Consider the following 72,089-nt stretch of genomic DNA (forward strand, 5'->3'; position numbering starts at 1 on the left):
CTAACACGAAACATTTTGTGACCTGCTTGTGTCGTGAATTCCGTCTCATTCAATTTTCGACGACACATTCGATGTAAATAGACACACTAAATGTGACTTTTCCAGTCATGTTTGGTTTCATTGCAATCAACTGGTTTGTTTGTAACACAACCAAACGTGATGGGTCATTTCGCGGGATGTATTGACTGAAAGAAACCGATTTGAAGACAACAAGTAATGACATCATTGTGCACCAATGATATGACCGCTGTTTCGTTGATTGACTGTATTTTAACCCAATGACCACTGATCGTCTTGAAATCTAGCTGGGGAGATAGCCAATGAGCTGATGTAAACGGCAATATGTAATGGTTATGTGTTGGAAGACCAACCCATATAGTAAACTCTGGCGTAAAGAGAGTAATTCGCCATTGAAGATTCATACTGGAAGGAACGCATGTTACGATCAGGACTTTTTTGGTAAAGCGCATCTTCAGCTGTTTATATATCAATCAGTATGGCGACTAAGTCAGGGAAAGCTAAATCTAAGTCTACATATACAGATGTACACACAATTGTAGAAGAAATTGGTTGGGAAAGTGAGACAGAGGACATCATTTTGGACTGGTAAGTTCTTCTCATGCTAATGCCGTTGTTTGAAACTAATAATATAAAATATTATTTGTGATTTTTTAACATTTTAGTAGCAATATATACAATTTTAATGAAATGTGTAAAGTACACGTTAGCTATACATTGTGGGTGGGGTATCGTTGTATGTATGTGTATGACCCATAGCCTATGTTTGTGTGTGTATATATACATATTGTGTATTAGAGGGAGCATGGCCGAGATGCGTGTGTCTGCCGCTCCACCCCACCCCCACATGAAATAGCCTATTTGAGGCTGTTGAGGGGAGGGCAGGCCCACAACAATGGCCAAAGTGAAATGGAGACAGTAGATACAGCTGGTCTGTTGTAATATAATAAAGACAGTAGATCTAGCTGGTCTGTCATAATTTTAGAGAGACAGTAGATCTAGCTGAAATGTCATAATATAAAATAGACAGCGGATCTAGTTGGTCTGTCATAATATAAATGAGACAGTTGATATAGCAGGTCTATAATAATATACCTTATGTTCCCTGTACTCTATATATATATATATATATATATATATATATATCAGTTAGAATAGTTTCACACATGAGGCCTGTATCAACAAGTATAATAAACACATATATATATATATGTATCAACAATACATATATATGTATCACATATATATATATGTATCAACAAGTATAATAAACAAGTATAATAAACACGTATATATATATATATTTATTATACTTGTTGATACAGGCCTCATGTGTGAAACTATTCTAACTGAACATTTTCTTTCACAGTGACACTGACTCCAAATGGGAGCCCCCAGTGCCAATGTGTCCATCCCCCACTGAAGCTGGTTCATCCAGCCGGACACCTGTTGTCTCAGCGCTACTGGGGCATGGACCGCAAAAAATGTCCCCATTCCATCTGAAATAAAGGACTACAAGAGCATGAGAGGTGTGGGCCTGTCAGATGCGCTGATAGAATATTACAATGTTCTCCATAGGACGATGAAATGGTGCAAGACCTTCTAACATTTCATCAACATTGCTATGGTGAATGCATTCATCCTACCCAAGGAAATGGCTAAGAGCTGTGGAAAGCCCCCCATCTCACAGCTAGCCTTCAGAGAGCTGCTCATCAAGGAGCTTGCTGGCTACAGAACCACAGTACCACTGCACCACATTCTGGCCCCTCTACCTCTGTCCCTTCTGCTCCTGCCACAGGTGGTGTTCATCTGCCCAAATGTATTTCTGCAGGCATGGATGTGCCTCAGGGCCAAAAGGGCACAGCATGGAGGCGTCGCTGTGTTCTTTGCAAAATGAAGTCCCCCATCACCTGCACCACATACTTGGTGACCCTCTGCTTTACAGCAGAAAGAGACTGCTATGGCACCTGGCATCAGCAGCACAATATTGTGTAGAGGACTGAGGGTCTTCCAAATTTTGAAAGTGTTATTTTGTAAAAATTGGGGGGGGGTGTGTTAGAATACCATTTTGGTATTTTGTATATAGTTATTCCATTCAAATGTATAACTTCACCAATTTGGCCACTTGGGTACATTTGGGCTACTTGTGTGGGACACCTGGGTGACTTCATGATAAATGTCATGTCGCACACTCATTTTGGAAGGTATCATTCTGAAACTTTGCACAAGTATTGTTGCCCTCTTATGTTTTCCACTGAAAATTTCCCCATCATCCTATCTGAATATTTGTTTTGTCTGGTTCATTTTAAAGATGATGATATAACAATAAAAATGAAAAAATGTATGTTTTTTTCATTGTATTATCTAAACCATATCTATTGCGTTATATTCGCCTACATTCAATTCACATTTACACACACTTCAGAGTGTTTTCTTTCAAATGAAACCAAGAATATGCATATCCTTGGTTCTGGGCCTAAGCTACAGGCAATTAGATTTGGGTATGTCTTCAGGCGGAAATTGAAAAAAGTAGGGGGGTAGCTGTAAGAGGTTTTAAGCATCTACAATCCAAAATTAAATCTACAATTAATTTTCTACTTCGCAACAAAGCCTCCTTCACTCATGCTGCCAAACACACCCTCGTAAAACTGACTATCCTACCGATCCTTAACATCAGTGATGTCATTTACAATATAGCCTCCAACACTCTACTCAGCAAATTGGATGCAGTCTATCACTGTGCCATCTGTTTTTTCACCAAAGCCCCATGTACTACCCACCTCGACCTGTATGCTCTCTTTGGCTGGCCCTAGCTACGTATTCGTTGCCAAACCCACTGGCTCCAGGTCCTCTATAAGTCTTTGCTAGGTAAAGCCCCAAATTATCTCAGCTCACTGGTCACCATAGCAACACCCACCCGTATCACACGCTCCAGCAAGTATATTTAACTGGTCATCCCCAAAGCCAACACCTGCTTTGGCTGCCTTTCCTTCCAGTTCTCTGCTGCCACTAACTGGAATGAATTGCAAAAATCACTGAAGCTGGAGACATACTGTATCTACCTCAAGTACTTTAAGCATCAGCTGTCAGGGCAGCTGTAAAAAGCTGTATATGCCTACTGAGTGGATCAGTATAGGCCTGTTGTGTGGATCAGAATAGGCCTACTGAATGGATCAGTATAGGCCTACTGAGTGGATCCGTATAGGCCTACTGAGTGGATCAGTATAGGCCTGTTGTGTGGATCAGTATAGGCCTACTGAATGGATCAGTATAGACCTAATGAGTGGCCTACTGTTATGTTTCCATGACAATTCAGGCATTACATCAGCATCAAGGACAGTGCCAAACTATTATGTGACCTGTGACTTATTTCTGCTGCCCACAAACAAACAGCTGGCTTCATTGGCTAAATAGAAATTGCATGTGTATTAGCGTGGTTATGGTTGCTACACTTAAATATTGTATAAAAGGGGATATGAACAGGTATGGTTTATGTTTTTCAAACTTCTCTCTCTCTCTATTTTATTTTTATTTTTTCATTTCACCTTTATTTAACCAGATAGAACAAGTTCTCATTTACAACTGTGACCTGGCCAAGATAAAGCAAAGCAGTGCGACAAAAACAACAACACAGTTACACATAAACAAACGTACAGTCAATAACACAATAAAAAAATATATGTACAGGGTGTGCAAATGTAGAAGAGTAGGGAGGTAAGGCAATGAATATGCCATAGAGGCTAAATAATTACAATTGAGCAATTAACACTGGAGTGATAGATGTGCAGATGATGATGTGCAAGTAGAGATACTGGGGTGCAAAAGAGCAAGAAGATAAGTAACAATATGGGGATGAGGTAGTTGGGTGTGCTATTTACAGATTGGCTGTGTACAGGTACAGTGATCGGTAAGCTGCTCTGACAGCTGATGCTTAAAGAGTGAGGGAGAAATATGACTCCAGCTTCTGTGCTTCTCTCTGTCTGCCAGGCACTCATAGAGAAGTGGTGGATTGGTCTCATCTCCTCTGTCTGTCAATTTAGTTTATGCTAAACATGCTTAGCCACTCTGTCACAGCAACTCATTTGGGACACATGCCATCTCTTCCTACTTCCAAAATGGTGCATCAGAAAAAACTATCTTCCTATTGCTATTACAGAAATACGGAGTGAGAAACTAGCATTACCTGTAAAGAGAGAGGTTAATAAGACAGACAACGATCTTTCCCAGCAGTGACTCATTATGGTGAAATAGATAGGTGGGATGTTGGACTGCGTAGATGAAGAAAACATGTATGTTACTGGGAGTACTCCTTGACATTGACGATAGCAACTATAACCTCAACCCAACTGAGCTTCCTTTATAGTGTAACGCCTGCAGCACAAAGTTATACTATACTTTTAGTCTCGCTCACCTTGGTCAACAAACATTTGATTCTCCATCTTACTGTAGAGCCAATAAACCTTCCTCATTGAACAGTGGATTCTCCATCTTACTGTAGAGCCAATAAACCTTCCTCATTGAACAGTGGATTCTCCATCTTACTGTAGAGCCAATAAACCTTCCTCGTTGAACAGTGGATTCTCCATCTTACCGTAGAGCCAATAAATCTTCCTCATTGAACAGTGGATTATACATCTTACTGTAGAGCCTTTAGACTTTCCTCATTGAACAGTGGATTCTCCATCATACCGTAGTCCCATTAGACCTTCCTCAATGAACAGTGGATTCTCCATCTTACCGTAGAGCCAATAAATCTTCCTCATTGAACAGCGGATTCTCCATCTTACCGTAGAGCCAATAAAATGTCCTCATTGAACAGAGGATTCTCCATATTACCTTAGAGCCAATAAACCTTCCTCATTGAACAGTGGATTCTCCATCTTACCATACAGCCAATAAACCTTCCTCATTGAACAGTGGATTCTCCATCTTACCGTAGTCCCATTAGACCTTCCTCATTGAACAGTGGATTCTCCATCTTACCATAGAGCCAATAAATCTTCTTCAATGATCAGTGGATTCTCCATCTAACTGTAGAGCCAATAAACCTTCCTCATTGAACAGTGGATTCTCCATCTTACTGTGGTCCCATTAGACCTTCCTCATTGAACAGTGGATTCTCCATCTTACTATAGAGCCAATAAACCTTCCTCATTGAACAGTGGATTCTCCATCTTACCGTAGAGCCAATAAACTTTCCTCATTGAACAGTGGATTCTCCATCTTACTGTAGAGCCAATAAACCTTCCTCATTGAACAGTGGATTCTCCATCTTACTGTAGAGCCAATAAACCTTCCTCATTGAACAGTGGATTCTCCATCTTACTATAGAGCCAATAAACCTTCCTCATTGAACAGTGGATTCTACATCTTACCGTAGTCCCATTAGACCTTCCTCATTGAACAGTGGATTCTCCATCTTACCGTAGTCCCATTAGACCTTCCTCATTGAACAGTGGATTCTCCATCTTACCGTAGTCCCATTGGACCTTCTGAGTCGTCTGAGTCATTCATAGATTGGAGGCTGTTTTTACAGTCAACATCACAACATGACATTTCCCAGCCTCTTCTTCTTCTTTCTTGCTTTTATTTTGAGATATGGCTTCTGCATTGTCCTTTGTCTTTGCTCACTCTCTGCATCTTAACAGGCCCTTCAAACTCATCACTATTCACTTCTGAGGGGAAAGCTGCTACCAGTTTTGGCGAGTGTGTGTGCATATGTATGTGTGTGTGTGTCAGTGTTAATCTCCTTGGTAACAGTACCAGTAGCCTATATGCAAACACTTGATGGCACAAAAAGAAAGGAAAAGGGATAGCAAACAATTTGTTACTAAATTCCTTTTTAAGCACATTTTTACTCCTGGGTTGCCATAATCAATGGGTTGAATACGTATAATATTTTCATTTTTTTCATTTTTTATTGATTTGTACAATTTCTAAAAACATAATTCCACTTTGACGTTATGGGGTATTTTGTTCGGGCCAGTAAAAAAATAGAATATAAACTTCAAGGTGAATCCTTTCTGAAGGGACAATACATAGTCATTGAACACTGGTCACCTGAATTAAGTAAATAGCCCACCCAACTACCTCATTCCCATATTGGTGTTTGTTTTTTGCTCCTTTGCACCCCATTATCTCTACTTGCACATCCATCTTCGGCACATCTATCACTCCAGTGTTTAATTGCTCAATTTGAATTATTTCACCATTGTGCCCTATTTATTGCCTTACCTCCCTAATCTTACTACATTTACACAAACTGTATATAGACCTATCTATTGTATTATTGACTGTATATTTGTTTATCCCATGTGTAACTCTGTGTTGTTTGTGTCGCCCTGCTTTGCTTTATCTTGGGCCAGGTCGCAGTTGTAAATGAGAACTTGTTCTCAAGTGGCCTACATGGTTAAATAAAGGTGTAATACAAAAGAAAATGTTTACATAATGATTTAACCATTTCATATGTATATACAGTGGGGAGAACAAGTATTTGATACACTGCCGATTTTGCAGGTTTTCCTACTTACAAAGCATATAGAGGTCTGTAATTTGTATCATATGTACACTTCAACTGTGAGAGACGGAATCTAAAACAAAACTCCAGAAAATCACATTGTATTATTTTTAAGTAATTAATTTGCATTTTATTGCATGACATAAGTATTTGATCGTCTACCAACCAGTAAGAATTCCAGCTCTCACTGACCTGTTTTTTTTAAGAAGCCCTACTGTTCTCCACTCATTACCTGTATTAACTGCACCTGTTTGAACTCGTTACCTGTATAAAAGACACCTGTCCACACACTCAATCAAACAGACTCCAACCTCTCCACAATGGCCAAGACCAGAGAGCTGTGTGAGGACATCAGGGATATAATTGTAGACCTGCACAAGGCTGGGATGGGCAACAGGACAATAGGCAAGCAGCTCGGTGAGAAGGCAACAACTGTTGGCGCAAATATTCAAAAATGGAAGAAGTTCAAGATGATGGTCAATCACCCTCAGTCTGGGACTCCATGCAAGATCTCACCTCGTGGGGCATCAATGATCTTGAGGAAGGTGAGGGATCAGCCCAGAACTACACGGCAGGACCTGGTCAATGACCTGAAGAGAGCTGGGACCACAGTCTCAAAGAAAACCATTAGTAACACACTACGCCGTTATGTATTAAAATCCTGCAGCGCACACAAGGTCCCCCTGGTCAAGTCAGCGCATGTCCAGGCCCGTCGGAAGTTTGCCAATGACCATCTGGATGATGCAGAGGAGGAATGGGAGAAGGTCATGTGGTCTGATGAGACCAAAATAGAGCTTTTGGTCTAAACTCCACTCGCCATGTTTGGAGGAAGAAGAAGGATGAGTACAACCCCAAGAACACCATCCCAACCCTGAAGCATGGAGGTGGAAACATCATTCTTTGGGGATGTTTTTCTGCAAAGGGGACAGGATGACTGCACCGTAATGAGGGGAGGATGGATGGGGCCATGTATCGCGAGATCTTGGCCAACAACCTCCTTCCCTCAGTAAGAGCATTTGAGATGGGTCGTGCCTGGGTCTTCCAGCATGACAACGACCCGAAACACACAGCCAGGGCAACTAAGGAGTGGCTCCGTAAGCATCTCAAGGTCCTGGAGTGGCCTAGCCAGTCTCCAGACCTGAACCCAATAGAAAATCTTTGGAGAGAGCTGAAAGTCCGTATTGCACAGCGACAGCCCCGAAACCTGAAGGATCTGGAGAAGGTCTGTATGGAGGAGTGGGCCAAAATCCCTGCTGCAGTGTGTGCAAACCTGGTCAAGAACTACAGGAAACGTATGATCTCTGTAATTGCAAACAAAGGTTTCTGTACCAAATATTAAGTTCTGCTTTTCTGATGTATCAAATACTTATGTCATGCAATAAAATGCAAATGAATTACTTAAAAATCATACAATGTGATTTTCTTGATTTTTGTTTTAGATTCCGTCTCTCACAGTTGAAGTGTACCTATGATAAAAAAAATACAGACCTCTACATGTTTTGTAAATAGGAAAACCTGCAAAGTCGGCAGTGTATCAAATACTTGTTCTCCCCACTGTAGAGCTGCCACTTTCAAGAAGCGGGACTCTATCCCGGAAGCTTATAAGAAAATCCGCTTTGCCCTCCGACAAACCATCAAACAGGCAAAGTGTCAAGACAGGGCTAAGATTGAATTGTACTACACCGGCTCTGATGCTCGTTGGATGTGGCAGGGCTTGAAAACTATTACAGACTACAAAGGGAAGCACAGCCGTGAGCTACCCAGTGACACAAGCTTGACAGACGAGCTAAAATACTTCTATGCTCGCTTCGAGTCAAGAAACACTAAAACACGCATGAGAGCATCAGCTGTTCAGGACAACTGTGTGATCACGCTCTTCATAGCAGATGTGAGTAAGACCCTTAAACAGGTCAACATTCATAAGGTCGCTGTGCCAGACGCATTACCAGGACATGTACTCCGAGCATGCGCTGACCAACTGTCAAGTGTCTTCACTGAAATGTTCAACCTGTCCCTGACTGAGCCTGTAATACCAACCTGTTTCAAGCCAAACCACCATAGTCCCTGTGCCCAAGAACACTAAGGAAAACTGCTTAAATTACTACTGACCCGTAGAACTCACGTCTGTAGCCATGAAATGCATTGAAAGGCTGGTCACGGCTCACATCAACACCATTATCCCAGAATCCCTAGACCCACTCCAATTTGCATGCCACCCTCACAGATCCACAGATGACGCAATCTCTATTGCACTTCACACTGCCCTTTCCCACCTAGACAAAGGGAACACCAATGTGAGAATGCTATTCATTGACGACAGCTCAGTGTTCAACACCATAGTGCCCTCAAATCTTATCAATAAGCTAAGGACCCTGGGACTAAACACCTCCCTCTGCAACTGGATCCTGGACTTCCTGACAGGCCGCCCACCAGGTGGTAAGGAGAGCTAACAACACATCCGCCAGGCTGATCCTCAACACGGGGGCCCTCAGGGGTGAGTGCTCAGTCCCGTCCTGTACTCCCAGTTCACTCATGGCTGCATGGCCAGGCACAACTCCAACACCATTAAGTTTGCCGATGACACAACAGTGGTAGGCCTGATCACAGACAATGTTGAGGCAGCCTATAGGGATGAGGACAGAGACCTGGCCATGTGGTGCCAGAATAACATCCATTCCCTCAACCTGATCAAGACAAAGGAGATGATTGTGTACTAAAGAAAAAGGAGGACGAGCACACCCCCATTCTCATCGATGGGGCTCCAGTGGAGCAGGTTGAGAGCTTCAAGTTCCTTGGTGTCCACATCACCAACAAACTATCATGGTCCAAGCACACCAAGACAGTCGTGAAGAGGCCACAACAAAGCTTATTCCCTTTCAGGAGACTGAAAAGATTTGGCATGGGTCCTCAGATCCTCAAAAGGTTTTACAGCTGCACCATCGAGAGCATGGTTGCATCACTGCCTGGTATGGCGACTGCTCGGCCTCCAACCGCAAGGCACTACAGAGGGTTGTACAGTACATACAGCCCAGTACATCACTGCTTCCTGCCATCTAGGACCTCTATTCCAGGCGGAATCCGAGAAAGGCCCTAAACATGGTCAAAGACTCCAGCCACGCAGGTCATAGACTTTTCTTTCTGCTACGGCACGGCAAGTGGTACCAGAGAACAACTCTATGTCCAAAAGGCTTCTTAACTTGTTGTGGCTGGGGCAGTATTGAGTAGCTTGGATGAATAAGGTTCCCAGCGCAAACTGTCTGCTACTCAGGCCCGGTTGCTAATATATGCATATTATTAGTAGATTTGGATAGAAAACTCTCTAAAGTTTCTAAAACTGTTTGAATGATGTCTGTGAGTATAACAGAACTAGTATGGCAGGCAAAAACCTGAGAAGAAAATCCACCAGGAAGTGGGAAATCTGAGGTTTGTAGTTTTTCAACTCATTCCTTATCGAATGCAGAGTGTCTATGGGGTCAAATTTCACTTCCCAAATCTTTCACTAGATGTCAACAGTCTTTAGAACCTTGTTTGATGCTTCTACTGTGAAGTGGGGGCGAATGAGAGGGGAATGAGTCAGAGGTCTGCCAGAGAGCCATGAGCTGGCCACGTGCGTTCACGTGAGAGTTAGCTTGAGTTCCATTGTATTTCTGAAGACAAAGGAATTCTCCGGTTGGAACATTATTGAAGATGTATGTTAAAAACATCCTAAAGATTGATTCTATACATCGTTTGACATGTTTCTACGGACTGTAATATAACTAGTAGGAGCTATATAACTGTAATATAGCTAGTAGGAGCTATATAACTGTAATATAGCTCCTACTGATCTCACTTCATGATGCGTGAATAAAAAGGAGGTATTTGGACATAAATGATGGACATTATCGAACAAAACAAATATTTATTGTGGAACTTGGATTCCTGGGAGTGCATTCTGATGAATATCATCAATGGTAATTGAATATTTATAATGCTATTTCTGACTTCTGTTCACTACACAACATGGCGGATATCTGTTTGGGTTGTTTTGGTCTCTGAGCTGTACTCAGATAATAGCATGGTGTGCTTTTTCGGTAAAGCTTTTTTGAAATCTGACACAGCGGTTGCATTAAGGAGAAGTGTATCTATAATTCTGTGCATAATAGTTGTATCTTGTATTAATGTTTATTATGAGTATTTCTGTAAATTGATGTGGCTCTCTGCAATATCACTGGATCACTGGACGCACCAATGTATACTGAGATTTTTTTACATAAATATGAACTATATCGAAGAAAGCATACATGTATTTTGTAACATTAAGTCCTATGAGTGTCATCTGATGAAGATCATCATAGGCTAGTAATTAATTTATCTCTATTTCTGCTTTTTGTCATTTCTCTCTTTGGCTGGAAAATGGCTATGTTTTTCTGTGACTTGGCTCTGACCTAACATAATCGTTTGGGTTGCTTTCGTCTTAAAGCCTTTTTGAAATCGGACACTGTGTTGGGAATAACAAGAAGTGTATCTTTAAAATGGTGTGAAATACTTGTATGTTTGAGGAATTTTAATTACAGGATTTCTGTTGTTTTGAATTTTGGCGCCCAGCACTTTCACTGGCTGTTGTCATATTGATCCCGTTAGCGGGATCTTAGCCCAAAGAGGTTTTAAGCTAACCTGATGCCCCGCACAATGACTCTGTACCGGTTCCCCCTGTATATAGCGTCAAACCTGTTATTTTACAACTGCTCTTTAATTATTTGTTACTTTTATTTAATATTTTTCTATTAAAATTGCATTGTCTTTTTTTAATTAAAACTGCATTGTTGGTTAAGGGCTTGTAAGTAAGCATTTCACTCTAAGATTGTATTCCTTCACTGTAAGGTTGTAAGGTTGTATACCTGTTGTATTCGGCGCATGTGACATTTAACATTTAACATAACATTTAATTTGATTTGATTTAATATACTGTATTTTAATCATGGCTCATCTTATATAACTACTGCCATACACACTTTTTCTATTCATATACTGTCCATAATGTCTATACACACAATCCCATATAACTCCTGCTGTAAACACCTTATCTATTTATAGACTCTCCATAAATGTGTATACACACCATCCCATATAACTACTGCTCTACACACCTTTTCTATTCCTATACTTTCCATATGTTCTATTCACAGCATTATATAAATACTGTACCAGTCAAAAGTTTGGACATATCTACTCATTCCAGGGTTTTTATTTATTTTGACCTTTTCCTACATGTAATAGCAGTGAAGACATCAAAACTATGGAATAACACAAATGGATACATGTAGTAACCAAAAACGTGTTAAACAAATCTAAATATATTTTGTATTCTTCAAAGTAGCCACCCTTTTCCTTGATGACAGCTTTGCATACTCTTGGCATTCTCTCAACCAGCTTCACCTGAAATGCTTTTCCAACAGTCTTGAAGGAGTTCGCACATATGCTGAGCACTTGTTGGCTGCTTTCCCTTCACTCTGCAGTCTAACTCATTCCAAACCATCACAATTGGGTTGAGGTCGGGTGATTGTAGATCCCAGGTCATCTGATTCAGCACACCATCATTCCCATTGTTGGTGGAAATTGCTGTCTGATCTCATCTCTAATTCTATACTTCACACTGTTGCTAATAAAGGTAGTATACATAAATGAATGAGACGGCAGCAGCCATGATAATACCAGTGATCCTAGATGAAGACTAGCCAGGATAATACCAGCGATTCTAGATGAAGGCTAGCCAGGGTAATTCCAGTGATCCTAGATGAAGACTAGCCAGTGTAATACCAGTGATCCTAGATGAAGACTAGCCAGGATAATACCAGCAATCCTAGATGAAGACTAGCCAGTTTAATACCAGTGATCCTAGATGAAGACTAGAAAGTGTAATACCAGTGATCCTAGATGAAGACTAGCCAGGATAATACCAGCGATCCTAGATGAAGACTAGCCAGTGTAATACCAGTGATCCTAGATGAAGGCTAGCCAGGGTAATACCAGTGATCCTAGATGAAGACTAGCCTGTCACTCTCTGACTCACCCGTTATTCTTCTCTCTCACGTTAGGATAGATAAACCGCCCCGCTCTGCAAATATTGGAATCTGTTTTTGCTGCCTGTAAAATTTGTTAATGATTCATTTGTGAGGCAGAGCCTGAGGTGCTGTGAAAAATCTTTAATGTGCACGTATTCCTTATTTATAGGGACGCTGAGCAACGACAGCAAGGTAAGACAGGTGGAACATCCAAAAGATGAGTCTCTAGTTGTATCTATTTCACAAAGTCAAGTGAGCTCGAATGTCAGAGATGATATCAGTCACAGGGCAAAACTAGTATCGACCGACCATCCACTAATCACTAAATAGAAAACATTTTCAAAGAGAATTCATGATATTGTAGAACAATAGTGCTTTGTCTTTTCTGAGTCATTCATAGATTGGAGGCTGTTTTTACAGTCAACATCACAACATGACATTTCCCCGCCTCTTCTTCTTCTTTCTTGCTTTTATTTTGAGATATGGCTTCTGCATTGTCCTTTGTCTTTGCTCACTCTCTGCATCTTAACAGGCCCTTCAAACTCATCACTATTCACTTCTGAGGGGAAAGCTGATACCAGTCTGGGTGAGTGTGTGTGTATATGTGTGTGTGTGTCAGTGTTAATCTCCCTGGTAACATTACCAGTAGCCTATATGCAAACACTTGTTGGAACAGAAAGAAAGGAAAGGGATAGCAAACAAATTATTGACTAAATTCCTCTTTATTTTGAGTTAATGACTCAAAATTGAGCACTGGGACCAGGACTCGAGCACTGGCACTTGGACTTCATCCATAGGGACTTGTGAATCGACCATTGGTAAATTGGACTTGGACTCGAAGTCCAATCTCTCTCTCTCTGCTTGTGAGGCTGTTTGTTTTGAATGACATGTGTAATATCTACAGTATGTAGTACTCAATGAAATGTGTAATATCTACAGTATGTAGTACTCAATGAAATGTGTAATATCTACAGTATGTAGTACTCAATGAAATGTGTAATATCTACAGTATGTAGTGCTCAATGAAATGTGTAATATCTACAGTATGTAGTGCTCAATGAAATGTGTAATATCTACAGTATGTAGTACTCAATGAAATGTGTAATATCTACAGTATGTAGTGCTCAATGAAATGTGTAATATCTACAGTATGTAGTGCTCAATGAAATGTGTAATATCTACAGTATGTAGTGCTCAATGAAATGTGTAATATCTACAGTATGTAGTGCTCAATGAAATGTGTAATATCTACAGTATGTAGTACTCAATGAAATGTGTAATATCTACAGTATGTAGTGCTCAATGAAATGTGTAATATCTACAGTATGTAGTACTCAATGAAATGTGTAATATCTACAGTATGTAGTGCTCAATGAAATGTGTAATATCTACAGTATGTAGTGCTCAATGAAATGTGTAATATCTACAGTATGTAGTACTCAATGAAATGTGTAATATCTATAGTATGTAGTACTCAATGAAATGTGTAATATCTACAGTATGTAGTACTCAATGAAATGTGTAATATCTACAGTATGTAGTGCTCAATGAAATGTGTAATATCTACAGTATGTAGTACTCAATGAAATGTGTAATATCTACAGTATGTAGTGCTCAATGAAATGTGTAATATCTACAGTATGTAGTGCTCAATGAAATGTGTAATATCTACAGTATGTAGTGCTCAATGAAATGTGTAATATCTACAATATGTAGTGCTCAATGAAATGTGTAATATCTACAATATGTAGTGCTCAATGAAATGTGTAATATCTACAGTATGTAGTGCTCAATGAAATGTGTAATATCTACAGTATGTAGTGCTCAATGAAATGTGTAATATCTACAGTATGTAGTGCTCAATGAAATGTGTAATATCTACAGTATGTAGTGCTCAATGAAATGTGTAATATCTACAGTATGTAGTGCTCAATGAAATATGTAATATCTACAGTATGTAGTGTAATATACATGTAGGCTGCCTGACTTCTGTCAAGTCTAGGGACAAGACTAAAGCAAGACAGCATATACATTCAGCTAAAGGGACAGAAGTCTGCTGAAAATCCCTAAGGAGCCTCTTGAAGCCTGCACCAGAAAAACACCCTAAACAGATATCATTCCAGATCTCACACGTATGGGCATGCACGCGCACGCACACACACGCACACACACACACACACACACACACACACACACACACACACACACACACACACACACACACACACACACACACACACACACACACACACACACACACACACACACACACACACACAGAATGTTCTGACTGTTCCAATCTCCCAGATTAATGAGTCACCATTGCCTCCAGGAGAAAAAACAGGACATTCAGCAAGCTAGGCGTATGTCTCATGTCATTACTTCAGAGGAGAAACATTTTTGAAAGTTGTTTTATTTTGATCATAATGCTACCTAGAGTAATGCTATGCTAGCTAGTGAACGTTAACTAGCTAGCTCGCTAGCTAAGGTTACATGTACGATCTTTGTAGTAATATTATTTGTATCTCAGAAATCAATTTGCATTGCTAGTTATAGCCTAATGTTAGCTAGTTAGATACAATTAAACATCATTGGTTAGCTTTAATTACCTGCAGATTCATACTCCAGCATTTCATACATGGTGGCTACTTATGACAATCCGTTTGTACTGTAGCTTTGGGTTTGGATGATGGTTAATTGTTTAGCTTTGCAAGATAATGATTACATGACCCATCAAGTTATCTAGGTGTGTCTGGGGGTGATCACGTCCACCTATTGTATTTCATGAATATTTGTACATGTCTATACAACAGTGACCCATCCACTTAGCTAGATGTGACTGAGTGGTGGTTATAGCATTTCTTTCACTTTAGACAAGTGCTGGGTAAGCATCATCTAATAAATATGAAATATTTATACAATATTTTTATCTGGACAGTTTCAAAGTCAGATTAGGATAGAAGCCAAGAACTTGATAAAGTGTATTTTTACCTGGAGTTTTTCATTATTGCAGGCTACTATATATTCTTGAAATCTTTGTTTTTTTACTACACTACCTTACTCATGGTCTCACATGTGAATCCTTAATGATCGGCTATGAAAAGCCAAATTACATTTACTCCTGAGGTGTTGACTTGCTGCACCCTCGACAACTACAGTGATTATTATTATTTGACCATGCTGGTCATTTATGAACATTTGAACATCTTGGCCATGTTCTGTTATAATCTCCACCCGGCACAGCCAAAAGAGGACTGGCCACCCCTCATAGCCTGGTTCCTCTCTAGGTTTCTTCCTAGGTTTTGGCCTTTCTAGGGAGATTTCCTAGCCACCGTGCTTCAACACCTGCATTACTTGCTGTTTGGGGTTTTAGGGTGGGTTTCTGTACAGCACTTTGATATATCAGCTGATGTACAAAGGGCTATATCAATAAATTTGATTTGATTTGATTTAGAACCTTGTTTGATGCTTCTACTGTAAAGGAGGGGGGAATGAGTCAGAGGTCTGCCAGAGAGCCACGAGCTGGCCACGCGCGTTCACGTGAGAGTTAGCTTGAGTTTCATTGCATTTCTGAAGACTAAAGAATTCTCCGGTTGGAACATTATTGAAGATTTGTAAATAAAAACATCCTAAAGATTCATTCTATATATCGTTTGACTTGTTTCTACGGAGTGTAACATAACTTTTTGACTTTGTCTGCTCGTGCATCATGAATTTGGATTACTGGGCAAAATGCGAACAAAAAGGAGGTATTTGGACATAAAGATTAACTTTATCGAAACAAATCAAGCATTTGTGGAACTGGGATTCCTGGCAGTGCATTCTGATGAAGATAGGTAATATAATGGTATTTCTGAATTCTGTTGAATCCACAACATGGCGGGTATCTGTTCGGCTTGATTTGTTGTCTGAGATTGTTGTACTCAGATTATTGCATGGTTTGCTTTTTCCGTAAAGCTTTTGGGAAATCTGACACAGCGTCTGCATTAGGAAAAGTGTATCTCTAATTCTGTGAATAACACTTGTATCATATATTAACTTCTTGGATATAGGGGGCGCTCTTTTAATTTATGGATAAAAAAACGTTCCCGTTTTAAACAAAATATTTTGTCACGAAAAGATGCTTGACTATGCATATAATTGACAGCTTTGGAAAGAAAACACTCTGACGTTTCCAAAACAGCAAAGATATTATCTGTGAGTGCCACAGAACTAATGCTACAGGCGAAACCAAGATGAAATTTCATACAGGAAGTGCCCCAGATTTTGAATGCGCTGTGTTCATATGTCTCCTTATATGGCTGTGTATGGGTCACAAATGAGCTTAGACTTTCTGTCGTTTCCCCAAGGTGTCGACAGCATTGTGACGTATTTGTAGGCAAATCATTGGAAGATTGACCTTAAGAGACTACATCTACCAGGTGGCCGCTTGGTGTCCTCCGTTGCAATTATTGCGTAATCTCCAGCTGCGTGTATTTTTCGTTTGCTTCGAGGAGAAACACAGCTGCCACGAATGATTTATCATCGAATAGATATGTGAAAAACACCTTGAGGATTGATTCTAGACAATGTTTGCCATGTTTCTGTCGATATTATGGAGTTAATTTGGTAAAAAGTTTGGCTTTGTAGAGACTGCATTTTAGGATTTTTTTCTTAGCCAAACATGATGAACAAAACGGAGCGATTTCTCCTACACACATAATATTTTTGGAAAAAATGAACATTTGCTATCTACCTGAGAGTCTCCTCATTGAAAACATCCAAAGTTCTTCAAAGGTAAATTATTTTATTTGAATGCTTTTCTTGTTTTTGTGAAAATGTTGCCTGCTGAATTCTAGGCTTAATGCTATGCTAGCTATCAATACTCTTACACAAATGCTTGTGTAGCTATGGTTGAAAAGCATATTTTGAAAATCTGAGATGACAGTGTTGTTAACAAAAGGCTAAGCTTGTGAGTGAAAATATTTCTTTCATTTCATTTGCGATTTTCATGAATAGTTAACGTTGCGTTATGGTAATGAGCTTGAGGCTATAATTACGCTCCTGGATACGGGATTGCTCGATGCTAGAGGTTAAAGTTTATGATGAGTATATCTGTAAATTGATGTGGCTCTGCAGAATCACCGGATGTTTTGGAAGCAAAACATTACTGAACGTAACGCGCCAATGTGAACAGATTTTTGGATAGAAATATACACTTTACCCAACAAAACATACATGTATTGTGTAACATGAAGTCCTATGAGTGTCATCTGATGAAGATCAAAGGTTAGTGATTAATTCTCTCTTTATTTCAGCTTTTTGTGACTACTCTCTTTGGCTGGAAAATGGCTGTGTGTGTGTTTTTGTGACTAGGCTCTGACCTAACAATCATATGTTGTGCTTTCGCTGTAAAGCCTTTTTGAAATCGGACACGATGGGTAGATTAACAAGAAGTTTCTTTCATTTGGTGTATTGAACTTGTTAATGTATGAAAGTTGAATTTTGCGCGCTGCCTTTTCAGCGGAATGTTGTCTAGCCATAAAAGTATTCATACAATGTTTTAACATTACAATAAAGTAAAGAGTAAAGGGTTCATAAAAACTGAGTTTCGTTGCATTTTTGCCAATAGTGAGTCGGCGTGACATTCGATGGGATCTCGTAGGCCACCTCGCGGTGAAAGTCATAAAAACGGACTTATTTGGAAATTGTACATCAAATACAGTGAAATGCTTACTTACAAGCCCGTTACCAATGATTCAGTTAAGAAAATTCCTCCCTCAAAATAAAAAGAGATAAGAAAAACAAAAGAGCAGCAGTAAATAACAATAGCAGGTCTATATACACGGGGTACCAGTACAGAGTCAATGTGTCAGTGTGCAGGGGGCACCGGTGTCAAGGTATTTGAGATAATTATGTCCATGCAGGTAGCGCTGTCAGTGGCTAAGCATGGCTAACAGTAGCAGCAGCGTGGGGGGGGGGGGTCTGAGTAGCCATTTGATTAGCTGTTTAGAAGTCTTATAGCTTGGGGGTAGAAGCTGTTTAGAAGCTTCTTGGACCTAGACTTGGCGCTCTGGTACTGCTTGCAGTGCAATGGCAGAGAGAACATTCTATGACTAGGGTGGCTGGAGTCTGATGATTTTTAAGGCCTTTCTCCGACATCGCCGGGTATAGAGGTCCTGGATGGCAGGAAGATTGGCCCTGGTGATGTACTGGGCCGTTTGCACTACCCTTCTGTAGTGCATTGCGGATCATTATATGAATGTTCTGCGCAACCTATATGAATAACACAATAATATTTTTGCAACATCCTAGACAACTCCCATAACTTAATTCAATGTTCTAGGAACCTTTAAATAACTTAACAGGTGTTCTGTCAACATTGCAGTAATGTCCTGTCTAACTTAAACATTTTATGAATGTCATGGCAACTGAGCATGTTATGTTTTGTGAATCGGTCTTGTAATGTATCCACACTGTTGCCACTACCTAATTAAATTAAATGGTCTTGGACACTTAAACTAAAATTATATTTTGTGCACCTTGATGTAAACACTATCTGAATGTCAGCACAACTGGACAATTTTAATGTTTTGAGAACCTCTCCTCATATCCCCAACAACTTAAATAAACATTCTGAGTACCTTTTAAAGAACAGAACAAATGTGTTTCTAGGAACATTCTTGCAACACCAGTGAACGTTTTTTTTCACCCTAAAATAAACATTTTAGAATCATTCACACAACTGTACGGTTTTTGGGAACACATTTTGTGATGTAGCCACAATGTTCTCTCCAGATTGTCCCCACAACTAAATGAAACATTCTGAAACAATCTGTTTAAAGAACAGATTAAATGTGTTCTAGGTATGTTCTTGCGAATGTTTTGTACAAATATTCTACAGTATGACTGGACATTTGTGTCATGAGAACTTTGTTCATAGAACATTCTTTAGGTCGCAGCAAAGGAGCATATTGTGGACTTCAGAAGGAACCAGGCTGGATACGCCCCCATCCTCATCAGAAGGGCCAAAGTGGAGACATTCAATAACTTTAAATTCTACGACGTACACATCTCAGAGAAGGTGAAATGGTCTTACCACACGGACACCGTAGCGAAGAAGGCCCGTCAGTGACCCTGCAATCACACCTTTCAACCCTGTACACGGGTCTATTAAACACTCTGAATCTGAACAACAATCCCACCTGTAATCCTGAACATTTGACTATTAAAACATGCAATCTGAATTAGGAGACCACATTTAGTTTAGGCAATTGAGAAAGAGACAATGTCGCATAATGTTATGGACCTTGGCTTATATGAAAATGAATACATATTTTTATGGATCATTCATTGAACTCAGTGTTCTCCTGTGCCTGCCTCCCACATGCCAAAGTTCTTTCAGTGCTTTCATGGAGAATAGCAGAATGTTTTTACCTCGGAGCGAAGGCAACACTTTTTAATGACCTTAGTTTGAAAAGTTTACTTTAGCTAACTGTCGCTGGCAGACCTACAGCCCCAAGGAAACACATCTAAAAGCAATTTCAGGTTTCTGTTTATTTTATTGAGCTGTCTCTTTGAGGCACCATGGAAAAGGTTGTAGCTTAGGATGTATATGAGAAGGCTTAATATACAGTGAACAAAAATATAAACATGCAACCATTTCAACGAGTTAGTTCATAAAAGAAAAATCTGTCAATTGAAATAAATAAATTAGGCCCTAATCTATTTATTTCACAACTGGGAAAACATGTTGGTCACAAACACCTTTCTAAAAAAATAAATAGGGGCATGGATAAGAAAACAAGTCAGTATCTGGGTTGACCACCATTTGCCTCATGCAGCGTGCATCTCATGCATCTCCTTCTCAGAGTTGGTCAGATTGTGCCCTGTGGAATGTTGTCCCACTCTGCAATGTCTGTCCAAGGTTGCAGGATATTGGCGGGAACTGCAACGCACCGTTGTACACGTCGATCTAGAGCATCCCAAACCTGCTCAATGGGTAACATGTCTGGTGAGTATGTAGACCATGTAAGAACTGGGTCCTTCAGTTTCCAGGAATTGTCCAGATCGCAACATTGACATCAGCAAACTGCTTGCCCACACAGTCTGCCATCTTCCCGGTACAGTTCAAACCGGGAATCATCCTCGAAGCACAATTGCCAGTGCAATTGAAGGTGAGCATTTGCCCACTGAAGTCGATTACGACACTGAACTGCAGTGAGGTCAAGACCCTGGTGAGGACGATAAGCATGCAGATGAGCTTCCCTGACCCGAAAGTTTGCGCCAAAATTCTTTGGTTGTGCAAACCCACAGTTTTATCAGCTGTCCGGATGGCTGGTCTCAGACCATCCCCCAGGTGAAGAAGCCAGACGTGGAGGTCCTGGGCTGACGTGGTTACACGTGGCTTGAGGTTGTGAGACTGGTTGGACTTTCTGCTAAAGTTTCAAATGACATTGGAGGTAGTTTATGGTAGAGAAATTAACATTAAATTATTTGACAACCACGCTGGTGGACATTCCTGCAGTCAGCATGCCAAACATGGCATTGTGTAACAACTTAACATTTTAGAGTGGCCTTTTGTACCCAGCAAAAGGAGCACATGTGTAATGATCATGCTGTTTAATCTGCTTCTTGATATGCCACACCTGTCAGGAGGATGGATTATTTTAGCAAAGGAGAAATGCTCACTAACAGTGATAAACAATTGTGAACACAATGAGAGAAAAGCTGTGCGCTTAAGGACACTTACTGGAATCTTTTATTTTAGCTCATGAAATATGGGATCAACACTTTACATATTGAGTTCATATTTTTTGTTCAGCATACTCAGCACAATCAAAGGTGTTAAATAATAAATTATTTAGGGTATATACACACACTATCAGGTGTTGTTCAGATGTCCCATGGGAGTGTTTTTTTCTCTCCCCTCCAACACCCTCAGTATTAAGCAACACCTTTCAGTGTTGAACATCAACTCTAGAGAATGCATCTTGTAGCTGAATTGATACCAGGAAGTGCTAGATATTCACACTAGGAAATAACCATTGTTTGTCTGGTTCATTCCCACTAATGAGTCAAGCCTGGAGGGGCGTTAAACAGGCGCAATAAGGGATTTGTTACATGAGTAGTGACTGCTTTGTTTCATTTATGTAGGCCACAAAGTGGGTGCTTCACAGGCACGTTCAAATTAAATGTTTCACAGGTGCATCACAATGGAAACGATGGATCACAGGGGCATCAGAATGAAAGCAGTGCATCACAGGAGCCTCAGTACATGTACTATGAGAACAAGAGTATTTGCAGAGTTGCTATTTAACACAAGTGGAAGTCCTCCTAAGACTAGGTATGCAATTCTTACATTTCCAAAGGCAAACAAAGAAACAGCAAAGGCTCTCATCAGCACCATAGTAACTTTGAAAGACAAAAGGCTTATACAATTTCAGATCAACTTTGACAGCACCATCACACAGGGAATGCATGGTCATGGTCACTATTGTAACAGGGTTACAATAGTCAACCACAGTGATCTTAGTTATTTTAACTAAAGACTAGCATTTCATTCTCCATCTCACTGCAAACTAACAGTCCCCCTCTGTACTCTGTGACATCCATCTCAACCCAGCTGGTAGAGTAAATGGCTTTCTGCATAGTGACCTGAAGTGACTGCCAACTCCTCACCACCAGTAAAATCACAAGGAAAATGCTTTCCTCGGTCCATACTCAGCATGTCGCAGTGGTGAAATCTCCCAGTGATGGCCTATAGCAAATTTGTGGTTTTTTTTGCAAGGGACATAGTAATGTTCTTGAAATTGAGGGTGTTCTTAAAGAGTGTGCTTTGTCTCAAACCTCATGCGCCACATGTAGTAAAGGACCAATTTGTCTTATGCATGCTGGGTAATGTATAATAAAGTGAGGTTTAGGTATTACGTTGTGGGTATAACTGTTTGAAAAGTGTGTGATGTTCAATTATCAAATGCACTAATAATTCACAGTAAGTATTTACAGTAAAAAACAATGGTTTACAGTAAGATGAGCAATAAATTCCAGTTCTCATTTCCTGGTTGAACAACATCACCCAAAATCAAGGGAATGTTTCTCGCATGACAGTTGGAATAGAATTAAGTGCTATGCAATTTCCACTGTTCTATAGGTTGACTTTACTTGGACGGTTTTTGCGCTCCCCAAGTACCCACAGTCAAACGAGTAGATTCTAGAGAGAAGTCCACGTTTCAAAATAAAACGCAAAACATTTTAACTCTGAGCCACCCCTTCAAGAATGCCATGCATTACTTCCACAGAAAAATGACCACAAACAGGGAAGTGCTGCAAAATGTTTAGTTGAGAATTGTTCTTTACACCATACACAAATGGGAGCATTCGGTCTGATTTCAACTGATTCAAATGCATCTTTACCATGCAAGAAAATCTTAGGGTCATCGTCACTGTAAACAGTCTGAGCATTAGACTTTTCTATCAAACAGAACCTGCAAAAGTAATGAACACTTAAGGACTCAAACCAAGGAATGCATGCATCCCCAAATTGTCTATAGTTATTTGGCAGATAGAATTTTTGGCTCCATCACTTGAAAAAGGTAAAAGTACACTGTCACGTTCCAGTTTATCATTAACCAAGGGCTCTAGAATGACAAAAACTCAACAATTTAAAAATGACACAAAATTAATATTCATCACAGCAGAGTTAAACTTGGGTGGCAGGTTCCTGAGAAATAAATTGTGCCTACTGTATTTTGTGACCACCACACTTTGATCCAAGGGGATTTGGCAGTTTCAAAGACATCATAGTACAATTGGATCTGTAAAGTATTTCTATGGTTTGAGAACAAGGGATGAGTCTTAAACTTCCATCTCAAAAATCTTCATAAGTGTCTTCCACAGATGTATCCCGAGGTGCATGTCCCAATAACTTAGATTTCAGAATTGCAAGATATGAACAGCAATGTTTACAGTATAGGAAAATATACAAAAGTCTCACTGGGACTTGATCATACACGGCTGTTTATTTACCCTGCTATCATATCTAACTCCCAACAATTTCCACTGGCTCCATAACACCGTGTTTGGTTAAAGTACTTTGTTTCTGTGTTAAACTGGCAAATGGGTTTTCAAAGTCCTCAAAACAATCCTTTACAGCAGATGTAGAGGAGTTATCCATAGGAATAACTGACTGAACAACAAGTTTAATTTGGGAGTGCAGCCCAGTAGTAAAGACAGGGGCCTTGAACAGTTCATAAAAGCACAGACCATTCCGTTTCCAAGATGGCGTAGCAGTCGGATGTGTTGATTTTGTCTTATCCCGTGTAAATAGTGTAAATAGTTTTCCCCCATCTACACATTTTAATCTCACCATCTATGAACTAAATATACTTTCCTGCAACCCGCCTCACCCAATGTGGTACGACTGATATTTCTATTCCTTGTAACAGGAACCTCCTTCAGGAGCTAGCCAGCTAACTAGCTACTAGTTTTTGTTAGCCATGGCTAGTGGTCTTCACCTTCAGCTCAGACACCGTCAGCTCGGACAATACCTGCCAGTCTGCGCTGCGCGATATCAACCCAGAGCTTATTGTACTGCTTTCCTCTACTACATCACCGGATTCCTGCCGCTCTGGATCATTACATCGAATCATCTTGGTTAGCTAGCTGCTACCGAGTGGCTACTTTTAGCTAACGCCTCTGTCCCGAAGCAAGCACCAGTTAGCCTTGATCTAGCCTCGAGCTAGGCACATACCAGCTAATTCTAGGGCTATAATACTTCCTTTGCCAATTACCCTGGACCCATTATACTCAACACGGAGCCCAGCCGATCCATCACGACTGGTCTGCTGATGTAGTCGCCTGATGTGGACTCAACAGGCTTTTCAGTTGTGATGTCACCGAAGACCCATCTGCTTGCCCTGGCCCGCTAGCTTTCTAGCTTATCCCGGCCCGCTAGCTTTCTAGCTTTCCCCGGCCCGCTAGCTTTTCCGTGTCTCCCGCTCGCCTAGCATAGTAGTGACTACTGAACGGCTCCCTAACTGACCTATTGCTGCTCATAGGCACCCATAATCAGTTGGCTACACAGCTGATGCCCCCTGGACTGTTTCAATAACACGGTAACTCATTTTGATGGTCAGCCCCAGCCCCTGTATGTCCCCAACTGACCTGCTCTGCACATTCGTCACCCACCATTGCTTTGCTCCTCTAATTTCAATATGCCTTGTCTACTGCCGTTTTAGCTCGTTTTTATGGTTTTATTTCACTGTGGAGCCATGAGTCCTGCTCAACATGCCTTAGATACCTCTTTTGTCTCACCCCCCACACAGAGACCTAACCTGGTCTAACTGGTGCCACCAGACAAAACCTTTCGCATAGTCACTCAACTCTTAGGTTCACCTCCACTGTACTCACATCCTACCATACCCTGGTCTGTACATTATGCCCTGAATCTATTCTTCCATGCCCAGAAATCTGCTCCTTTTACTCTGTTCTGAACGCACTAGATGACCAGTTCTTATAGCCTTTATCCGTAACCTTATCCTACTACTGTAGAGGTTAACCCAGGCCCTGTAGACCCCAGTATTACACCTATTCCCCAGGAGCTCTCATTTGTTGACTTCTGTAACTGTAAAAGCCTTGGTTTCATGAATGTTATCAGAAGCCTCCTCCCTCCACCAACCCCGATGTCCTAGCCATGTCTGAATCCTTAGGAAGGTCTCCAAAATTCTGAAATTGCCATCTCCAAATACAAAATGTTCTGTCAAGATAGAACTGTCAAAGAGGGTGGAGTCACAATCTACTGCAGTGATAACCTGCAGAGTTATGTAATGCTATCCAGGTCTGTGCCAAAATAGTTTGAGCTTCTTCTTTAAAAAAAAAAACATTTCCAGAAATAAGTCTCACTGTTGCCACTTGTTATAGACCCTCAGCCCCCAGCTGTGCCCTGGACACCATATGTGAATTAATAAGTCCTCCCCATTTATCTTCATAGGTCGTACTGTTAAGTGATTTAAACTGGGATATGCTTTACACACCGGACGCCCTACAATCTAAGCTAGATGCCCTCAATCTTACAAACCCTCAATCTCTAAACACAGGCACCCTCAGTTATCATTCTGACCAACCTGCCCTCTAAATACACCTGCCGTCTTCAACCAGGATCTCAGCGATCACTGCCTCATTGCCTGAGTCCACAATGAGTTTGCGGTAAAACGACCACCCCTCATCACAGTCAAAAGCTCCCTAAAACACTTCAGCGTGCAGGCCTTTCTAATTGACCTGGACCAGGTGTCCTGGAAGGATATTGACCTCTTCCTGTCAGTAGAGGATGCCTGGAAGAGGTCTTCCTGTCAGTAGAGGATGCCGGGTTATTCTTCAAAAGTGCCTGCCTCACCATCTTAAATAAGCATGCCCCATTCAATAAATTTAGAACCAGGAACAGATATAGCCCTTGGTTCCCTCCAGACTTGAATGCGCTTGACCAAAAGCATCCTGTAGCGTACTGTATAAGCATCAAATAGCCCCCACGATATGCAAATTTTCATGGAAGGAACCAATATACACAGTCAGTTAGGAAAGGAAAGGCTAGCTTTCTCAAACAGAAATTTCCATCCTGTAGCAAACTCCAAAAAGTCAAATCAAATTAAATTGTACTTGTCACATACACATGGTTAGCAGATGTTAATGCGAGTGTAGCGAAATGCTTGTGCTTCTAGTTCCGACAATGCAGTAATAACCAACAAGTAATCTAGCTAACAATTCCAAAACTACTACCTTATAGACACAAGTGTAAGGGGATAAAGAATATGTACATAAAGATATATGAGTGAGTGATGGTACAGAGCGGCATAGGCAAGATACAATAGATGGTATTGAGTGCAGTATATACATATGAGATGAGTATGTAAACAAAGTGTCATAGTTAAAGTGGCTAGTGATACATGTATTACATAAAGATGCAGTAGATGATATAGAGTACAGTATATATATATATACATATGAGATGAATAAGGTAGGGTATGTAAACATTATATTAGGTAGCATTGTTTAAAGTGGCTAGTGATATATTTGACATCATTTCCCATCAATTCCCATTATTAAAGTGGCTGGAGTTGAGTCAGTGTGTTGGCAGCAGCCACTCAATGTTAGTGGTGGCTGTTTAACAGTCTGATGGCCTTGAAATAGAAGCTGTTTTTCAGTCTCTCGGTCCCAGCTTTGATGCACCTGTACTGACCTCGCCTTCTGGATGATAGCGGGGTGAACAGGCAGTGGCTCGGGTGGTTGTTGTCCTTGATGATCTTTATGGCCTTCCTGTGACATCGGGTGGTGTAGGTGTCCTGGAGGGCAGGTAGTTTGGCCCCGGTGATGCGTTGTGCAGACCTCACTACCCTCTGGAGAGCCTTACGGTTGTGGGCGGAGCAGTTGCCGTACCAGGCGGTGATACAGCCCGACAGGATGCTCTCGATTGTGCATCTGTAGAAGTTTGTGAGTGCTTTTGGTGACAAGCCGAATTTCTTCAGCCTCCTGAGGTTGAAGAGGCGCTGCTGCGCCTTCTTCACGATGCTGTCTGTGTGGGTGGACCAATTCAGTTTGTCTGTGATGTGTACGCCGAGGAACTTAAAACTTACTACCCTCTCCACTACTGTTCCATCAATGTGGATAGGGGGGTGTTCCCTCTGCTGTTTCCTGAAGTCCACAATCATCTCCTTAGTTTTGTTGACGTTGAGTGTGAGGTTATTTTCCTGACACCACACTCCGAGGGCCCTCACCTCCTCCCTGTAGGCCGTCACGTCTTTGTTGGTAATCAAGCCTAACACTGTTGTGTCGTCCTCAAACTTGATGATTGAGTTGGAGGTGTGCGTGGCCACGCAGTCGTGGGTGAACAGGGAGTACAGGAGAGGGCTCAGAACGCACCCTTGTGGGGCCCCAGTGTTGAGGATCAGCGGGGTGGAAATGTTGTTGCCTACCCTCACCACCTGGGGGCGGCCCGTCAGGAAGTCCAGTACCCAGTTGCACAGGGTGGGGTCGAGACCCAGGGTCTCGAGCTTGATGACGAGCTTGGAGGGCACAATGGTGTTAAATGCCGAGCTGTAGTCGATGAACAGCATTCTCACATAGGTATTCCTCTTGTCCAGATGGGTTAGGGCAGTGTGCAGTGTGGTTGAGATTGCATCGTCTGTGGACCTATTTGGGCGGTAAGCAAATTGGAGTGGGTCTAGGGTGTCAGGTAGGGTGGAGGTGATATGGTCCTTGACTAGTCTCTCAAAGCACTTCATGATGACGGTAGTCGTTTAGCTCAGTTACCTTAGCTTTCTTGGGAACAGGAACAATGGTGGCCCTCTTGAAGCATGTGGGAACAACAGACTGGGATAGGGATTGATTGAATATGTCCGTAAACACACCAGCCAGCTGGTCTGCGCATGCTCTGAGGGCGCGGCTGGGGATGCCGTCTGGGCCTGCAGCCTTTCGAGGGTTGACACGTTTAAATGTTTTCCTCACGTGGCTGCAGTGAAGGAGAGTCCGCATGTTTTAGTTGCGGGCCGTGTCAGTGGCACTGTATTGTCCTCAAAGCGGGCAAAAAAGTTATTTAGTCTGCCTGGGAGCAAGACATCCTGGTCCGTGACTGGGCTGGTTTTCTTTTTGTAATCCGTGATTGACTGTAGACCCTGCCACATACCTCTTGTGTCTGAGCCGTTGAATTGGGATTCTACTTTGTCTCTATACTGACGCTTAGCTTGTTTGATTGCCTTGCGGAGGGAATAGTTACACTGTTTGTATTCGGTCATGTTTCCGGTCACCTTGCCCTGATTAAAAGCAGTGGTTCGGGCTTTCAGTTTCACACGAATGCTGCCATCAATCCACGGTTTCTGGTTTGGGAATGTTTTAATCGTTGCTATGGGAGCGACATCTTCAACGCACGTTCTAATGAACTCACTCACCGAATCAGTGTATTCGTCAATGTTGTTGTCTGACGCAATACGAAACATATCCCAGTCCACGTGATGGAAGCAGTCTTGGAGTGTGGAATCAGATTGGTCGGACCAGCGTTGAACAGACCTCAGTGCGGTCAGCTTTTCCGAAAGGAGGGTGGGGCAGGGCCTTATATGCGTCGCGGAAGTTAGAATAGCAGTGATCCAAGGTTTTTCCACCCCTGGTTGCACAATCGATATGCTGATAAAATTTAGGGAGTCTTGTTTTCAGATTAGCCTTGTTAAAATCCCCAGCTACAATGAATGCAGCCTCCGGATAAATGGATTCCATTTTGCAAAGAGTCAAATAAAGTTCGTTCAGAGCCATCGATGTGTCTGCTTGGGGGGGAATATATACGGCTGTGATTATAATCTAAGAGAATTCCCTTGGTAGAAAGTTTTGCGACACTAAAGTCTATGGAGAATAAGAACAACTTCACCCAGCTGCCCACTGCACTGAGGCTAGGAAATACTGTCCCAACAAGAAAGCCACGATAATTGAGAATTTCAATAAGCATTTTACAACTGGCCATGCTTTCCACCTGGCTACCCTTACCCCGGCCAACAGCTTTGCACCCCCCGCAGCAACCCCCCCCCCTCCCCTCCCACACACACACAAATCCAGACAGCTGATGTTCTGAAAGACCTACAAAATCTGGACTAATACAAATCAGCTGGGCTAGACAATCTGGACCCTCTCGAAAATGATTTGCCGCAATTATTGCAACCCCTATTAGCCTGTTCAACCTCTTTCGTATCATCTTAAATCCCTAAAGATTGGAAAGCTGCCGCAATCATCCCCCTCTTCAAAGGGGGAGACACTCAACCCAAACTGTTATAGACCTATAACCATCCTGCCCTGCCATTTTAAAGCCTTTGAAAGCCAAATTAACAGATGACCGACCATTTCGAATCCCACCGTACCTTCTCTGCTATGCATTCTCCTTCCCGAGCTGGTCATGGGTGCACCTCAGCCACGCTCAAGGTCCTAAACTCTATCATAACGCATAGATAAAACAGTACTTTGCAGCCATTTTCATCAAACTGGCCTAGGCTTTTGACTCTGTCAATCACAGCATTCTTATCAGCTGACTCAGTAGCCTTGGCTTCTCAAATGACTGCCTCGACTGGTTCACCAACAACTTCTCAGAGTTCAGTGTGTCAAATCGGAAAGCCTGTTGTCCAGACCTCTGGCAGTCTATGGGGGTGCCACAGGCTTCAAATTCTCAAGCCGACTCTTCTGTATATATGAATGATTTTGCTCTTGCTCCACTTAGACGACACAGTTCTTGTCACAGGATTCTTCTGTTGAAGGAGAGGCGGACCAAAACGCACCGTGGTTATTGTGATACATCTTCATTAAAGATGATAAATGAACACTATACAAAACAAGAAATGTGAAAAACCGAAAACAGCACTATCTGGTGTAACAAACACAAAGACAGGAACAATCACCCACAAAACACAACACAAACAGGCTACCTAAATATGGTTCCCAATCAGAGACAATGACTAACACCTGCCTCTGATTGAGAACCATATCAGGCCCAACACAGAAACTGACAAACAAGACATCCAACATAGAATGCCCACTCAGATCACACCCTGATCAAACAAAACATAGAACATACAAAGCAAACTATGGTCAGGGTGTGACAGTTCCGTATAATTCTGGCCCTTCTTTGAACAGTGTTAACATCTCCAGATGAGCTTCAATGCCATACAACATTCCTTCCGTGGCGGCCAACTACTCTTATATCATAGTAAAACTAAATGAATGCTCTTCGACCGATTGCTTCCCGCACCCGCCCGAATAGCATCTCTACTCTGGACGGTTCTGACTTCGGTATTTGTCCACATATGCTAGGTGTTTGGTTAGACTGTAAACTCTCCTTCCAGACTCACATTAAGCATCTCCAACCCAAAATTGTATCTAGAATCAGCTTCCTATTTCACAACAAAGCATCCTTCACTCATGCAGCCAAACACACTTTTGTAAAACTGACTCTCCTACCGATCCTTGACTTTTGCAATGTCATTTACAAAATAGCCTCCAACACTACTCAACAAACTGGATGTAGTCCATCAGTGCCAGCCGTATTGTAACCAAAGCCCCATATACTACCCACCACTGCGACCTGTATGCTCTTGTGGGCTGTCCCTCGCTTCACTCGTTGCCAAACCCACTGGCTCCAGGTCATCTATAAGTCTTTGTTAGGTAAAGCCCTACCTTATCTCAGCTCACTGGTCACCAAGGCAACACCCACCCATAGCACATTCTCCAGCAGGTATATTTCACTGGTCACCCCCAAAGACAACTCCTGCTTTGGCCGCATTTCCTTCCAGTTCTGTTTTCAATGACTGGAATGAATTGCAAAAGTAACTCATAGCTCCCTCACTAAGCATCAGCTGTCAGAGCAGCTTACCGATCACTGCATCTGTAAATAGCCAACCCAACTACCTCATCCCCATGTTTTGCACCTCAGTATTTCTACTTGCACATCACTCCAGTGTTAATGCTAAATTGTAATTATTTCACCACTATGGCCTATTGCCTTACCTCCCTAACATTTTCAAACTGTATGTAGATTTTTGTGTTGTGTTATTGACTGTAGGTTTGTTTATCCCATGTGTAACTTATTTTTGGTCGCACTGCTTTGCTTTCTCTTGGCCAGGTCGCAAATGTTAATGACAATTTGTTCTCAATTGACCTGCCTGGTTAAATAAAGGTGAAATACAAATTGAAATAGTTGCCTGGCAGGGAGCAAGCCTCGTCCACCACGATGTAGTAGCTGTCAATCTTGCTCTGTCTTCTGCCGGCAAGGAGGTATGGCTGACCGACCATGCCTCCCATCAAGATGATCTTCATTGCTGCAACACACAAAGAATCACTAAGGAAAAGACTAAATACATATCTTACCATAAGTGCACTTATCTGCCCACAGCATTACTGGCACTGATCTTGGTCCTCTTCCCTCCTGCTGGTGGGGGAACGCAGCAGGGAGGACATGTCATTGTCCTAGTCTGAGGGCAAGAAAAGGCAAACACCCCAAAACAGTATTGATGAGTTTGAAATACTGCAATACCCATGAGAGAATCCACATAATGTATCTTCCCTGCCATTCTGACACTTTCTTCAGCCTTCAGGAGGTGAAATCGGTGGTCGTAGTCAGGGATTTTGCCCGTTTGATGACTTCAGGCCTCAATACAGTGTCCCACTTAGCTAAGTGTCATTGAACATCAGCAAAAAGCCCTGTTTCACCTAAAACAAAGCAGATCAAGGCAACTTCAAGACCAACAAAATCATGTTCAGACAAATATTCTGCAGTCCTGAGTCCAAGACAACCTACATCATTCGCCAATCCGTTTGATGTCCTCAGTCTTTCCCAGGTTTCTGGACATCTGTGCTTCTGTCTGGACTTTAAACTAGCTCCTAGTGATACTGGACCACCTACTTGATCTTCTTATAGATTAGTTTTCATCAGCCAAGTGGACAAGGAATGATAAGGCCTCCTTGCGAGCATCAACAAGCTGGTGGTCCAGGTCAGTCTTCCTCCTATAGGTTGGGCCTTCCGACGTGGGTGACTCTTCGTGATGAGCTTCCTTGATACCATCTTCAAGCAATAATTCAGATATTCTTTGTCAGTGTCAGGATTAAAGAGGTGTTCCTTAGAGGGAAAAGGTGACCATGACCCATGCATCTTTCATGTGGCTGACTAAAATGACTCCCCTGGTTCTGTGGTCCAATGTTCTGGTTGTCTGGCATTAATATGTCTTACCCACCAGGCCAATAGGGCAGGGGATCTTGGACAATCTATTAGGAAAAGATAAACAAACCATCAATTGTTTAATTTATGCTGAATCTCCATAAATAACACAGAAATTAGATGATCAACATCCAATATCAGTTATTACACCTCTTTTGCTGCTGTGGAGTCAACGGCCTCATCTCCTAAGGTTGTTTTGGCCTTTTTAGACAGTCTTTTGGAGATCTCAGGTCTAAAACACTTGACGAGAGGGATAATGTGTCTGAGCACAAACAATGGATCAAAGCAATCAATCTATACATTCATGTTATTTGATATCATTATGTGAGACCGTAGAAAGATACCTTCAAGTGTCACGCCCTGGTCTTAGTATTTTGTGTTTTCTATATTTATTTGGTCAGGCCAGGGTGTGACATGGGTTTATTTTGTGTTGTGTTTATGTAGGGTTTTTTTTCGTAGGTTTTGGGATTGTGGCTTAGTGGGGTGTTCTAGCAAGGTCTATGGTTGCCTGAGGCGGTTCTCAATCAGAGGCAGGTGATTCTCGTTGTCTCTGATTGGGAACCATATTTAGGCAGCCATATTCTTTGAGTGTTTGGTGGGTGATTGTTCCTGTCTCTGTGTTATTGTCACCAGATAGGCTGTATAGGTTTTCACGTTCCGTTTCTTGTTTTTGTATTGTCGTGTTTATTTTCGTCATTAAACATGTATCGTATTCACCACGCTGAATTTTGGTCCAACTCTCTTTCGACGGAAGAAAACCGTAACATCAAGATATTTGATTGTGAGGCATAGGTCTGGATTGGCCTCAATCAGGTACAGCAGGACATCCTTCTCCACCTCAGTTTGGGAATAAAACATTTGTATTTATGCTGCAGAGGGCAGTCCAAACCTATTTCGGACTACAAAAAAGAAAGTCTATAATCAGAATACAGTGAGAGAAGCCACCTAGGGGGCAACAGAATGGATCTGACTCAAATCAAGCCCAAGGGTTCAATTAAGAAAATACAGACAGTGCATCTTCACCTTGATTGATGAAATTTCCATAAGAGAACCCAGGCTGCAGCTTCATGAACTGCTTGCATTTTTGGTATTGTACACTCACCAACATGTTAGCCCAGCTGATTTGTGTGGGTCCAGGTTTTGCAGCTCTTTCAGAACATCTGCTATCTGGATTTGGGTGAAGGAGAAGCTGGGGAGGCTTGGGCAAGTAGCTGCGGGGGATGCGGAGCTGTTGGCTGGGGTTGGGGTAGCCAGGAGGAAAGCATGGCTAGTGGTAGAGAAAGGGTTATTGAAATGTTCGTGTTACCTAGACTCAGTACAGTGTGCAGCTGAGAGGAGGAGCTCTTGTTCTCCATGGACTTTACCATGTCCCAAAACCTTTTGGAGTTAGAGCTATAGGATGCAAATTTCTGTTTGAAAAAGCTAGCTTCCCTGACTGCGTGTATTGGTTCCTGACTTCCCTGAACAGTTGCATATAGTGGGGACTATTCGATGCTATTGCTGTCACGCCCTGACCTTAGAGATCCTGTTTATGTCTCTGTTTTGGTTTGGTCAGGGTGTGAGCTCTATTATTTGTATTTCTATGTTTTGGCCGGGTAGGGTTCTCAATCAGGGACAGCTGTCTATCGTTGTCTCTGATTGAGAACCATACTTAGGTAGCCTTTTTTTCCACCTGTCTTGGTGGGAAGTTTAGGGCACATAGCCTTTGAGATTCACAGTTTGTGAATCTCAAAGGCTATGTTTTGCTTATTGTTTTGTTCGGCGTCATTTTAATTAAATTAAGAAAATGTACGCTCACTTATCTGTTATTAGTTCTACAATTTTTTGAAAGGCGCATGCTTATTTGAGATGGTGAGGAAATTACTTTTAAAGAATGACCAGGCATCCTCTACTGATGGGATGAGTTCAATATCCGATACCCGGGCCAGGTCGATTAGAAAGGCCTGCTCGCAGAACTGTTTTTGGGAGAGTTTGACAGTGATGAGGGGTGGTTGTTTGACCGCGGACCCATAGCAGATGCAGGCAATGAGGCAGTGATCGCTGAGATCCTGATTGAAAACAGCAGAGGTGTATTTGGAGGGCAAGTTGGTCAGGATAATATCTATGAGGGTGCCCATGTTTACGGATTTAGGGTTGTACCTTGATCATTTGTGTGAGATTGAGTGCATCTAGCTTAGATTGTAGGACTGCTGGGGTGTTAAGCATATCCCAGTTTATGTCACCAAACAGAACAAACTTTGAAGATAGATGGGGAGCAATCAATTCACAAATGGTGTCCAGGGCACAGCTGGGAGCTGAGGGGGTCTATAACAGGTGGCAACAGTGAGAGACTTATTTCTGGAGAGATACATTTTTTAAATTAGAAGCTCGAACTGTTTGGACATAGACCTGGAAAGTATGACAGACCTTTGCAAGCTATCTCTGCAGTAGATTGCACCTCCTCCCCCTTTGGCAGTTCTATCTTGACAGAAAATGTTGTAGTTGGGTATGGAAATCTCTGAATTTTTGGTGGCCTTCCTTAAGCCAGGATTCAGACACAGCAATGACATCAGGATTGGCATAGTATGCTAAAGCAGTGAGTAAAACAAACTTAGGGAGGAGGCTTCTGATGTTGACATGCATGAATCCAAAGGTTTTTCGATTACAGAAGTCAACAAATGAGAGTGCCTGGGGACACGCAGGGCCTGGGTTAACCTCCACATCACCCAAAGAACAGAGGAGGAGTAAGACGAGGGTACGGCTAAAGGCTAGAAAACTGGTCGTCTAGTGCGTTGGGGACAGAGAATAAGAGGAGCAGATTTCTGGGTGTGGTAGAATAGATTCAGGGCATAATGTGCAGACAGGGGTATGGTGGGGTGTGGGTACGGGTACGGTGAAGGTAAGCCCAGGCACTGAGTGATGATAAGAGAGGTTGCATCTCTGGACACGTTGGTTATACTGGGTGATGTCACCGCATGTGTGGGATGTTTGACAAAGGAGGTATCTGAGGCATGTAGAGTGGGACTAGGGGCTCCGCAGTAAACTAAAACAGTGATAACTATCATTAACAACAGTACACAAGGCATATTGACATTTGAGAGAGACAAAGCAAGGCTATGTTACGAAGCACATCTTACAGAGCATACAGTATATTACAGAGCATATTCTACAGAGCACACAGTATATTACAGAGCATATCTTACAGAGCATACAGTATATTACAGAGCATATTCTACAGAGCATACAGTATATTACAGAACATATCTTACAGAGCACACAGTATATTACAGAACATATTCTACAGAGCATACAGTATATTACAGAACATATTCTACAGAGCACACAGTATATTACAGAACATATTCTACAGAGCACACAGTATATTACAGAGCATATTCTACAGAGCACACAGTATATTACAGAACATATTCTACAGAGCACACAGTATCTTACAGAGCATACAGTATATTACAGAACATATTCTACAGAGCATACAGTATATTACAGAGCATATTCTACAGAGCACACAGTATATTACAGAGCATATTCTACAGAGCACACAGTATATTACAGAACATATTCTACAGAGCACACAGTATATTACAGAGCATATTCTACAGAGCATACAGTATATTACAGAACATATTCTACAGAGCATACAGTATATTACAGAACATATCTTACAGAGCATACAGTATATTACAGAGCATATTCTACAGAGCATACAGTATATTACAGAACATATTCTACAGAGCATACAGTATATTACAGAGCATATTCTACAGAGCATACAGTATATTACAGAGCATTGTTACAGAGCATACAGTATATTACAGAGCATATTCTACAGAGCATACAGTATATTACAGAACATATCTTACAGAGCATACAGTATATTACAGAGCATATTCTACAGAGCATACAGTATATTACAGAGCATATTCTACAGAGCATACAGTATATTACAGAGCATATTCTACAGAGCATACAGTATATTACAGAGCATATTCTACAGAGCATACAGTATATTACAGAGCATATTCTACAGAGCATACAGTATATTACAGAGCATATTCTACAGAGCATACAGTATATTACAGAACATATTCTACAGAGCATACAGTATATTACAGAGCATATTCTACAGAGCATACAGTATATTACAGAACATATCTTACAGAGCATACAGTATATTACAGAGCATATTCTACAGAGCATACAGTATATTACAGAGCATATTCTACAGAGCATACAGTATATTACAGAGCATATTCTACAGAGCATACAGTATATTACAGAGCATATTCTACAGAGCATACAGTATATTACAGAGCATATTCTACAGAGCATACAGTATATTACAGAGCATATTCTACAGAGCATACAGTATATTACAGAGCATATTCTACAGAGCATACAGTATATTACAGAGCATATTCTACAGAGCATACAGTATATTACAGAGCATATTCTACAGAGCATACAGTATATTACAGAACATATTCTACAGAGCATACAGTATATTACAGAGCATATTCTACAGAGCATACAGTATATTACAGAACATATCTTACAGAGCATACAGTATATTACAGAGCATATTCTACAGAGCATACAGTATATTACAGAGCATATTCTACAGAGCATACAGTATATTACAGAGCATATTCTACAGAGCATACAGTATATTACAGAGCATATTCTACAGAGCATACAGTATATTACAGAGCATATTCTACAGAGCATACAGTATATTACAGAGCATATTCTACAGAGCATACAGTATATTACAGAACATATTCTACAGAGCATACAGTATATTACAGAGCATATTCTACAGAGCATACAGTATATTACAGAGCATATTCTACAGAGCATACAGTATATTACAGAGCATATTCTACAGAGCATACAGTATATTACAGAGCATATTCTACAGAGCATACAGTATATTACAGAACATATTCTACAGAGCATACAGTATATTACAGAGCATATTCTACAGAGCATACAGTATATTACAGAGCATATTCTACAGAGCATACAGTATATTACAGAACATATCTACAGAGCATACAGTATATTACAGAGCATATTCTACAGAGCATACAGTATATTACAGAGCATATTCTACAGAGCATACAGTATATTACAGAGCATATTCTACAGAGCATACAGTATATTACAGAGCATATTCTACAGAGCATACAGTATACATTGACCGTGTCAAGCATCTGTAACCGACGGGGCCCACATTGACCGTGTCAAGCATCTGTAACCGACGGGGCCCACATTGACCGTGTCAAGCATCTGTAAACGATGGCGCCCACATTGACCATGTCAAGCATCTATAACCGACGGGGCCCACATTGACCATGTCAAGCATGTATAACCGACGGGGCCCACATTGACCGTGTCAAGCATGTATAACCGACGGGGCCCACATTGACCATGTCAAGCATGTATAACCGACGGGGCCCACATTGACCGTGTCAAGCATCTATAACTGACGGGGCCCACATTGACCGTGTCAAGCATGTATAACTGACGGGGCCCACATTGACCGTGTCAAGCATCTATAACCGACGGGGCCCACATTGACCGTGTCAAGCATCTATAACCGACGGGGCCCACATTGACCGTGTCAAGCATCTGTAACTGACAGCGCCCACATTGACCGTGTCAAGCATCTGTAACCGACGGGGCCCACATTGACCGTGTCAAGCATCTATAACCGACGGGGCCCACATTGACCGTGTCAAGCATCTATAACCGACGGGGCCAACATTGACCGTGTCAAGCATCTGTAACCGACAGCACCCACATTGACCGGGTCAAGCATCTGTAACCGACAGCACCCACATTGACCGGGTCAAGCCTCTGTAACCGACAGCACCCACATTGACCGGGTCAAGCATCTGTAACCGACAGCACCCACATTGACCGGGTCAAGCATCTGTAACCGACAGCACCCACATTGACCGGGTCAAGCATCTGTAACCGACAGCACCCACATTGACCGGGTCAAGCATCTGTAACCGACAGCACCCACATTGACCGGGTCAAGCATCTGTAACCGACAGCACCCACATTGACCGGGTCAAGCATCTATAACCGACGGGGCCAACATTGACCGGGTCAAGCATCTATAACCGACGGGGCCAACATTGACCGTGTCAAGCATCTGTAACCGACAGCACCCACATTGACCGTGTCAAGCATCTGTAAACGATGGCGCCCACATTGACCGTGTCCATGCTTATAAATATCTGACCACCTGGCTAGACAACAACTTGACCTAAAAAAATACACTTTTGCTTAATAGTAGAAAGCAGATAATACAGTCAACGTTCCTACTGGTCCATGATTACGGACAACATCATCTACACTATATGAATGCAGCTACTAATACACTGAAACCATTGTGGGCCACAGGTTCATTACATATCACTGAATTATGTATCAAAATGCTGGTTGGCCCTCTTTGAAGTCTCGTAGGTCCATATTATTGCTCTCTTTTTGTTTATTAAGCTCCTTTACAAAATGCCCGCTGTACCTAACATCCTGAATAACCTTTACATGTACTTGTTACCATACCCGGTCTCAGGGATTGCTAACTCTGGAGATTATTTTGGTTTCTACAGAGTTATGTAAATCAGCGTTTAGTTTTTTTGCACTTCAGTTGTGGAACAATCTCCAAAACTCTTAACCATTTGTTGAATTGGTGTCTTTATGTCAGGGGTGGGCAATTCCAGTCCTCTGGGGCCTGGTTGATGTCACACTTTTGCTCCAGTCCCAGCTAACTCACCTGACTCCAATAATCATCTAATTATGATCTTCAGTTTAGAATGCAATGCGTTTAATCAGTTGTGTTTGCTAGGTGTGGGGAAAAAGAGTGACACCCCTCGGGAGGACTGTAGTAGCCCATCCCTGCTGTCGGGCATTTCAGATGGCTGATTAAGGACCTGATTAATGAAGAATTTGTTCATTTTTTATGACTGCGTTTTCTATCTCTGTTTTGCTTTTCTTGTTGTATTGATGTGTAGATTTTTGTAATTTCAAGGCTCATCTATAAAAAATACCTTGGCCTCCACATAACCCCCTGTCAAAATAAAGATTAAACAAAATAAAATCACATGCTCTGTACCGTCTAGCAAGCTCTCTATAGAGCCTGCCCATCTCTGAGGTAAGCAAAGGATCGGCTAGGATGCTGCCTCTCTACATCATATAACTAACAGTACACAACATTTCTCAGAGAGCACATTTGCTACATCACAGTGTGTTTGGCTCATTGCACCATCATCTACAGTACACAGCATCCTGAGCCTTCAGGGGAGTCATGGCCTTCCCATTGGTTCATTAAGAGCTATACTGTACTTTCTCTTCTTTAAATTGTATACTTCCCAGAGATGCCCCCTTGCACTTCACAGGGTGATGTAATAGGATAAATTAAATCTAGAATCTAGGCTAGGGTTCTTCATAGTGCTGCTGCTTGGAAACATGTAACCCATAACCCACCACAGTCAGAAATAACACTGGGGCTGTGATGCAGGGTACAAAACTCTGGCAGTGAGATGCTGAGAAATAGAACAACTAAAAGGCCTGAAGTAATTTCATGAAAGGTGCAGTTCTTTGAATGTGCAAAAATAAATTCAGCTACTATTTTCTAGATGAATTCCAGTCTGACTATGTATTATTAAGACATAAAACAATACTTAATAGCATTATTTTCTTTTGACGATGCAATAATTTGTTGTCAATATTGTCAATACCCAGCTTTCACAGGGGATCTGGGCCTATTCCGACTGAGATTCCCGAGTCTGGGCCGCATTCGGCAGTATTACTTATGGCTAGGATGCGGGGATTGAGCTCGGGCAGATTCCGGTGAGAGTTAACTGGCCCAAATGTATTACTTGGGGCTTGGGACGATTCCGGTGATACTTATCTGTCCCAAATGTATTACTTGGGGCTTGGCCTATTCCGGTGTGAGTATCTGGCCCAAATGTATTACTTGGGGCTCGTCCGATTCCGGTGTGAGTTATCTGGCCCAAATGTATTACTTGGGGCTCGGGCCGATTCCGGTGTGAGTTATCTGGCCCAAATATATTACTTGGGGCTCGGGCCGATTGGGGATACTCTGGCGGATGATTACATGGGCTGCTTTATATAATTAATTCATTATTAATTTTTCCATATTTTCTCATTGTTTCTGTGATCAAAAAATACAATTAACTTTTAAATTAAACTCTTTAAGGGTCCTGCGTAATATTTTTGTATTTTGGTTCTTTGTGCAAGGCAATTGATAAGCTTTAAATTAGTTGTGGATGGAACCTCCCTTGTTGCGCAGTGGTCTAACACATTGCATCGCAGTGCAAACTGCTACAGATGCTGGTTCAAGACCCGTGCCAGGCCATGAGGTGACGCACAATTGGCCCAGCGTCGTCCGAGGTAGTGGAAGGTTTGGCCGGCCGGGATGTCTTTGTCCCATTGCGCTGTAGCAACTCCTGTGGCGGGCCAGGCGCATGAACATGTTTCCTCCGACAAATAAAACGTTGTGGATGGGTATAATTTGAATGTATAAATTGTATAATAGTAATGTTTAAAATGACTAAATTGGGTTATTTTGTATACATTTATTTACATTTGCATTGGGCCGCTTCTGGGGAGATTCTGGTAAAATGCTGGCAAAGTCAGCTGAATTCCGCTAGATGGAAACGTACTTGAGCTGATTCTGGGCAGTCAGTCAATCAGTTACTGCACCCGCTTCTGGGCCAATTCCTCATTGCTAGCTGGGTATTAATCTTATTGAGCAGAGAATAAATGAATGATAACAGCCAATGGAAAGTGATAATGAATGGAGTGATGAAAGAGTGTGGATGGGAATGGGGAGAATAGATGGAGGGACATGAAAAGGTTCTGAGCAGAATGGTAGAAAAAGAAACGGCTGATTGGGCAGGTCATATCAGCTCTTGTGTAAAAACATTCTACGATTATGCCTTTACAGAAAATCAAGGAGAGTTGGAATAATTGTGTTAATCATTTAGGGTTAAATTTACTTTACTGGATTTATCTCACGCCTTCAATCGACTGAAGGTTCCCTGGAGTTACTTTTAATAACTGGAGTTCTTTGGGATGGACTTTTAACTTCATAAAGACTAACCAGAGTCAGAGAGTGAAATTGATGGAAAATCCATGGCCCCTTTATACAAATAAAATAAATAAAAAATCTGAATTGATTAAACAGTGTTAATTTCTGCCATATGGAGTATGTGTATGAGCGGAGTATGTTGCTTTTTTGGGCGACCTGACCAAATTCACATAAAAATGTGAATGATCTGTCATTCTCAATAGGCAGGTTTCCGGTTTATTCGATAAAAGCAACATCACAATAATTCATTGCGACATCTGTAATGGAAACATCAAATATAGGAGACATTTTCTAATGATCAACAACATTTTAATCCATTCGACAGGGGTGGCATTTTCTTTAGTCAAACTTTCTTTATTGCGACACTTCATGAGGGAAACAGTGTTTTCTAATAAATTATGATTGCCGAATAAATCAGCAGATAATTACAATTCTATTTATTGAAACTTTACGTAGTGTCATGTAATGCTTAGTTTGAAGTGAGACACCTTTCGTCATTCATAACACATACATAAATGCCTTGTATCATATGACACTGTACTTATTATAAAGTCAGACCCATTTGGTCATGCATAACACATACATAGATGTCTTGTACACTACATGACAAAACGTATGTGGACACCTGCTCATCCAATATATCATTCCATAATTATGGGCAATAATATGGAGTTGGTCCCCCTGTTGCTGCTATAACAGACTCCACTCTTCTGGGAAAGCTTTCCACTAGATGTTGAGACATTGCTGCTGGGACTTGCTTCCATTCAGCCACAAGTGCAGTAGTGAAGTTGGGCACTGATGTTGGGCGATTAGCCCTGGCTCGCAGTCGGAATTCCAATTCATCCTAAAGGAGATCGATGGAGTTGAGGTCAGGGCTCTGTCCATGGCAGCCAAGTTCTTCCACAAACCATTTATGAATGGTCCTCGCTTTGTGCACAGAGGCATTGTCATGCTGAAACAGGTAAGGTCTTTCCTCAAACTGTTGCCACAAAGTTGGAAACCACAACATTTTCTAGAATGTCATTGTATGCTTCAGCGTTAAGAACCATGAAAAGCCTGAACCATAAAAAACAGCCCCAAGACCATTATTCCTCCTCCACCAAACGTTACAGTGAGCACTATGCATTGGTGCAGGTAGCGTTTTCCTGGCATCTGGAATACCCAGATGTATCCATTGGAATGCGAGATGGTGAAGCATGATTCATCACTCCAGAGAATGCACTTACAATGTTCCAGAGTCCAATGGTGCCAAGCTTTACACTCCAGCCAACGCTTGGCATTGCGCATGGGAATCTGCTCGGCCATGGCAAACCATTTCATGAACTAACAGTTATTGTGCTGACGTTGTTTCCAGAGACAGTTTGGAACCCGGAAGTGAGTGTTTTTATGTCTTATGCGCTTCAGCACTTGGCAGTCCCGTTCTGTAAGCTGTTGTAGCCTACCACTTCATGGCTGAGCCATTGTTGCTCCTAGACATTTCCACTTCACAATAACAGCACTTACTGGGGCAGTTCTAGCAGGGCAGAGATTTGACAAACTGACTTGTTGCAAAAGTGTCATCCTGTGACAGTGCCACGTTGAAATACACTGAGCTCTTTAATATGGGCCATTCTACTGCCAATGTTTGTCTATGGAGATTGAATGGCTGTTTGGTCGATTGTATACACCTGTCAGCAACAGGTGTTGCTGAAATACCCGAATCCATTAATTTTAATGGTTGTCCACATACTTTTGGCCATGTAATGCAACATGTCCTTTAAGATACTGTGTATTGGTGTTTCCTTTATTTTGGTAGTTATTGGTAACCATAAACAGTAAGGTGAGTCCTCGACTGTGTTCGAAAATTCCAATAATTGTGTACAGATCCTGGGGTCGTGCATTACCATACTGAAACATGAGGTGATGGCGGCGGATGAATGGTATGGCAAGGGGCCTCAGGATCTCGTCACGCTAACTCTGTGCATTCAAATTGCCATCGATACAATTCAACCGTGTTCGTTGTCCATAACTTATGCCTGCCCATAGCATAGGCCCATCGCCACCATGGGGCACTCTGTTCACAATATCACATGTAGAGGGTAATGTAATGAGAAATGAAGAGTGAAATGAAGAGTGAAATGTAGAGTGAAATGTAGAGGGAAATGTAGAGGGAAATGTGGAGGGAAATAAAGAGGGAAGTGAAGAGGGAAATGAAGAGGGAAGTGAAGAGGGAAAGGTAGAGGGAAATGTAGAGGGAAATGAAGAGTGAAATGTAGAGGGTAATGTAGAGGGTAATGTAGAGGGTAATGTAGAGGGTAATGTAGAGGGTAATGTAGAGGAAAATGTAGAGGAAAATGTAGAGGAAAATGTAGAGAGAAATGTAGAGGGAAATGTAGAGGGAAATTAAGAGTTAAATGTAGAGGGAAATGTAGAGGGTAATGTAGAGGAAAATGAAGAGGGAAATGAAAAGGGAAATTATGAGGGAAATTATGAGGAAAATGTAGAGGGACATGAAGAGGGAAAGGAAGAGGGAAATGAGGAGGGAAATGTACAGGGAAATGTAGAGGGAAACTCGAGAGACGCTATCGGAGTCGGTGCAGCCAGCTGGTTTCTTCACGCATCACGCAGACAGAAACAAGAATCTTTCTGGTAAGAAGAGGGGCGGGGGGATATGCCTTATGATTAACGAGACGTGGTGTGATCATAACAACATACAAGAACTCAAGTCCTTCTGTTCACCTGACTTAGAATTCCTCACAATCAAATGTCGACCGCATTATCTACCAAGGGAATTCTCTTCGATTATAATCACAGCCGTAAATATTCACCCCAAGCAGACACATCGATGGCCCTGAACAAACTTTATATGACTATATATAAACTGGAAACCACATATCCTGAGGCTGCATTCATTGTAGCTGGGGATTTTAACAAGGCTAATCTGAAAACAAGACTCCCTAAATTCTATCAGCATATCGATTGTGCAACCAGGGCTGGTAAAACCCTGGATCATTGTTATTCTAACTTCCGCGATGCATATAAGGCCCTCTCCCACCCTCCTTTTGGAAAAGCTGACCACGACTCCATTTTGTTTCTTCCAGCCTACAGACAGAAACTAAAACAAGAAGCTCCCGCGCTCAGGTCTGTTCAATGCTGGTCCGACCAATCTGATTCCACGCTTCAAGACTGCTTCGATCACGTGGATTGAGATATTTTCCTCATTGCGTCCAACAACAACATTGACGAATACGCTGATTCGGTGAGCGAGTTCATTAGAAAGTTCATCGGAGATGTCGTACCCACAGCAACTATTAAAACATTCCCAAACCAGAAACCGTGGATTGATGGCAGCATTCGTGCAAAACTGAAATTGCGAACCACTGCTTTTATGAGGGCAAAGTGAGCAGAATACTAACAGTTTAGAGATTCCCTCCGCAAGGCAATCAAACAAGCTAAGCGTCAGTATAGAGACAAAGTAGAGTTGCAATTCAACAGCTCAGACACAAGAGGTATGTGGCAGGGTCTACAGTCAATCACGGATTACAAAAAGAAAACCAGCCCCATCGCGGACCAGGATGTCTTGCTCCCAGACTAAATAACTTCTTTGCTCGCTTTGAGGACAATACAGTGCCACTGACACGGCCCGCTACCAAAACCTGCAGACTCTCCTTCACTTCAGCTGATGTGAGTAAAACATTTAAACGTGTTAACCCTCGCAAGGCTGCAGGCCCAGAGAGCATCCCCAGCTGAGTCCTCAGAGCATGCACAGACCAGCTGGCTGGTGTGTTTACGGACATATTCAATCAATCCCTATCCCAGTCTGCTGTTCCCACATGCTTCAAGAGGGCCACCATTGTTCATGTTCCCAAGAAAGCTAAGGTAACTGAGCTAAATGACTACCGCCCCTAACACTCACTTCCGTCATCATGAAGTGCTTTGAGAGACTAGTCAAGGACCATATCACCTCCACCCTACCTGACACCCTAGACCCACTCCAATTTGCTTACCTCCCCAATAGGTCCACAGATGATGCAATCTCAACCACACTGCACACGGCCCTAACCCATCTGGACAAGAAGAATTCCATTGTGAGAATGCTGTTCATCGACTACAGCTCAGCATTTAACACCATAGTACCCTCATAACTCATCATCAAGCTCGAGACCCTGGGTCTCGACCCCGCCCTGTGCAACTGGGTACTGGACTTCCTGACGGGCCACTCCCAGGTGGTGAGGGTAGGTAACAACATCTCCACCCTGCTGATCCTCAACACTGGGGCCCCACAAGGGTGCATTCTGAGCCATCTCCTGTACTCCCTGTTCACCCACAACTGCGTGGCCATGCACGCCTCCAACTCAATCATCAAGTTTGCGGACGACACTACAGTGGTAGGCTTGATTATCAACAACGACAAGACGGCCTACAGGGAGGAGGTGAGGGCCCTCGGAGTGTGGTTTCAGGAAAATAACTTCACACTCAACGTCAACAAAACAAAGGAGATGATCGTGGACTTCAGGAAACAGCAGAGGGAGCACCCCCCTATCCACATCGACAGGACAGTAGTGGAGAGGGTAGTAAGTTTTAAGTTCCTCGGCATACACATCACGGACAAACTGAATTGGTCCACCCACACAGACAGCATGGTGAAGAAGGCGCAGCAGCGCCTCTTCAACCTCAGGAGGCTGAAGAAATTCGGCTCCTCACCAAAAGCACTCACAAACTTCTACAGATGCACAATCGAGAGCATCCTGTCGGGCTGTATCACCGCCTGGTACGGCAACTGCTCCGCCCACAACCGTAAGGCTCTCCAGAGGGTAGTGAGGTCTGCACAATGCATCACCGGGGGCAAACTACCTGCCCTCCAGGACACCTACACCACCCGATGTCACAGGAAGGCCATAAAGATCATCAAGGACAACAACCACCCGAGCCGCTGCCTGTTCTCCCCGCTATCATCCAGAAGGCGAGGTCAGTACAGGTGCATCAAAGCAGGGACCGAGAGACTGAAAAACAGCTTCTATCTCAAGGCCATCAGACTGTTAAACAGCCACCACTAACATTGAGTGGCTGCTGCCAACATACTGACTCAACTCCAGCTCACTTTAATAATGGAAATTGATGTAAAACATGTATCACTAGCCACATTAAACAATGCCACTTAGTATAATGTTTACATACCCTACATTACTTATCTCACATGTATGTGTATACACTGTACTCTGTCATCTACTGCATCTTGCCATCTTTATGTAATACATGTATCACTAGCCACTTAAACTATGCCACTTTTGTGTTTACATACCCTACATTACTCATCTCATATGTATTTACTGTACTCGATACCATCTAATGCATCTTGCCTATTCCGTTCTGTACCATCACTCATTCATATATCTTTATGTACATAATCTTTATCCCTTTATACTTGTGTGTATAAGGTAGTAGTTGTGGAATTGTTAGGTTAGATTACTCGTTGGTTATTACGTCATTGTCGGAACTAGAAGCACAAGCATTTCGCTACACTCGCATTAACATCTGCTAACCATGTGTATGTGACAAATACAATTTGATTTGATTTGAATAATAATTTTGGAAGGGAGGAGTCAGTCTCTCTCTCTCTCTCTCCGGTGCATGCCTCCTGCCTGCTGATGTATTGTAAAAATTCACAAATCACTCCGGGAGGGAGAATCGTGTCTTTCTCTCTCTCCTCCCTCCATCCATCCCTCACACTCTCTCTCCAATCAGTCAGAGGGTTCTTCTGGTGTCATCCCAGAAGCCTCAGCTTCATGCTCTAGGGGTCCATGTGAGTGACGGCTGTGATTGTGCTGGTGTCAGTTCCTCTTCTAACCCCCACTACTCCACCCCTCCACCCCTCTACCTCTCCAACCCTCCACCCATCTACCCCTCCACTCCTCCACCCCTCTACCTCTCCAACCCTCTACCCCTCTACCTCTACAATGCTCTACCCATCTACCCCTCCACTCCTCTACCACTCTACCTCTCCGAACCTCCACCGCTCTACCTCTCCAACCCTCTACCCATCTACCCCTCCACTCCTCCACCCCTCTACCTCTCCAACCCTCCACCCCTCTACAACGCTCTACCCATCTACCCCTCCACCTTTCCATCCCTTTACTCCTCTACCCCTCCACCCCTCTATCCCTCCACCTTTCCATCCCTTTACTCCTCTACCCCTCCACCCCTCTACCCCTCCACATTTCCATCCCTTTACTCCTCTACCCCTCCATCCCTCTACCCCTCCACCTTTCCATCTCTTTACTCCTCTATCCCGCCACTCCTCTACCCCTCCGTCCCTCTACTCCTCCACCTTTCTATCTCTTTACTCCTCTATCCCGCCACTCCTCTACCCCTCCATCCCTCTACCCCTCCACCTTTCCATCCCTTTACTCCTCTACCCCTCCACTCCTCTACCCCTCCACCTTTCCATCCCTTTACTCCTCTACCCCTCCATCCCTCTACCCCTTCACCTTTCCATCTCTTTATTCCTCTATCCCGCCACTCCTCTACCCCTCCATCCCTCTACCCCTCCACCTTTCCATCTCTTTACTCCTCTATCCCTTTACTCCTCTACCCCTCCATCCCTCTACCCCTCCACCTTTCCATCCCTTTACTCCTCTATCCCTGCACCCCTATACCGCTCCACCTTTCCATCCCTTTACTCCTCTACCCCTCCACCCCTCCACCTTTCCATCCCTTTACTCCTCTACCCCTCCACCCCTCCACCTGTCCATCCCTTTACTCCTCTACCCCTGCATCCCTCTACCCCTCCACCTTTCCATCCCTTTACTCCTCTACCCCTCCATCCCTCTACCCCTCCACCTTTCCATCTCTTTACTCCTCTACCCCTCTACCCCTCCACTCCTCTACCCCTCCATCCCTCTACCCCTCCACCTTTCCATCTCTTTACTCCTCTATCCCTTTACTCCTCTACCCCTCCATCCCTCTACCCCTCCACCTTTCCATCCCTTTACTCCTCTATCCCTGCACCCCTATACCCCTCCACCTTTCCATCCCTTTACTGTCATGAACCCCGCTTCCTGAGTCTGTGTTTGCCTGTGTTTCTGTCCTGGAGTGTGTTTCCGGTGTCCTGGAACGCACCCTGTCTGGTTGCCGGGCAGATTCGCTTGTTGGGAGATCGATGTTCACCCGCACCTGTATCCCATCAGTAATCTGCACACCTGTCCTGATCATCACCTCTCCCCTTCAAAAGCTCTGACCTGACATCCATTCCCTGCCGGATCGTTAGCCATGAACAGTATGTTGTGCCATAGTATCAGCCTCAAGTTGGATAGAATTTGTTTTGTTGTTTTGTACGTCTTGCTTGCCTTCAACTTACCTCCGTTTGTTCTGTCTTCAGTTACTCACCCGGATCATTTACCCCATTCCCGCCTGGTCATCGGAGGATTCCGCTTCCCCATAGGATCCACCTATTTACTCCCATCAACTCACCACCGCTGCCCGCTACGCCACCTGGATGTATCTACCCACTCACATTCACTTGTAAATAAATACTCACCTTCTTCCTACTCTCCTTGTCCTGGTCTGCTTCTGGGTTCGATTTTGAAGAAACGTGACATTTACTCCTCTACCCCTCCACCCCTCCACCTTTCCATCCCTTTACTCCTCTACCCCTCCACCCCTCCACCTGTCCATCCCTTTACTCCTCTACCCCTGCATCCCTCTACCCCTCCACCTTTCCATCCCTTTACTCCTCTACCCCTCCATCCCTCTACCCCTCCACCTTTCCATCTCTTTACTCCTCTACCCCTCCACCTTTCCATCCCTTTACTCCTCTACCCCTACATCCCTCTACCCCTCCACCTTTCCATCTCTTTACTCCTCTACCCCTCTACCCCTCCACTCCTCTACCCCTCCATCCCTCTACCCCTCCACCTTTCCATCTATTTACTCCTCTACCCTTCCACTCCTCTACCCCTCTACCTCTCCACTCCTCTACCCCTCCACTCCTCTACCCTCCACCCCTCTACCCCTCCACCCCTCTACCCCTCCACCACTCTACCCCTCTCCTCCTCTACCCCTCCACCCCTGACAGGGAACACATTTTAAGGGGAATGGAAGTGAGGTACTCCTACACCAGATGGATCACACTCATCACACTTTGAATGAAATGATGGGCAGAAAGACAAATTCAACTCCATCTTTCATCGAATCATATGGCTTATTCATCAGAAAAGCATGTAATGGTGCCAATTATTTTAATGATTACTTCATTGGCACGTGGGCACATTTAGGCAGGAAATGCCATCAACGAACAGTGAGGCATTGTATTCATGCATAAATCAATTAAATAATGAAAGAAAAGCAGTGTAAGTTAGAATTTTGTATGACAAACCTCCTGGCATTGGCAACTTAGATGGAAAGCTACTGAGGTTGGTAGGTGACTGTATAGCCACTCCTATCTGTCATATCTTTAATCTGAGAAGTCAGTCTGTGGTAAAAATATACTCTGCTTTTTCACAACCCACTCCACAAAGTCATGCAGGCTCTAGTTTGATCTTATCTTGATTATTGTCCAGTCATGTGGTCAAGGTCTGCAAGGAAATACCTAGTTAAGCTGCAGCTGGCCCAGAACAGAACGTCACGTGTAGCTCTTCATTGTAATCAGAGCGCTAATATCAGTACATTGCATCACTTCTTGTCTTTATAAGAAATATAAATGTGTTGGAAATTGTTTGCCTAGTCAACTTATACACAGCACTGACACAAATATTTACCCCACCAGACATGCCACCAGGGATCTTTTCACAGTCCCCAGATCCAAAACAAATTCAAGGAAATATACAGTATTTGACAGAGTCATGAGTGAATGGAACTCTCTTCCATCTTATATAGTGTAAGTGAACAGCAAACCTGGTTTCAAAAAACAATATCTCACGGCACAACGCCTCTCCCCAATGTGACCTACTTGTTGTGTGTATGTAGTGACATGTACAGTCTGTGTAACTGATAGATGCACACACACACACTACATTTTTATATGTACGTAAATTGTAATTTATTTGGTCTGTAATGTCTTTTTTGTTATGTTTCGGACCCCAATAAGACTCTGTGTTACCGTTGGTGTCGTCTAACGGTGTTCTGAATAAATCAAATCAAATCCCTCAAATCTGGTTGTCTCTCTGAGAGAGAAGTAAGGGAACCTGCTGATCCTGACCATAATGACAAAACAGACACCCACTAAACATCCAACCAAATGCCATCCACTGTCTAGAAAAAATCATTTTAATCTTCAATAGGATTACAATAAAACAGAGAGAGTCAACATGAAGAGACCGAGCCTTAAAGACAGCAGTAAACATCCCAGAACTGCATAATGACCTAACAGACAGTAGTAAACATCCCAGAACTGCATAATGACCTAACAGACAGTAGTAAACATCCCAGAACTGCATAATGACCTAACAGACAGTAGTAAACATCCCAGAACTGCATAATGACCTAACAGACAGTAGTAAACATCCCAGAACTGCATAATGACCTAACAGACAGTAGTAAACATCCCAGAACTGCATAATGACCTAACAGACAGTAGTAAACATCCCAGAACTGCATAATGACCTAACAGACAGTAGTAAACATCCCAGAACTGCATAATGACCTAACAGACAGTAGTAAACATCCCAGAACTGCATAATGACCTAACAGACAGTAGTAAACATCCCAGAACTGCATAATGACCTAACAGACAGTAGTAAACATCCCAGAACTAACAGACAGCAGTAAACATCCCATAACTGCATACTGCGCTAACTAACACTAAACATCCTAGATCTAGACAGTTTGTTTGTCTGTATATCGTGTTTATAGTCTGTCTGTATATCCTGTTTATTGTTTGTCTGTATATCCTGTTTATAGTCTGGCTGTATATCCTGTTTATTGTTTGTCTGTATATCCTGTTTATAGTCTGGCTGTATATCCTGTTTATCAGCTGTATACCCCTGTTTATAGTCTGTATGTATATCCTGTTTATGGTCTGGCTATAAACAGGACGTTCATACAGGATATACAGATGATAAACAGGATGTACAGACAGACAATAAACAGGATATGCAGACAGTGTGTAAACAGGATATACATCCAAACTATGAACAGGATATACAGACAGACTTTAAACATATAGTATCCCTATAAATCCTGTTTATAGTCTGTATATCCTGTTTATCATCTTATATCCTGTTTTTAGTTTGTCTGTATATCCTGTTCATTGTCTGTCTGAATATCCTGTTTATGGTGGTGCCACCAATTCTTCAAGTCAAATTTCGGTACATACATGTATTTGACAAATAAAGGTGATTCTGATAATGACTATCAGGATCATGTCTGTTGTATGTCAACAGACCATCAGGATCATGTCTGTTGTATGTCAACAGACCATCAGTATCATGTCTGTTGTATGTCAACAGACCATCAGGATCATGTCTGTTGTATGTCAACAGACCATCAGTATCATGTCTGTTGTATGTCAACAGACTATCAGGATCATGTCTGTTGTATGTCAACAGACCATCAGTATCATGTCTGTTGTATGTCAACAGACCATCAGTATCATGTCTGTTGTATGTCAACAGACTATCAGGATCATGTCTGTTGTATGTCAACAGACCATCAGTATCATGTCTGTTGTATGTCAACAGACCATCAGTATCATGTCTGTTGTATGTCAACAGACCATCAGTATCATGTCTGTTGTATGTCAACAGACCATCAGTATCATGTCTGTTGTATGTCAACAGACTATCAGGATCATGTCTGTTGTATGTCAACAGACTATCAGTACCATGTCAGCTGTATATCAACAGACTATCAGTATCATGTCAGCTGTATGTCAACAGACTATCAGTATCATGACAGCTGTATGTCAACAGACTATCAGTATCATGTCAGCTGTATGTCAACAGACTATCAGTATCATGTCAGCTGTATATCAACAGACTATCAGTATCATGACAGCTGTATATCAACAGACTATCAGTATCATGTCAGCTGTATATCAACAGACTATCCGTATCATGTCAGCTGTATATCAACAGACTATCCGTATCATGTCAGCTGTATATCCACAGACTATCAGTATCATGTCAGCTGTATATCAACAGACTATCAGTATCATGTCAGCTGTATATCAACAGACTATCAGTATCATGACAGCTGTATATCCACAGACTATCAGTATCATGACAGCTGTATATCAACAGACTATCAGTATCATGACAGCTGTATATCAACAGACTATCAGTATCATGTCAGCTGTATATCAACACAGTATCATGTCAGCTGTATGTCAACAGACTATGTCAGCTGTATGTCAACAGACTCTCAGTACCATGTCAGTACTATGCCAGTTTCATGTCAACATGAAGTGATCTAGCCTAACAGATGAAATAACATATTATTTCCTTAAGTCCAGAGGTGACTGATGCCTCCCTACGTGACATGGCCTATTTCAACCCATGGTTTGGTGTGGAAAGGGCAGCAGTCACAGAGCCAACCGATTGTCGACACCAAATCCTGATCATCTTTAATTCTATTATAACAGAACCCACACCTGAGAAGGGTACCTAACAGAATAACTCAACAGACAAAAGAACAGCAACAATGTTTAAGTTAATTAAGCACCTCTGTGTTTCCCTATGTGACAAGACATTATTTCACTCAGTGGTTTTGTTCAGAAAGGGCAGCAGCCATAGAAGGAGCAATCCTACATTCTGCTGCTATCTGAGTGGGGGGTCAAGCTGCTGTCTGCCAGTCTGCACGTCCACCCTGGCCTTTAGAGACTGATCTGACCTATAGTCTGCAGGGAGCAGGAGGACAACTGATGGGGGAAGCTCTTCTGCTGGATCTGAGAGGCAATAGGGAAGAAGGGCTGGAAGGAGGGAGGACTGGAGGGAGGGACAGGGAGGGGGCGGTATGGAGGGAGGGTAAAAGATAGATAGAAGGGCTGGAGGGAGGGAGGACTGGAGGGAGGGACAGGGAGGGGGCGGTATGGAGGGAGGGTGAAAGATAGATAGAAGGGCTGGAGGGAGGGAGGACTGGAGGGAGGGACAGGGAGGGGGCGGTATGGAGGGAGGGTGAAAGATAGATAGAGGGGCCTCACTTCCCGCCGGTGACTTCCAGCACGAGGACAGAGGTCACTAAAACACTTGCGTGCAAAAACCTGATTTAATCAGCTTATTTTCTTTAAAGTACAATATTATAGTACATTCACATTCATATTTTCTGTATTCATTAGTTGTATTATTTGACAACTGTGCTGCCACAAAACAAATACAGAGACAACTGTTTGGCCAACATGTCAAAATGAATGGAAAACAACTAAGTCTTCAGATCCAGGAGCTGTGTTGTCATGGAAGTCATTTTAAACATGAACTGATATGCCTGGCCAGCTGCTCTGTACTGCTCTGTACGGTAATGAACCTCGCCTACATGTTCCAGTGTGTTTTCACAGCACAAAATAAACAGAGCAGATTGTTATTCTCCGATTCCATCCCAGCTCTCCATACCCCAGTGAATCTCAATATTAGTTTTTATTTTCCTTTGTTTGGAAGAAGAAAGGTGATTTACTTGGCTCATTTTCAGAGGATGCAAAGTAGCCACATATTCTGTGTCCCAAACAGTACCCTGTTCCCTATATACTGTAGTTCACTAATTCCTATAAACCCTGGTCAAAAGTAGTGGACTATGTAGGGAAACATGTAGGGTGCCATTCGGGACACAGAGATGTTGCAAGGACTTTAGTGAGGCAATGCTGTTATAGGGGGTTTAGGTTATACGATGGATGAGGCAATGCTGTTATAGGGGGTATAGGTTATACAATGGATGAGGCAATGCTTTTATAGGGGGTGTAGGTTATACAATGGATGAGGCAATGCTTTTATAGGGGGTATAGGTTATACAATGGATGAAGCAATGCTGTTATAGGGGGTTTAGGTTATACAATGGATGAGGCAATGCTTTTATAGGGGGTGTAGGTTATACAATGGATGAGGCAATGCTGTTATAGGGGGTATAGGTTATACAATGGATGAGGCAATGCTTTTATAGGGGGTATAGGTTTTCCAATGTATGAGGCAATGCTTTTATGGGGGTTTAGGTTATACAATGGATGAGGCAATGCTTTTATAGGGGGTATAGGTTATACAATGGATGAGGCAATGCTTTTATAGGGGGTATAGGTTAAACAATGGATGAGGCAATGCTTTTATAGGTGGTTATAGGTTATACAATGGATGAGGCAATGCTGTTATAGGGGGTGTAGGTTATACAATAGATGAGGCAATGCTTTTATAGGGGGTGTAGGTTATACAATGGATGAGGCAATGCTTTTATAGGGGTGTAGGTTATACAATGGATGAGGCAATGCTGTTATAGGGGGTTATAGGTTATACAATGGATGAGGCAATGCTTTTATGGGGGTGTAGGTTATACAATGGATGAGGCAATGCTTTTATAGGGGTGTAGGTTATACAATGGATGAGGCAATGCTTTTATGAGGGTGTAGGTTATACAATGTATGAGGCAATGTCTCCTGTGTTATCAACAGAGGAGTCAACTGCTGGGAAGAACACATTGATTGAATTCAACTTTGAAATATAATTGCATTTAACATTTAAACATGACTTGTCCCATTGTAACTGTGCAACGCAATACCATATCTGTGGCTTTGGTTTTCTCCTAATAAAATTGCATTTGTTTTATTCTATTTAGCATTTACTGCAAATCAGGCTTGATGTCATTCATTAATAAACATCAATGTCTAAACATTTTACATTTACATTTTAGTCATTCAGCAGACGCTCTTATCTAGAACACGTACAGATAGTGCATTCACCTTAACTAGGTGGGACAACAACATATCTCCGTCATATTTGGTAAATTTTTCATCAATAAAGCAGCTATTAGCAAAATCAGAGCTAGTAAGGGGGAAAAAGCCAAGTGCGAGTGTTAGTTCACAAAGGTACACATTTTTGTGAGGGGTGTAGGGAGGTGGGGGTGATGAGGGGGTGCAAGGGGGGGGGTGCTGTGGGATTATTTAAGATACTCCTTGAAGAGGTAGAGTTGCAGATGTTTTCAGAAGATAGGGATTGGATGGGGATGGGATGGGATGGGGAGGGGAGGGGAGGGGAGGGGAGAGGAGGGGAGGGGAGGGGAGGGGAGGGGAGGGGAGGGGTGGGGAGGGGAGGGGAAGGGAAGGGAAGGGAAGGGAAGGGAAGGGAAGGGAAGGGAAGGGAAGGGAAGGGAAGGGAAGGGAAGGGAAGGGAAGGGAAGGGAAGGGAAGGGAAGGGAAGGGAAGGGAAGGGAAGGGAAGGGAAGGGAAGGGAAGGGAAGGGAAGGGAAGGGAAGGGAAGGGAAGGGAGGGGTTGATGGGATGAGAATGAGATAGGATGAGGTGGGGATGAGATGGGGATGGGAATGGGATGGGATGGAGTGGGGATGAGATGGGGATGGGAATGGGATGGGATGGAGTGGGATGGGATGGAGTGGGATGGGAATGGGATGGGATGGAGTGGAGATGGGATGGAGTGGGATGGGATGGAGTGGGGATGGGATGGGTATCGGATGGCGATGGGATGGAGTGGGGATGGGAAGGGATGGAGTGGGGATTGTATGGAGTGGGGATGGGATGTGGATGGGTATGGGGATGGGGATTTGAATGGAGATGGGATGCGATGAGGTGAGGATAGGGATGGGAATGGGTATGGGATAGGATGTAGTGAGGATGGGGATGGGATGGGGAAGGATGGAGTGGAGACAGCGTAGGGATGGAATGGGGTGGAGTGGTTGATGGGATGGGGATAGGATAGCATGGACTGAGGGTGAGATGGGGATGGGATGGGGATGGGGATGATGATGGGATGGGGATGATGATGGGATGGGGATGATGATGGGATGGGGATGAGGATGGGGATGGGGATGATGATGGGATGGGATGGGGATGAGGATAAGGATGGGGATGGGGATGAGGATGGGGATGATGATGGGGATGATGATGGGATGGGATGGAGTGGGGATGGGATGGGGAAGGAGTGGGGATGGGATGGGAATGTGGATGGAGATGGGATGGGATAGGATGGAGTGGGGATAGGATGGGATGGGAATGTGGATGGAGATGGGATGTGATGGGATCGGATGGAGTGGGAATAGGATAGGATGGGATGGGGATGGGATGGTTTGGGGACGCTGGTAAAGTGTAAGGTTTGGCTCAAAGAAAATGTGGAATATGATAACTACTGTTTTATCATTCTGAAGTTGTGCTTTGTGTCAAGTTTTGTTATGTCATGTTTTCTCTTTTTAGCCAAGTTACATTGACGATACATCCAGTACTGTATTTACCAGTAGTATTCAGTTAAAGTAGGATATTCTGCAAGCAAATCATGATATTAGGTATCCCTTGTAAAATAGGTCTTCAGACCTCATTGGGACTTCCTGGATAAAGAATGCATGTAGCTTCACCACAGATAGAACAATGAGTCAGATATTTCACCAGCCGTAACACAAACCCTTGACACCAGTGCAGCAGTCCAATTAAATAGTCATATGGTATTTGCTGAGAATAATTGACTCATACATCTGTATAATAATCTGTTTTTCCCCAGATTTGGGTTCAAATTCTATTTGAAATCGGTAAAAAATGTGTAGCACTTTCTCTAGTCTGCGTGGGATTGGCAGATGGGTGGGGTTTTATATGATTGACTATTTTGGGGTACATTAAGCTAGGCAAGCTCAATCAATCATAGATATGGTATTTTAATCTATTTGAAATTGTATTGTAGGTCTGCTTTTCTCTCTCCATTCCAATCAAGCTCTGCATCCCAAATGGCACCCTATTCCCTTTGTAGTGCAATACTTTTGACCTGTACCCATAGGGATCTGCTCAAAAGTGGTGCACTTCATAGGGAATAGGGTATTTGGGACTCAAGCAGAGCCAGTGTTACATTACTGAATATTTAATAATTCTTCTTACCCAGGATTTTAATTCCCCTGATATTATTTAAAACCATGAATGAGCTTTACAGCAAGACATGCTGAGGCTGCAAGCAACCCTTTTTAAGAGTCAATGTATTTAATGTAAAGACGTGACCACATATAGACTGACGAAGAGAAATAAAGCTCTAACTACAAGACTACACCAACATTAGGTCAAATATTATTATAATTGTGACAAGGTTTGACCCACGCTGACAAAGAGAGGGTGTTCTACTAGGCTTACATTTGGAATTGTTTTAAGATAATCATACCAAGGATCATTTAGCTATTTGATTTTGAATTTTAGCCTTTAGATATCAAAAAAGTATGTAAAAAATATATTTATATTTTTAAATAAATATATTGGACTTATAGCTATTAGCCCATAGAAACAATTGCATAACAAATTCATACATGGAAAAACAGATTGTAAAAAAAATACATCAAAGCAAGTTTGTTGTAAAGTGTCTGTCCTCTATCTAAGAGGTATACAGTATGAAAGATCAGGATATATATATATACACTACCTTTCAAAGGTTCAGGGCCACTTAGAAATGTCCTTCTTTTGGAAAGAAAAGTATATTTTCTGTCCATTGAAATAACATTAAATTGATCAGAAATACAGTGTAGACATTGTTAATGTTCTTAATGACTAACGTAGCTGGAAGCAGCTGATTCTTTTATGGAATATCTACGTAGGCCTACAGAGGCCCATCATCAGCAACCATCACTCCTGTGTTCCAATGGCACGTTGTGTTAGCTAATCCAGGTTTATAATTTTAAAAGGCTAATTGATTATTAGAAAACCCTTTTGCAATTATGTTAGCACAGCTGAAAACTGTTGTACTGATTGAAGAAGCAATAAAACAGGCCTTACAGGTTATTCCATGTGAGAAATTGCCAAGAAACTGAAGATCTAACCAGAATAGAAAGAGAAGTGGGAGGCCCTGGTACACAACTAAACAAGAGGACAAGTACATTAGAGTGTCTAGTTTGAGAAACAGACTCCTCACAAGTCCTCAACTGGCAGCTTCATTAAATAGTACCCGCAAAACACCAGTCTCAACGTCAACAGTGAAGAGGCGACTCCGGGATGCTGGCCTTCTAGGTAGAGTTCCTCTGTTCCAGTGTCTGTGTTCTTTTGCCATTCTTAATCTTTTCTTTTTATTGGCCAGTCTGAGATATGGCTTTTTCTTTGCAACTCTGCCTAGAAGGTCAGCATCCCAGAGTCACCTCTTCACTGTTGACGTTGAGACTGGTGTTTCGTGTTTCTCTATCTTAAACAGAGAGATTTATATTAGGATATTTTTTTAATGCTAATTATTTTTCCCAGGGGATTGGAGATCAACTCTAGGTGATTTTAAGGTGTCCATTAGTCTCTAGAGGAGCGGAAAACAGGGAGTGAGAATGAGGGAGAGGGAGAGAGGAGGGAGTGAGGAAGGAGAGAGGTGGGAGATAAGAGGAGGGAGAACGGAATGAGAAAGGAGGGAGGAAAGAAGGAGAGAGGAAGGAGTAAGGTTGGAGAAAGGAGGGAGATAAGAGGAGAGAGAGAGGAGTGAGTTAAGAGAAGGGAGAGAGGAGGGAGTGAGGAAGGAGAGAGGAAGGAGTGAGGAAGGAGTGAGGAAGGAGAGAGGAGGGAGATAAGAGGAGGGAGAGAGGAGGGAGTGAGGAAGGAGACCTGGTGTATGTTAAAGGATGGGGGTGGGATGTATGTTAATTGATGGGGGTGGGATGTATGTTAAAGGATGGGGGTGGGATGTATGTTAATTGATGGGGATGGGATGTATGTTAATTGATGGGGATGGGATGTATGTTAATTGATGGGGGTGGGATGTATGTTAAAGGATGGGGGTGGGATGTATGTTAAATGATGGGGGTGGGATGTGGGGGTGGGATGTATGTTAATTAACAGGGATGGGATGTATGTTAAAGGATGAGGGTGGATGTATGTTAAAGGATGGGGGTGGGATATGTGGGGATGGGATGTATGTTAATTGACGGGGATGGGATGTATGTTAAAGGATGGGGGTGGGATGTATGTTAAAGGATGGGGGTGGGATATGTGGGGGTGGGATGTATGTTAATTGATTGGGATGGGATGTATGTTAATTGACGGGGATGGGATGTATGTTAAAGGATGGGGGTGGGATGTATGTTAATTGATGGGGGTGGTATGTATGTTAAAGGTTGGGGGTGGGATGTATGTTAAAGGATGGGGGTGGGATATGTGGGGATGGGATGTATGTTAATTGATGGGGGTGGGATGTATGTTAAAGGATGGGGGTGGGATGTATGTTAATTGACCGGGATGGGGGGTATGTTAAAGAATGGGGGTGGGATGTTTGTTAAAGGATGGGGGTGGGAAGTATGTTAATTGATGGGGGTGGGATATATGTTAAATGATGGGGGTGGGATGTGGGGGTGGGATGTATGTTAATTGACGGGGATGGGATGTATGTTAAAGGATGGGGGTGGGATGTATGTTAAAGGATGGGGGTGGGATATGTGGGGATGGGATGTATGTTAATTGACGGGGATGGGATGTATGTTAAAGGATGGGGGTGGGATGTATGTTAAAGGATGGGGGTGGGATATGTGGGGGTGGGATGTATGTTAATTGATGGGGATGGGATGTATGTTAAAGGATGGGGGTGGGATATGTGGGGGTGGGATGTATGTTAATTGACGGGGATGGGATGTATGTTAATTGACGGGGATGGGATGGGGGTGGGATATGTGGGGATGGGATGTATGTTAATTGACGGGGATGGGATGTATGTTAAAGGATGGGGGTGGGATGTATGTTAATTGATGGGGGTGGGATGTATGTTAAATGACGGGGTGGGATGTGGGGGTGGGATGTATGTTAATTGACGGGGATGGGATGTATGTTACAGGATGGGGGTGGGATGTATGTTAAAGGATGGGGGTGGGATATGTGGAGATGGGATGTATGTTAATTGATGGGGATGGGATGTATGTTAAAGGATGGGGGTGGGATGTATGTTAAAGGATGGGGGTGGGATATGTGGGGATGGGATGTATGTTAATTGATGGGGGTGGGATGTATGTTAAAGGATGGGGGTGGGATGTATGTTAATTGACGGGGATGGGATGTATGTTAAAGGATGGGGTGGGATGTATGTTAAAGGATGGGGGTGGGAAGTATGTTAATTGATGGGGGTGGGATATATGTTAAATGATGGGGGTGGGATGTGGGGGTGGGATGTATGTTAATTGACGGGGATGGGATGTATGTTAAAGGATGGGGGTGGGATGTATGTTAAAGGATGGGGGTGGGATATGTTGGGGTGGGATGTATGTTAATTGACGGGGATGGGATGGGGGTGGGATATGTGGGGATGGGATGTATGTTAATTGACGGGGGTGGTATGTATGTTAAAGGATGGGGGTGGGATGTATGTTAATTGATGGGGGTGGGATGTATATTAATTGATGGGGGTGGGTGTATGTTAATTGATGGGGGTGGGATGTATATTAATTGATGGGGGTGGGATGTATGTTAAATGATGGGGGTGGGATGCATGTTAATTGATTGGGATGGGATGTATGTTAAAGGATGGGGGTGGGATGTATGTTAAAGGATGGGGGTGGGATATGTGGGGATGGGATGTATGTTAATTGATGGGGGTGCGATGTATGTTAAAGGATGGGGGTGGGATGTATGTTAATTGACGGGATGGGATGTATGTTAAAGGATAGGGGTGGGATGTATGTTAAAGGATGGTGGTGGGAAGTATGTTAATTCATGGGGGTGGAATTTATGTTAAATGATGGGGGTGGGATGTGGGGGTGGGATGTATGTTAATCGACAGGGATGGGATGTATGTTAAAGGATGGGGGTGGGATGTATGTTAAATGATGGGGGTGGGATATGTGGGGTTGAGATGTATGTTAATTGACGGGGATGGGATGTATGTTAATTGACGGGGATGGGATGTATGTTAAAGGATGGGGGTGGGATATGTGGGGGTGGGATGTATGTTAATTGACGGGGATGGGATGTATGTTAAAGGAAGGGGGTGGGATATGTGGGGGTGGGATGTATGTTAAAGGATGGGGGTGGGATGTATGTTAAAGGATGGGGTTGGGATGTATGTTAAAGGACGGGGGTGGGATGTATGTTAAAGGATGGGGGTGGGATATGTGGGGGTGGGATGTATGTTAATTGACGGGGATGGGATGTATGTTAATTGACGGGGATGGGATGTATGTTAATTGATGGGGGTGGGATGTATGTTAATTGATGGGGATGGGATGTATGTTAAAGGATGGGGGTGGGATGTATGTTAAAGGATGGGGGTGGGGAGTATGTTAAATGATGGGGTGGGATATGTGGGGTTGGGATGTATGTTAATTGACGGGGATGGGATGTATGTTATTGACGGGGATGGGATGTATGTTAAAGGATGGGGGTGGGATATGTGGAGATGGGATGTATGTTAATTGATGGGGATGGGATGTATGTTAAAGGATGGGGGTGGGATGTATGTTAAAGGATGGGGGTGGGATATGTGGGGATGGGATGTATGTTAATTGATGGGGGTGGGATGTATGTTAAAGGATGGGGGTGGGATGTATGTTAATTGACGGGGATGGGATGTATGTTAAAGGATGGGGGTGGGATGTATGTTAAAGGATGGGGGTGGGAAGTATGTTAATTGATGGGGGTGGGATATATGTTAAATGATGGGGGTGGGATGTGGGGGTGGGATGTATGTTAATTGACGGGGATGGGATGTATGTTAAAGGATGGGGGTGGGATGTATGTTAAAGGATGGGGGTGGGATATGTTGGGGTGGGATGTATGTTAATTGACGGGGATGGGATGGGGGTGGGATATGTGGGGATGGGATGTATGTTAATTGACGGGGGTGGTATGTATGTTAAAGGATGGGGGTGGGATGTATGTTAATTGATGGGGGTGGGATGTATATTAATTGATGGGGGTGGGTGTATGTTAATTGATGGGGGTGGGATGTATATTAATTGATGGGGGTGGGATGTATGTTAAATGATGGGGGTGGGATGCATGTTAATTGATTGGGATGGGATGTATGTTAAAGGATGGGGGTGGGATGTATGTTAAAGGATGGGGGTGGGATATGTGGGGATGGGATGTATGTTAATTGATGGGGGGTGCGATGTATGTTAAAGGATGGGGGTGGGATGTATGTTAATTGACGGGATGGGATGTATGTTAAAGGATAGGGGTGGGATGTATGTTAAAGGATGGTGGTGGGAAGTATGTTAATTCATGGGGGTGGAATTTATGTTAAATGATGGGGGTGGGATGTGGGGGTGGGATGTATGTTAATCGACAGGGATGGGATGTATGTTAAAGGATGGGGGTGGGATGTATGTTAAATGATGGGGGTGGGATATGTGGGGTTGAGATGTATGTTAATTGACGGGGATGGGATGTATGTTAATTGACGGGGATGGGATGTATGTTAAAGGATGGGGGTGGGATATGTGGGGGTGGGATGTATGTTAATTGACGGGGATGGGATGTATGTTAAAGGAAGGGGGTGGGATATGTGGGGGTGGGATGTATGTTAAAGGATGGGGGTGGGATGTATGTTAAAGGATGGGGTTGGGATGTATGTTAAAGGACGGGGGTGGGATGTATGTTAAAGGATGGGGGGTGGGATATGTGGGGGTGGGATGTATGTTAATTGACGGGGATGGGATGTATGTTAATTGACGGGGATGGGATGTATGTTAATTGATGGGGGTGGGATGTATGTTAATTGATGGGGATGGGATGTATGTTAAAGGATGGGGGTGGGATGTATGTTAAAGGATGGGGGTGGGGAGTATGTTAAATGATGGGGGTGGGATATGTGGGGTTGGGATGTATGTTAATTGACGGGGATGGGATGTATGTTAATTGACGGGGATGGGATGTATGTTAAAGGATGGGGGTGGGATATGTGGGGGTGGGATGTATGTTAATTGACGGGGATGGGATGTATGTTAAAGGAAGGGGGTGGGATATGTGGGGGTTGGATGTATGTTAATTGATGAGGATGGGATGTATGTTAAAGGATGGGGGTGGGATGTATGTTAAAGGATGGGGTTGGGATGTATGTTAAAGGACGGGGTGGGATGTATGTTAAAGGATGGGGGTGGGATATGTGGGGGTGGGATGTATGTTAATTGACGGGGATGGGATGTATGTTGATTGACGGGGATGGGATGTATGTTAAAGGATGGGGGTGGGATGTATGTTAATTGATGGGGATGGGATGTATGTTAAAGGATGGGGGTGGGATGTATGTTAAAGGATGGGGGTGGGAAGTATGTTAATTGATGGGGTGGGATGTATATTAATTGATGGGGGTGGGATGTATGTTAAAGGATGGGGGTGGGATGTATGTTAATTGATGGGGATGGGATGTATGTTAAAGGATGGGGGTGGGATGTATGTTAAAGGATGGGGGTGGGATATGTGGGGGTGGGATGTATGTTAATTGACGGGGATGGGATGGGGGTGGGATATGTGGGGATGGGATGTATGTTAATTGACGGGGATGGGATGTATGTTAAAGGATGGGGGTGGGATGTATGTTAAAGGATGGGGGTGGGATATGTGGGGATGGGATGTATGTTAATTGACGGGGATGGGATGTATGTTAAAGGATGGGGGTGGGATGTATGTTAAAGGATGGGGGTGGGATATGTGGGGGTGGGATGTATGTTAATTGACGGGGATGGGATGTATGTTAATTGACGGGGATGGGATGGGGGTGGGATATGTGGGGATGGGATGTATGTTAATTGACGGGGATGGGATGTATGTTAAAGGATGGGGGTGGGATGTATGTTAAAGGATGGGGGTGGGATGTATGTTAATTGATGGGGGTGGGATGTATGTTAATTGACGGGGATGGGATGTATGTTAAAGGATGGACGTGGGATGTATGTAAAGGATGGGGGTGGGATATGTGGGGATGGGATGTATGTTAATTGACGGGGATGGGATGTATGTTAAAGGATGGGGGTGGGATGTATGTTAAAGGATGGGGGTGGGAAGTATGTTAATTGATGGGGTGGGATGTATATTAATTGATGGGGGTGGAATGTATGTTAAAGGATGGGGGTGGGATGTATGTTAATTGATGGGGATGGGATGTATGTTAAAGGATGGGGGTGGGATGTATGTTAAAGGATGGGGGTGGGATATGTGGGGGTGGGATGTATGTTAATTGACGGGGATGGGATGTATGTTAATTGACGGGGATGGGATGGGGGTGGGATATGTGGGGATGGGATGTATGTTAATTGACGGGGATGGGATGTATGTTAAAGGATGGGGGTGGGATGTATGTTAAAGGATGGGGGTGGGATATGTGGGGATGGGATGTATGTTAATTGACGGGGATGGGATGTATGTTAAAGGATGGGGGTGGGATGTATGTTAAAGGATGGGGGTGGGATATTTGGGGGTGGGATGTATGTTAATTGACGGGGATGGGATGTATGTTAATTGACGGGGATGGGATGGGGGTGGGATATGTGGGGATGGGATGTATGTTAATTGACGGGGATGGGATGTATGTTAAAGGATGGGGGTGGGATGTATGTTAAAGGATGGGGGTGGGATGTATGTTAATTGATGGGGGTGGGATGTATGTTAATTGACGGGGATGGGATGTATGTTAAAGGATGGACGTGGGATGTATGTAAAGGATGGGGGTGGGATATGTGGGGATGGGATGTATGTTAATTGACGGGGATGGGATGTATGTTAAAGGATGGGGGTGGGATGTATGTTAAAGGATGGGGGTGGGATATGTGGGGGTGGGATGTATGTTAATTGACGGGGATGGGATGTATGCTAAAGGATGGGGGTGGGATGTATGTTAAAGGATGGGGGTGGGATGTATGTTAATTGATGGGGGTGGTATGTATGTTAAAGGATGGGGGTGGGATGTATGTTAATTGATGGGGGTGGGATGTATGTTAAAGGATGGGGGTGGGATATGTGGGGATGGGATGTATGTTAATTGACGGGGATGGGATGTATGTTAAAGGATGGGGGTGGGATGTATGTTAAAGGATGGGGGTGGGATATGTGGGGGTGGGATGTATGTTAATTGATGGGGATGGGATGTATGTTAAAGGATGGGGGTGGGATATGTGGGGGTGGGATGTATGTTAATTGACGGGGATGGGATGTATGTTAATTGACGGGGATGGGATGGGGGTGGGATATGTGGGGATGGGATGTATGTTAATTGACGGGGATGGGATGTATGTTAAAGGATGGGGGTGGGATGTATGTTAATTGATGGGGGTGGGATGTATGTTAAATGACGGGGTGGGATGTGGGGGTGGGATGTATGTTAATTGACGGGGATGGGATGTATGTTACAGGATGGGGGTGGGATGTATGTTAAAGGATGGGGGTGGGATATGTGGAGATGGGATGTATGTTAATTGATGGGGATGGGATGTATGTTAAAGGATGGGGGTGGGATGTATGTTAAAGGATGGGGGTGGGATATGTGGGGATGGGATGTATGTTAATTGATGGAGGTGGGATGTATGTTAAAGGATGGGGGTGGGATGTATGTTAATTGACGGGGATGGGATGTATGTTAAAGGATGGGGGTGGGATGTATGTTAAAGGATGGGGGTGGGAAGTATGTTAATTGATGGGGGTGGGATATATGTTAAATGATGGGGGTGGGATGTGGGGGTGGGATGTATGTTAATTGACGGGGATGGGATGTATGTTAAAGGATGGGGGTGGGATGTATGTTAAAGGATGGGGGTGGGATATGTTGGGGTGGGATGTATGTTAATTGACGGGGATGGGATGGGGGTGGGATATGTGGGGATGGGATGTATGTTAATTGACGGGGGTGGTATGTATGTTAAAGGATGGGGGTGGGATGTATGTTAATTGATGGGGGTGGGATGTATATTAATTGATGGGGGTGGGTGTATGTTAATTGATGGGGGTGGGATGTATATTAATTGATGGGGGTGGGATGTATGTTAAATGATGGGGGTGGGATGCATGTTAATTGATTGGGATGGGATGTATGTTAAAGGATGGGGGTGGGATGTATGTTAAAGGATGGGGGTGGGATATGTGGGGATGGGATGTATGTTAATTGATGGGGGTGCGATGTATGTTAAAGGATGGGGGTGGGATGTATGTTAATTGACGGGATGGGATGTATGTTAAAGGATAGGGGTGGGATGTATGTTAAAGGATGGTGGTGGGAAGTATGTTAATTCATGGGGGTGGAATTTATGTTAAATGATGGGGGTGGGATGTGGGGGTGGGATGTATGTTAATCGACAGGGATGGGATGTATGTTAAAGGATGGGGGTGGGATGTATGTTAAATGATGGGGGTGGGATATGTGGGGTTGAGATGTATGTTAATTGACGGGGATGGGATGTATGTTAATTGACGGGGATGGGATGTATGTTAAAGGATGGGGGTGGGATATGTGGGGGTGGGATGTATGTTAATTGACGGGGATGGGATGTATGTTAAAGGAAGGGGGTGGGATATGTGGGGGTGGGATGTATGTTAAAGGATGGGGGTGGGATGTATGTTAAAGGATGGGGTTGGGATGTATGTTAAAGGACGGGGGTGGGATGTATGTTAAAGGATGGGGGTGGGATATGTGGGGGGTGGGATGTATGTTAATTGACGGGGATGGGATGTATGTTAATTGATGGGGATGGGATGTATGTTAATTGATGGGGGTGGGATGTATGTTAATTGATGGGGATGGGATGTATGTTAAAGGATGGGGGTGGGATGTATGTTAAAGGATGGGGGTGGGGAGTATGTTAAATGATGGGGGTGGGATATGTGGGGTTGGGATGTATGTTAATTGACGGGGATGGGATGTATGTTAATTGACGGGGATGGGATGTATGTTAAAGGATGGGGGTGGGATATGTGGGGGTGGGATGTATGTTAATTGACGGGGATGGGATGTATGTTAAAGGAAGGGGGTGGGATATGTGGGGGTTGGATGTATGTTAATTGACGGGGATGGGATGTATGTTGATTGACGGGGATGGGATGTATGTTAAAGGATGGGGGTGGGATGTATGTTAATTGATGGGGATGGGATGTATGTTAAAGGATGGGGGTGGGATGTATGTTAAAGGATGGGGGTGGGAAGTATGTTAATTGATGGGGTGGGATGTATATTAATTGATGGGGTGGGATGTATGTTAAAGGATGGGGGTGGGATGTATGTTAATTGATGGGGATGGGATGTATGTTAAAGGATGGGGGGTGGGATGTATGTTAAAGGATGGGGGTGGGATATGTGGGGGTGGGATGTATGTTAATTGACGGGGATGGGATGGGGGTGGGATATGTGGGGATGGGATGTATGTTAATTGACGGGGATGGGATGTATGTTAAAGGATGGGGGTGGGATGTATGTTAAAGGATGGGGGTGGGATATGTGGGGATGGGATGTATGTTAATTGACGGGGATGGGATGTATGTTAAAGGATGGGGGTGGGATGTATGTTAAAGGATGGGGGTGGGATATGTGGGGGTGGGATGTATGTTAATTGACGGGGATGGGATGTATGTTAATTGACGGGGATGGGATGGGGGTGGGATATGTGGGGATGGGATGTATGTTAATTGACGGGGATGGGATGTATGTTAAAGGATGGGGGTGGGATGTATGTTAAAGGATGGGGGTGGGATGTATGTTAATTGATGGGGGTGGGATGTATGTTAATTGACGGGGATGGGATGTATGTTAAGGATGGACGTGGGATGTATGTAAAGGATGGGGGTGGGATATGTGGGGATGGGATGTATGTTAATTGACAGGGATGGGATGTATGTTAAAGGATGGGGGTGGGATGTATGTTAAAGGATGGGGGTGGGAAGTATGTTAATTGATGGGGTGGGATGTATATTAATTGATGGGGGTGGAATGTATGTTAAAGGATGGGGGTGGGATGTATGTTAATTGATGGGGGATGGGATGTATGTTAAAGGATGGGGGTGGGATGTATGTTAAAGGATGGGGGTGGGATATGTGGGGGTGGGATGTATGTTAATTGACGGGGATGGGATGTATGTTAATTGACGGGGATGGGATGGGGGTGGGATATGTGGGGATGGGATGTATGTTAATTGACGGGGATGGGATGTATGTTAAAGGATGGGGGTGGGATGTATGTTAAAGGATGGGGGTGGGATATGTGGGGATGGGATGTATGTTAATTGACGGGGATGGGATGTATGTTAAAGGATGGGGGTGGGATGTATGTTAAAGGATGGGGGTGGGATATTTGGGGGTGGGATGTATGTTAATTGACGGGGATGGGATGTATGTTAATTGACGGGGATGGGATGGGGGTGGGATATGTGGGGATGGGATGTATGTTAATTGACGGGGATGGGATGTATGTTAAAGGATGGGGGTGGGATGTATGTTAAAGGATGGGGGTGGGATGTATGTTAATTGATGGGGGTGGGATGTATGTTAATTGACGGGGATGGGATGTATGTTAAAGGATGGACGTGGGATGTATGTAAAGGATGGGGGTGGGATATGTGGGGATGGGATGTATGTTAATTGACGGGGATGGGATGTATGTTAAAGGATGGGGGTGGGATGTATGTTAAAGGATGGGGGTGGGATATGTGGGGGTGGGATGTATGTTAATTGACGGGGATGGGATGTATGCTAAAGGATGGGGGTGGGATGTATGTTAAAGGATGGGGGTGGGATGTATGTTAATTGATGGGGGTGGTATGTATGTTAAAGGATGGGGGTGGGATGTATGTTAATTGATGGGGGTGGGATGTATGTTAAATGACGGGGTGGGATGTGGGGGGTGGGATGTATGTTAATTGACGGGGATGGGATGTATGTTAAAGGATGGGGGTGGGATGTATGTTAAAGGATGGGGGTGGGATATGTGGGGGTGGGATGTATGTTAATTGACGGGGATGGGATGTATGTTAAAGGATGGGGGTGGGATGTATGTTAAAGGATGGGGGTGGGATGTATGTTAATTGATGGGGGTGGGATGTATGTTAAAGGATGGGGGGTGGGATGTATGTTAATTGATGGGGGTGGTATGTATGTTAAAGGATGGGGGTGGGATGTATGTTAATTGATGGGGGTGGGATGTATGTTAAAGGATGGAGGTGGGATGTATGTTAATTGATGGGGGTGGGATGTATGTTAAATGATGGGGGTGGGATGTATGTTAATTTATGGGGATGGGATGTGTGTTAAAGGATGGGGGTGGGATAGGTGGGGATGGGATGTATGTTAATTGATGGGGGTGCGATGTATGTTAAAGGATGGGGGTGGGATGTATGTTAATTGACGGGGATGGGATGTATGTTAAAGGATAGGGGTGGGATGTATGTTAAAGGATGGGGGTGGGAAGTATGTTAATTGATGGGGGTGGAATATATGTTAAATGATGGGGGTGGGATATGGGGGTGGGATGTATGTTAATTGACGGGGATGGGATGTATGTTAAAGGATGGGGGTGGGAAGTATGTTAATTGATGGGGGTGGAATATATGTTAAATGATGGGGGTGGGATGTGTGGGTGGGATGCATGTTAATTGACGGGGATGGGATGTATGTTAAATGATGGGGGTGGAATATGTGGGGTTGGGATGTATGTTAATTGACGGGGATGGGATGTACGTTAATTGACGGGGATGGGATGTATGTTAAAGGATGGGGGTGGGATGTATGTTAAAGGATGGGGGTGGGATGTATGTTAATTGATGGGGGTGGGATGTATGTTAAATGACGGGGTGGGATGTGGGGGTGGGATGTATGTTAATTGACGGGGATGGGATGCATGTTAAAGGATGGGGGTGGGATGTATGTTAAACGATGGGGGTGGGATATGTGGGGATGGGATGTATGTTAATTGACGGGGATGGGATGTATGTTAAAGGATGGGGTGGGATGTATGTTAAAGGATGGGGGTGGGATATGTGGGGGTGGGATGTATGTTAATTGACGGGGATGGGATGTATGTTAAAGGATGGGGGTGGGATATGTGGGGGTGGGATGTATGTTAATTGATGAGGATGGGATGTATGTTAAAGGATGGGGGTGGGATGTATGTTAAAGGATGGGGTTGGGATGTATGTTAAAGGACGGGGGTGGGATTTATGTTAATTGATGGGGGTGGGATGTATATAAATTGATGGGGGTGGGATGTATGTTAATTGATGGGGGTGGGATGTATATTAATTGATGGGGGTGGGATGTATGTTAAAGGATGGAGGTGGGATGTATGTTAATTGATGGGGATGCGATGTATGTTAAAGGATGGGGGTGGGATGTATGTTAATTTACGGGGATGGGATGTATGTTAAAGGATGGGGGTGGGATGTATGTTAAAGGATGGGGGTGGGAAGTATGTTAATTGATGGGGGGTGGGATATATGTTAAATGATGGGGGTGGTATGTGGGGGTGGGATGTATGTTAATTGATGGGGGTGGGATGTATGTTAAAGGATGGAGGTGGGATGTATGTTAATTGATGGGGGTGGGATGTATATTAATTGATGGGGGTGGGATGTATGTTAATTGATGGGGGTGGGATGTATATTAATTGATGGGGGTGGGATGTATGTTAATTGATGGGGATGGGATGTATGTTAAAGGATGGGGGTGGGATGTATGTTAAAGGATGGGGGTGGGATATGTGGGGATGGGATGTATGTTAATTGATTGGGGTGCGATGTATGTTAAACGATGGGGTTGGGATGTATGTTAAAGGATGGGGGTGGGATGTATGTTAAAGGATGGAGGTGGGATGTATGTTAATTGATGGGGGTGGGATGTATATTAATTGATGGGGGTGGGATGTATGTTAATTGACGGGGATGGGATGTATCTTAATTGACGGGGATGGGATGTATGTTAAAGGATGGGGGTGGGATGTATGTTAATTGATGGGGGTGGGATGTATGTTAAAGGATGGGGGTGGGATGTATGTTAATTGATGGGGGTGGGATGTATGTTAAAGGATGGAGGTGGGATGTATGTTAATTGATGGGGGTGGGATGTATGTTAAAGGATGGGGGTGGGATGTATGTTAATTGATGGGGGTGGGATGTATGTTAAAGGATGGAGGTGGGATGTATGTTAATTGATGGGGGTGGGATGTATATTAATTGATGGGGGTGGGATGTATGTTAATTGATGGGGGTGGGATGTATATTAATTGATGAGGATGGGATGTATGTTAAAGGATGGGGGTGGGATGTATGTTAAAGGATGGGGTTGGGATGTATGTTAAAGGACGGGGTGGGATGTATGTTAAAGGATGGGGGTGGGATATGTGGGGGGTGGGATGTATGTTAATTGACGGGGATGGGATGTATGTTGATTGACGGGGATGGGATGTATGTTAAAGGATGGGGGTGGGATGTATGTTAATTGATGGGGATGGGATGTATGTTAAAGGATGGGGGTGGGATGTATGTTAAAGGATGGGGGTGGGAAGTATGTTAATTGATGGGGTGGGATGTATATTAATTGATGGGGGTGGGATGTATGTTAAAGGATGGGGGTGGGATGTATGTTAATTGATGGGGATGGGATGTATGTTAAAGGATGGGGGTGGGATGTATGTTAAAGGATGGGGGGTGGGATATGTGGG

This window comes from Oncorhynchus kisutch, linkage group LG11 (assembly GCF_002021735.2).
Source record: "Oncorhynchus kisutch isolate 150728-3 linkage group LG11, Okis_V2, whole genome shotgun sequence".
Classification (NCBI taxonomy): domain Eukaryota; kingdom Metazoa; phylum Chordata; class Actinopteri; order Salmoniformes; family Salmonidae; genus Oncorhynchus; species Oncorhynchus kisutch.